General features: G+C 32.7%; 4 protein-coding genes and 1 long non-coding RNA gene across 5 annotated transcripts; 4 read left to right on the top strand and 1 right to left on the bottom strand.

The window, feature by feature from the left end:
* Positions 1 to 3,466: 3,466 nt before the first annotated feature.
* Positions 3,467 to 4,459, top strand: LOC144575007 (uncharacterized). Its single transcript, XR_013518339.1, has 2 exons — positions 3,467 to 3,752; positions 4,285 to 4,459. It is a non-coding gene; the product is annotated as an uncharacterized LOC144575007 (long non-coding RNA).
* Positions 4,460 to 12,447: 7,988 nt separating this feature from the next.
* Positions 12,448 to 14,356, top strand: LOC144574845 (transmembrane protein, putative (DUF1191)). Its single transcript, XM_078324927.1, has one exon. The coding sequence runs from the start codon at positions 13,004 to 13,006 to the stop codon at positions 13,925 to 13,927; it is 924 nt and encodes a 307-aa protein (XP_078181053.1). The 5' UTR covers positions 12,448 to 13,003; the 3' UTR covers positions 13,928 to 14,356.
* A 21,162-nt stretch (positions 14,357 to 35,518) lies between these two features.
* LOC144575118 (BTB/POZ domain-containing protein At3g08570-like) lies at positions 35,519 to 38,928 on the top strand. Its single transcript, XM_078325237.1, has 4 exons — positions 35,519 to 35,664; positions 36,479 to 36,545; positions 36,670 to 37,818; positions 38,054 to 38,928. The coding sequence occupies exons 1-4, from the start codon at positions 35,615 to 35,617 to the stop codon at positions 38,588 to 38,590; spliced, it is 1,803 nt and encodes a 600-aa protein (XP_078181363.1). The 5' UTR covers positions 35,519 to 35,614; the 3' UTR covers positions 38,591 to 38,928.
* Positions 38,929 to 48,409: 9,481 nt separating this feature from the next.
* RPT2 (Phototropic-responsive NPH3 family protein) lies at positions 48,410 to 52,304 on the top strand. The gene is made up of 5 exons (XM_078324928.1): positions 48,410 to 48,686; positions 48,819 to 48,888; positions 49,610 to 49,990; positions 50,568 to 51,263; positions 51,460 to 52,304. The coding sequence occupies exons 1-5, from the start codon at positions 48,628 to 48,630 to the stop codon at positions 51,979 to 51,981; spliced, it is 1,728 nt and encodes a 575-aa protein (XP_078181054.1). The 5' UTR covers positions 48,410 to 48,627; the 3' UTR covers positions 51,982 to 52,304.
* Positions 52,305 to 57,673: 5,369 nt separating this feature from the next.
* LOC144575169 (serine/threonine-protein phosphatase 7 long form homolog) lies at positions 57,674 to 59,110 on the bottom strand. The gene is made up of 4 exons (XM_078325286.1): positions 58,973 to 59,110; positions 58,430 to 58,884; positions 58,165 to 58,342; positions 57,674 to 58,081 (listed from the first exon to the last, which is right to left on the bottom strand). The coding sequence occupies exons 1-4, from the start codon at positions 59,108 to 59,110 to the stop codon at positions 57,674 to 57,676; spliced, it is 1,179 nt and encodes a 392-aa protein (XP_078181412.1).
* Between the last annotated feature and the right edge of the window lie 1,838 nt (positions 59,111 to 60,948).

A 60,948-nucleotide genomic window follows, 5' to 3' on the forward strand; every position in this document is an offset into this window, starting at 1 on the left:
GTGAAATAATTTCTTAATCCAATTTCTACACAAAACCTCATTGTCTATTGCCACTGAAAATCAAATCATATAAATATGGTACATAGAAATCTGTTTGTGTCTTTGATGCAATTTATAAATCTTGCCATTTACTCACACGATCAATTGACTTAATTTGCTCCAGCTTGCGCAAGCAATAAAATCAAATTTCCGTTTGAGTTTCTGGATGTGCATAATTACCATCTATTCAATGTGACTGTTTCATTTCCATTGATATCTTTCTGTTCAATTTTTTAATAACAAAAGAAACGGTAATATATTGAATATTATTTTTAATAGTCATGAATGCACAAATTGATTGATATCTTTGTTATTTGCCTATAAATAGCACATACCATTTGGAGAGCAATTATCCAATAATGAATATACTATCTTCTTCCTGTTAGCTCCATATTTCATAAATTCAATTTCTATTCTCCCACAAATAAATGTTTTCTTTATAGAAAACATATTATTCTGCTATCATTGTTGAAAGAAGCTACATCAACCTCTACCACGGTTGCGCCCGAAGGTAGAGGAATACCGGCGTAACTTGAGGGCAAGCTTAACAAATTATTCCTGCGCTTAGAACAGGAAGTTGCCTTAGGTCTGCATTTTGCAGCTCCGGATAATAAAGTTTTAATTATATTCTTGATTATATTTTTAATATAATTGTTATTTATTTTATTGATCAAAATTCAGATTTAAAATTAGTTGGTTAGTTAATATTTTTCCAACAATCTAAGGCAATAACTCATTAAATTTAAGTACATGCATAATTCATACATAATATTATGGTACTTGTTAGTTGTTATTACTTTGTTAATTATATAGAAGATGTTAAAATAGACAGCAATTAGTTAGTTGTCGGCGATAAAATATAAAATTCAGAAACTTAAAAAATAGGGTAATTAATTAATTAGTTCCAACAAAGTAAAAAAGCACAACCATGTCTTGCCAAAAGAAAAAACACTGGGACCGCAATATAATATAACAGAAACAACCTTTTAATACAAGCACTTCTTGCCAAAATTTATGGATTATTTTAATCACAATTATCTGATTGCCAAGTGCGTCACGGGTCACTAATTAAATCTCAAATCCAATGAAACATCGTAGTTGGGATTCAATTTTCGAAAACCAAGCAAAGTGCGTCTCATTTTTTTTTTATCTATCTAAGAAAAGCAAAAAAAAAAAAAAAAAAAAAAAAAAATCCGAATTTTCCACTTCCTTTTCTTACGGTAGCATGGATGCATATCATCGAGATTATTAGTCTCAGAGTATTTTTATCCATGCAACTGAAAAAAGTAGAAAATATTTATCAAGTTAATAATTTAGTAATTTCTTCATATCAATTTCGGAATATTTTCATCCTATAATTTGTAATTTCGCAAAAGTGATAATATTGTAATTTGCTAACATTCTATCCGATTTTGCTTGTTATCCATTTTGTAAAAATAAATATACTATGTTAACATGATTTCGTTTATTCATTTTTAGAGAGGATAACAAAAAAAAAAAAAAACATTCCTGAAAATTGAGAAAAGGTATCATCCCCCGACTTACAGTTCCCGGAAAATCCCCGTTTGCCTTTTTCACGCGGTTTTAACTGTCTTTTCAACCGCTTTTAACGGTCTAAAGATAAAACTTTCCCGATCTACTCTTTCCTGTTCTGGTTTCTCATATCCTCCCAATCGATCTTTCCCGTTCTCTTCTCTTCTCGCCTCCCAATCTCTTTTCAGATCTCTTTGCTCCTGGCGTCACCTCTGGACCTCCACTCAGCCACAGCCAAGCGGATCGATTTCATCTGTTGCTACCACCGCCGCCGCCGCATTGTTGCCGTCAGTAAAGACGAACCTGTAGGAAAATCGCCGGAAAGTTGTGCAAAAGGAAGATCGCCGTTGGTAAAAATGAATCTGATCTCCACGAATCCGATCCGAGATCAGATTTCACCGCCAAGGAAGCGTTAACTCTGATCGAGGAAGTCAAAGGAATTCAAAGCAGTGGTTTGGTTCTTTTTCTTGCCTTGATTTGATTTGTCATCTAGTTACAGAGATATATTCAATTTTAGCAAAAATAAAAGGTTTTGTAACAAAAGCATGTATCAGATGGTCCAACCCCAATTTCTACTGGGTACTATCCACGGTGGATCAGGATGTTCAGTGATTGATTAATATTTAATTATGGTAAATACTTTTGTTACTAACAGTACTTTAGTCAGGCTTCAATAGTAATTTAATTAACTAGCTGCTACCTTGTAAACATGATTAAAAATTCTAGTATGGCTTGAGATCAGATTACCTAGAGATTGGTACCAAGCTGATCAGATACAGTACCATTTGCTTATCCTTTTAACTCTTGTGAATAAAAGTTATAATTATCAAACCCAAGAAACACTAATAATCTAACTATTTTTTTCTTTATTCTCCTCATATTATCATGCTGGTTAATATTTGGTTTCATTGTCTTTAAGGAGTGTAACGGGGGTTGTATCTATTTTTAATCTTCTGAACTTGTTTCGATTTCAGTGGCCTAATAGTAAATTAAGAGAAGAGGTAAAATTTGCAGCATTTGAGCTTGTCTTATGGTTTTGAGATTTTGATCAAGGTGCTCATTCACTTGCTTAGTATTAGCTCTTCACAAACTTATTTGAAAATAAATTCACAACTTCTGGCAATGGGTCATTAAATCATCAAGCTGGTCGAAAGTAGGTGTCGTTCTATCAAACATATAGGGATGGTATTGAAAGTTGGCTTTTGGATAATATTGAACTTTGCTTTTGTTAATGCATGTCTTGATGAAAAAATGATCTAAGAGAGATTTTAGGCATTTAATGTTAATCAACAAAAAACTAGGACTAAGAAGAAAAAATCACTCTTGTACCCACTTTGTGATCCTAATTATGTCACGAACTTTGCAATCCTAATTATTTTGAATTTCATCTTAAGTGGCATGTTATTTCCAGGTCTTTTTATACTGGTTCATTACAGGATTATTGCATTAGATTTACGGGATTCATCGCTAGTGTATATAGCATGGTTTTGGATTCAATTCACCACTATGTAGTTTACTAGTGACAGGTCCTCTATGACAGAGGTCGGTTTGCATAGCTCCAGCAAGCTTAGTGCCTCTTCCTTGGCTATTGGAGAAACCTGACCAAATAATTATTGGAATATATAGAATCTGTTCTTGTGAAATATTCCTATACAGATTCCAACTGATATTCAAATTGTTCTCTATATTCTAATGCTTTGGGATGAGATAAGTAGAGCATACATGTACTTGCTTGAACTAATCAATGTATTCAGACAGTTGAATGGATATTTGATGAAACATAAAAGTTGTCAATTTAAAGTTAAGTATCCAATTTCTGTTTAGCTTTGCTTCTCTAACCAATGTTATTTTCTCGTTAGTTATCCGATACCAGTACCAGATGGTTTGGTCAGTATTTGACTGGTACAGATCTGCTATCAGGCTTGACTTGCACAGTGCTGAGATTGATAAGTCCATGAAACTGTACTTTTCATGTCCAATATATTGCTACATAACTGCTCATTTTGTTCTTGATTTTCTGCTCTAAAATTCTAACATTTACCATTTTTTATTTTCTTGCCAAGCTAAATGCAAATCAGGTTGTAATTGAAACTCTACGTGGATTTGACCAATTTATGAACTTGGTGGTTGATAATTATGTTGAGCTTAATGGCAATGAAAATAATGACATTGGCATAGTGGTACGTCTTATTAATTTAATTTTTTATTTGAGCTCATTTACTTTTTCTGTTTACCCCAGTGAAATACTCACCTTCTTGTACACCAAAACAAGGTCAAATCCGAACTAAAGTGAAGGGGATTGATTGGTCATTTATCTTTTTAATCTTCACTTAATGGTCAGCTTAAAAACTTAATCTCTTGATTCTGGCAAAGTTTGATGTCTAAAGTTTTCATGAAAATAACAAGTTTGAAAGTTCGGACTACTTTCTAAGCAAAGGTTAAATGATGATTGTTGGAGTAGTTGTTAACAAAGTAACTGTGTTAGTCTAAGGTGACAAGTAATAATTAATGCATAATATTGATAGTTATGGTGATTAAAATAGTTCACTATTATTATCAATTTAGTAAAACTAGGGAATTTTGTTTTATCTGAAGTGATACAGGTGTGTTGTGTTTTGCTTGTAATTAATATGACAATATTATGGTTTCAATCATTATCGCAAGTTACTGCACTGATTTGATATAAATCTATATAACTTAATTCTTCACCAGGTGATCAGAGGAAACAGTGTGGTCATGATTGAAGCACTGGAACCGGTGAAGGCGGCCTGAAGTCCAATTGTGCCTTTCATCTTTAATTGACTTTCCATATAGTGTTGTATTTCATATGCCTTTTCTAGTTTCAGTGAATGTACTTGTTTCTGTTTGAGTATTTAGATCTATGAAATTGTCTACATATCAGTCATGTGATAAGGTTTACATTATTCAAAATAATTAAAAGTAGCATCTAGATGCAAATTTAAAAAAAATAAAATTTGAAACTTTTTTTTTACAGTATTCAACGAAATTGTCTACAGAGTAATGTGATCAAGTTTACAAAATTCAAAACAATTGAAAGTGGTGTTGAGATGCAAATTTAAAAAAAAAAAATTTGAATTTTTTTTATAGGTTCACAAGATTCAACGAAACTATCTATAGAGTTATGTGATAAGGTTTACAGAATTCAAAATAATTGGAAATAACACTTAGAAAGAGATTTGAAAAAAAAATTGAATTTTTTTTTACATATATCTGTTTACAAAATTTGAAAATTTTAAAGAATTCAAAACAATTGAAAGCAGCATCCAGATGTAGTAACAATATGTTTATAGAATTTAACACATGTTATTATAGTTTTTTATATGTGAATTTCAACTATTCCAAATTGACGATGTAGATCCTATGACCATCTATATCTGGATTATATGTGAAATTCTATGTAAAGATATTTTTTATAAAATTAGTACGTTTCAACAAGAATGAACCAAATAAAAAAATATAATTTCAATTACAGTATGTATGTTCACATGATTATATGTGAATGTTCACAGGATTATAAGTGAATGTTCACAGGATAATATGTGAATGTTCACAGAATTATATGTGAATGTTCATAGTATTATTTGTTCATTTTCACATGATTATATGTGAATGTTCACAGGATTATATGTGAATGTTCACAGGATTATATGTGAATGTTCAAAGGATTAGGACAATATGTTTATAGAATTTAACACATGTTATTATAGTTTTTTATGTGTATGTTCACAGGATAATATGTATATATTTACAGAATAATATGTGTATGTTCACAGGATAATATGTGTATGTTCACAGGATAATATGTATATGTTTACAGGATACTATGTGTATGTTCACAAGATAATATGTGTATCTAGAAGGAGATTTGAAAAAAAAAAATTCGAATTCTTTTTTACATTTTTAAAAAATAAAATATTGAAAAAATTTAAAAATTAAATTTTTTTCACCAGTTTGTAGGATTAAACGAAACTATTTAGAGAGTTATGTAGTAAGGTTTACAGAATTCAAAATAATTAAAAGTAGTATCTAGAAGGACTCAAAAAAATTTTGAAGAAAAATTTCAAAAAAGAATTTTGAAAAAAGTTCTGAAAAAAAATTTTGAAATTTTTTTTTGAAAACAATTTTGAAAAGGAATTTTGAAAAAGAATTTTGAAAAAAAAAATTAAAAAAAAAATTTGAAAAAAAATTTTGAAAAAAAATTCAGAATAAAAAATTTGAAATTTTTTTTTTTGAAAAATAAAAATTCTTAATAAAAAGTGTGAAAATAAAGTTTTGAAAAATAAAACTCAAATATTTTTTACATATTTTTGTTTACAAAGTTTTAATGTAGTCATAGTTAGTTTTTAGTTTTGAAAAGCTGTTAGAGATCTTCTAGATGTGGTCCTGGTCAAAGGTTTAAAAGTGGTCCCAGTCAAAGTAGTTAAAGTGGTTAAAGTGGTGGTTAAAGTGGTAGTTAAAGTGGAAGTTATTGGGGACCACACAGAATTAAAAGTTTTATGTTGACAGGATTTATGGAATTAGTTTACAGGATTTAGTATTGATGTTTACAGGATTCAGTATTTATGTTTACAGAATTAGTTGAAAATATCTGGGGATTTTTTGGGGACTGGAGTTGGGAGACTGTTAGCTGCTTCCCTGAAAATTTGACCTGTAAAGTGTGATGTAATATTTTCATACAGATCGATTACTAATTTATGAAGATTGCTACATTAATTAACAATTGCTCCATATTCCTGCAATTGAAGTTGCAATAACGACATCATCGTTTACAAATTTTACAAGTGAAGTGGATATGGCCTCGTATCCGAAGCCATTTTAGAATTTTATAACTAGATTGACTTCGTGTACAAAAATAGGATTGAGTTTCCGTATTTTTTTTTAATAATTATATTGATCCCCTCATCCCTGTCCCCCCATTTAACACCGCACTCTCTCTCTCCAAATTAACTCCCTAAACTGCCTTTTATCCCCGCATTAATTCCTCTAAGAATTTTCATTTATCCCCGGATTAATTACTGCCCTTTAATAACAATCCCCGCATTAATTAACAATCCCCACATTAATTATACTGTCCTCTAATAACAATCCCCGCATTAATTATACTATCCTTTAATAACAATTCCCGCTAATAAATATTTATCTGTTTATTGATGTTCAAGAAAGTATTTATCATTGTTCTGACAAGTATTTATCCTTATGTCTGAGAAGTATTTATCATTGTCCCTGACATGATAATACTTTGATTTGATTAAACATTAGTTATTGACAAGTTCAAGAACAAAGTTCAAAAAAGTATTTATCGTTGTTCTGACAAGTATTTTACGATTATATATGGGAAGTATTTATTATTGTCACAGATGTTTTACTGTAAGTTGCAATTATGTATGAGAAGTATTTATCCATGTAACATAAAGTATTTATTCATGTAACATAAAGTATTTATCATTATGTCTGAGAAATATTTATAATTGATATTTTACTGAAAGTTGCAATTATGTCTGATAAATATTTATCCATGTAACATATAGTATTTATCAATGTATCATAAAGTATTTATCCTTATGTCTGAGAAGTATTTATCATTCATAATGTACTGAAAGTTGCAATTATGTCTGATAAATTTTTATCCATGTAACATAAAGTATTTATCAATGTATCATAAAGTATTTATCCTTATGTCTGAGAAGTATTTATCATTGGGTGAGGGGATAGTTTATTTAATGGTCCCCAGTTGTGCGAGGACAATCCAGAAAAAAAAGGAAAATTTGTGCGGGGATAAATGGCAAGTATTTATGAGGTGATTGTTTATTTAATAGTCCCCAGTTGTGCGGGGATGATTCAAAAAAAAAAAAAAAATTTGTGCGGGGACAACTAATGGATTAATTTATTCTTTCCTAAATAGAGATCATTGCACAAGGATTAACACTTTGCAAATTCACGATAAATACTTTGATGCTTCAAGTTAAATACTAACAGTTTCTGCGGAGTATTAATTATTGAGCGGTCCCCCCCCATGATATTTTTGACAGTTTGTGCGGGGTTTTTTTGCGGGGATTGTTATCAGATCCATTTTTTTTAGCCATGCCACATCGGAAATAGTTCATAAAATTCGTAAATTTGTGAATAATTTGTGAAAGTTAAAAATATGTCGAAAATAATAATTTTATGCTGCCATAATTAAGTTTTGTGTGATCGCAAGCAGCTTGTATATATGCCCGGCATTGATTTTCTTGTGATGACGTGATAACTAGGACATGCAATCTAAAAAAACAAAAAAAAAACATTTGGAATTCGTCGTTTGGTCGTAAGTGCTAAGTGGTAACCTAACCATCACTGCATTGGGATTCAATGTTCAAGTTAGTTCATTGGATTAAAGACCCGTGAGGACCATCAGGGTGAAATCCTTTGTGATTTCCTGTGGCTAAAACCAGCATGCGAATCGTGTGCTGTCTCACTGCCACATTGATAAAAACAATACAAATAATTGTCACTGAACTAAGTCGAATAGTCGATACCCTCAGTATGCTTTTTGAAGCCCGTCATATATTTTGAGTGTGATCCATACTGTTTGTATATATATTATGCAGAGAAAAAATGACGACATCCACACGGTGTATAAGCACCGAATGTACTCAGTTTATACAACCGAATCTGGTCTATTGTGAACCATGCAACATATTTGAAAGTGATGGAAGAATAATATAGTGAAACAAGTCTACTCAAAAACCAAATCTAAATTCAGGGACATGCAAAACTCAAATTTAAAATCTAAGAATAAGCAACGGCCTACTCGCTCGGCTACTCCGAGGCTGTAGCTCCGCTGCTGCATAGTACCATAACCTAACTCATCAACTGATACTTGACTTGTACAAATTTTGATACACAACTGAACGTTTTAACTTGATTTTTTTTTAATCAAACTGTCACTACTATTAATACATTTCATACCTACAAAATTGTTAGCATGTCCATGACATACGTCTCTAAATATCCACAAAATATTGTTGTATGTGATTCTAAAAGAGGATTTTGACTCTTAGGTGCATGCTTAAGTGCCCATCCTTTTCCGTTTTCAATTTTCCTAAGTTTTCAAAAGCCAAAAAAAAAAAAAAATGGTTTGAATAAAAAACAGGAGCGCACACAGAGTATGACATCATTTATTATGAAACTTTTGTTTCACTCTTTGATTTGTCCCAAGAAAAAAGAAACACCGTCCAAAAAAAAAAATTCATACAGTTGTACCGCACAATTCATAGCCAAAGTGGGCCCCTCTTACAGAATAGTCTATTTGGTTGGTTGGTTCCCAAGCAAAGAAATTGGAAAAAAATAATAATAATTAAGGAAACAAATCAAATCCCCAAAATTATGAAGCATCCAATTGAATATGCATAAATAAGTTATGGTACTATTGATATACATATATAATATGCACGAGTATAGTAATTAGTAGCAATTACTTCAGTTTATTTACTTTTAGAAAATAAATAAATAAATATTTTATAAAGAACCGGAATAATTATTTTCAACAACATAAATCGCATATTTGGTATCTTTTTTTTTAGCGACAAGAAAAAAAAATCTTTTCTAGTATTTAAAACATATTTAATTATTTTCTAATAATAAACAAACTGAAATTACTTGGTATCTGCTCTGGTTAATTAAATATATACGGAACATAATATTTAGATTCTGCTAGAAAGAAGAAGACAAATGAAGTACAAGTGGCAGTAGGGGCATGCTTGGTAATATGTACTTTTATAAGAAGGTATCTGCACAAATAAAAGTAATTCTAGGACTTCTTTACGAACAAATTTCTCAAAATATGAAAATTAAATTTAAAAGCAATAATATCACAATTTGTTTTTTTGATTGGAGTAATAATATCACAATTAAAATGCCATCCCTTTTTGGGATGCGCCCAGCTAACATTCTGTGAGCTGGACCCTGTGGGGCCCACAACTAAGAGGAATGAAATCATGAAACCTTTCTTTAAGATATCTACACTGTCCGATTATAAATCCTACGATCTAGATTACATCTCAATAATACCTTCATTGGATCTTTACAGAAAGAACCCTCTTTAATGAAATCTATTTACTTGGGCTTCTACAGAACATGTGTACCATCATTCTCCAAATATGAATAAAATTCTAAGGATATTATGAGGAAAAATAAATATGGGTAGAGTGAGCAAAATTATTTGTTATAAAAGAAATATTAGGAAGTTAAGCAAAATTACTTTTTCATAAAAATAATATTAGGAAGTTAAAAGCATTTGAAATTATTTAACTAGTTAAGAGAAAATGGCATAAATAATGTGGTTTATATTTTCTTATTTTCATAACTATCATGTAAATCCAAATTCAATAATTAAACAATGTTCTTTTCCAATTTGCCTGCCCCCTAGGGAATTTTTTAATTATAATTGTATTATATTTGAGGAGAGATCCAATTACACCCTTTTTTGGTGACACTGAATTACGATCTACATTTTAAAATTCGAAACAGTCGATTCAAACTGTTCAACGTGATAGATATATTAAAATGTGCTTGCAGATCAAATTTTACATTTGTTTGAATTTTTTTACTATTTATTAAGATGGGTACAAAAATTCAATGATCATAATATAGCGATTTTGTTAAATACTTAATAAATAGTAAAAAAATTCGAAAAAAAATGTAAAATTTGATCTGCAAGCACATTTTAATATATCCATTAATGGTTTGGATCGACTATTTTAACTTTGAAAACTTTGTAAATAGAGAGTGTAATTCGGTGTCACCAAAAAAGTTGTAATTGGATCCTTCCTCAGTATATATAATGTCACTATATTTTTCTGGATCTTCATTCTTTGCTCTCTAAATATGATACTAGTATCATACCCGTGCGTTGCAACGGAGACATATTATAAGAAACAAATATATCAATAAAAAGTAATAATTACTAAAAATCAAGACACATGTTAATAAAAAATTTATATGATTCTGTATTTTTAATTAACTTTAATCGTGATATCTGATAACAATTTGATGATGTGATGATTCTTTATTTTTAAGTACCAATGATATCAAATAATAGCTCGATTCGAATCTAATATCAAATATCATACAAACAATTCAATATCGACATATAATATGATATCAAAAAACATAAATAAAAAATGTTATCGTGTGTATGTATATGATATATACACACACACACATATTATAAGAGAAATATATATTCACACACACGTTTCAATTTATATTCTTCTTTGTTTCCAATTTATATTATTCTCCTTCTTTGTTTCCAATTTAGAATACACACACACACACACACATTGATATATTCTATATTGAAAATATATTCTAAATTGCACACACCAATATGTATAGAAACAAAGAAAGAGAAATAAAAAAATTAAAAAAAAATGATTTCCATTGTGATCCGTATAGAAATGAAGAAGAAGTAAGGAAACAAAGAAATAAGAAAATGGAAGGTGGAGTCTTCTCAATTAAAGAAGAGATATATGAAAACAAAGAAATAAGGAAACATATAAGTATATCGCTAAATTTCAGAATTTGTTCAATTTTAATTGTAACGTATCGTGTGGCAGTACATGTAGTGAGTATGTTTTTAACTAAATTTAGACTGCTATACATAAAACAGATGCATTTAATGAAAAAAAAACAAATTATGTAATTGGAGGGCTGAGATCAAATCCGAAGTTTCATTTTTCAATCGTAGCCTTTGGCGAATCGGACACCCAACATGCTTAATAATAGAATGAAAATATTATTTGAGTTGCACTTTTCCACAATGAAAATTAAATCCATTCTAAAGATAACGTTAAAGAAGATATAGATAAAAAATTTCCCTTTTTTTAGATATTTTAAGATTCTAATCATCCTTTCTTTGCCGGAAATCTTCATTTCCTTATAATGCAATAATGTTTGGATTTCATATTTTATATTCATACATCTTTTATGACCCGGATGTACAATTTGCATTCAAACCATATACTTGCGAAAATTATGTACATTCCATAAAATTAAAAACATCTTAGATGTTGTATAATAAAAATTGCCATGTACATTCACCATATTTTAATTAGATCTTGCAACATATCATGTACATCTTAGACGTGCTTCATATCCTTTGTGCTTCATACCTATATGAAGTATACATGATATTATCAATTTATGAGGGGTGTGACTGATATTGTTCTGCTATCTGATCTAAAAAGGACGCCTTGGGAGACCATCCGGACGTTGGAAAAGTGCAGGGGCCAAAAAGGAAAAGTAGCACTTTAACGGCGTTAAGGCGTTAACCTGACGCATCCGTACTGCCGCTTCGGACATACTGAAGGGTAGTTTCGGGATTTTTGAAGTGGTCTTTTAGTGACAGCGAGGTTTTGGCAAAGCGCGGTTCGCATACACCCGGTCTCTGGTCTCATCAATGAACCGATATTGCTAAAAAGTATTCTAATTTGGTTTTCTGGTACTGATTTAGTTACACAGTTACACCATCATGCTATTCTATAATTAGAATATATTAGTAAAATATTAAATTTCCTAAACAGAGTATCTCAGTTTTTGCTATAATTTATTTATCAATTTACTTATTTTTGTCAATCTCTAAATTTTGGTTTCCAAAAGGTTTTATTATTCTCAATAAAGGTTAAATATTCATACTAAATTAGTTAACTTGCTTGTTATATTTAGATGTAAGCTACTTTTAAAAATCCATTATGAAAATTTCTAATGCTACGTCAAATTTTAGAGGGTTTTAAGAATTTAGAGTAGACCACGTCTACACAAATTTCTTCTATTAGAGGGTTTATTTGGCACTGCCTCTCTTCTCTCTCTCTCTTTCTCTCTCCCACATACCCCCCTAATTTTTAATTTATTTCCCTTTTCTTAAAAATCTCCATTTTAGTTGCTCTTGCTCTCTCCCACACAAACTGCAATCTCCTCTCGCAATCAAGGATAAATCTTATCCACTAAACGCGCCGGATCATACGATTTTCAAGCTTTTTCTGATTTTCTCTCATTCTCTCTTTGTAAAAGATCCTATATTTTCTACTAAAAATGCGGCTCCGCCTTTGGGTTCTTCACACTACCTCGCCATGCTTGAATTGGAAAAGCTCTGAGAAGTTTTGAGCTTTCTTTAGCGTTTTTTCTACTGGAAGCTTCTAAGAGGTAACTTCAGGGAAACTACAAAGAGTGTTATTTTGGGTTTTATCACTTAGAAGCTACAGATATTTTATTTGTGGTACTACATTGGTGGGGTTTTTCCTTGTTACAAGAGATGAGAAGGACCAGATTGTAAGTTTAACTTGCTGGATTCACCATATTCTCCTCCCAGATCCCTTTCACAGTGAATTTAAGGGATCTGGGTTTCAATTTCTCCTTAACTTTGCGCGCATTGATGGAGTGTACGCACAATTTGGTGATTTGGGTATCTCTAATTTGTGTCCTTTTCCTGCACCAATGTACCTCTCAGTCCCCAGCAAGAGAACTTGATTCACTACTACAAGACTACGCATACCGGGCTTTACGACACCCCCATACCGGCATCATTTATACTGGCCAAGTACCGGCCAACTTCACTGGTATCAGTATCTCAGCTTTAAGGTTAAGAAGTGGCAGTTTGCGTAAACGCGGTTTCCCGAGTTACATGCAGTTTGACATACCAGTAGGTGTGATTGTGCAACCATATGCGGAAAGACTCGTTCTTGTGTACCAAAACCTTGGTAACTGGACCTCTGATTACTACCCGCTCACCGGTTTCACGTACCTGACACCGATAATCGGTTTGTTAGCATATGATGCAGCTAATTTGTCTGGTACCAATTTATCTGAGTTGGAATTTGTGGCATCAGAATCACCAATTTCGATTGATTTTGGAAATTTAACCACTTCAGCAGCCGGTACTGACCCAAAATGCGTGTGGTTTGACCTAGACGGGGTGGCCCAATTCAGGGATTTGGTATCAAGTAATAAATGTGAGACTTATAGGAGGGGCCATTTTGCAATTGCTGTTAATACAAGCGGGATATCTCCTTCGCCGGCCCCTTCAGGGCCCACCCATCATAAGAAGATCTCTAGCAAGGCATGGAAGATAATCGGGGGAGCTGTTGGGGGACTTGTATTGTTAATCCTGTTGTCAATGCTGATATGTTGCATTGTAAGGTATAGGAGGGAAAAGAAGGTGAAGGAGATGGAGAGACAGTCGGAGGCAGGGGAGGCATTGCATTTTGCTCGAGTCGGTGGGGCCCAGGCACCAGTGGCTTTAGGCACACGCACACAACCGGTGCTTGAAAACGAGTATACCGCAGCTGGATTGAGTTAACAAGGTTTTGCAAAGCATCCAAAGCAATAAGAGATGCCCGTAGATATTGATTGGTTGGTTGGTATGGTTCTTCCTCCTTGTGAAATTAGGGTTTTGTCTTTCGGGTTGAGGTTGGTTCGGGTTGGGAAGATCTGGCTGTATGCCGCAAGATTGATGCATGCAAAAATTCTAGGTCAAGGGGAATGAGGTTGAATTTTTACTTGTGGCCAAATTTTTTTGGGGATGTTGTATTCATAATTTTAGGTTGGAAATAATGCCGAGTTAATATTCATTTTTTTTGTTTGTTTTGGTGGTTGTAGTTTCATTTGTTTTTCAATCATTAGTGATTTTATTTAACTTCTGTGTTTATGTGTATTTGTCTGCCTCTTGTATGTACTCAGAAAGCGGATATGTGATTAGTAAAAGAAAAATATTGGTACATGCTAGAAACATGAGTTCAAATCCTTGTCTGAATTGCGTGTTGATTATGGTCATGATTTATTTTTTGCTTTCAAGAGGTTATTATTTCATTTAGTTATTGCTTGGAAGCATAAAAATGACATATGCATAGATATGATGAGTTAGGCTGGGGTGCTATGGATAGCATAGTGGCCTCTATGCTACGGCTCAATATTCGAGTTTTCAAAATCCAAACAGTCAATCCGAACCGTTCATCTTATTCTCCATATTAATATCTGCTTGGAGACCAAATTTTATAATTTTCTAAATTTTTTTACTATTTATTAAGCTACTTTGAAAATCGCTAATCCAACGGTTTTACTGTTTTGTGCAGCCACCGTTGGATCAACAATTTTGTAAAATACTTAATAAATAGTAAAAAAATTCAGAAAAATGTAAAATTTGGTCTCCAAGCAGATATTAATATGGAGAATAAGATGAACGGTTCGGATCGACCGTTTGGATTTTGAAAACTCGAATATTGAGCCGTAGCATAAAGGCCACTATGCTATCCATAGCACCCCAGCCTAACTCTAGATATGATATATATATATATATAGAGAGAGAGAGAGTATGGCTAAATTGTTACCGGTAACACTTCGATCTAAGTACTTACGGAGTCATATCTTCGTATTTGATGTTAAAACAACAAATCCAAATTGTTAAATGTTCAATCTATATTAAAATGTGCTTGGAGATCAAATTTTACATTTTTAAAAAAAAAAATTTACTATTTATTAAGATGGTTTGAAATCGTTGTTTTTAAATTATGAAGCAACTCTTTTGTAGCTATCACAAATATATTTTTACAATTATTGTCTCTGAGATTTGTCAAGGGACTTGAATTTTTTTGCTATTTTTCCATAACTAATCTACTCATTTCACAACTTTTCCATTACCAAAATAAAGAACTTTTTTAGCACGATGTTTAGAACCTGTTCGATCTTCAATTGGAAATGGGTATGGACACAAAAATTGAATTGAAAAGTACTACTTCCGTGAGAAAAAAAAATTCAATTCAACTGAATTTTTTTTTCCCACAGAAATAATAACGCGACCTAACAGAGCCTTATAAAAATATTTATATCATTTTCAGATATGTGTATACATTTGCAAACTTTTAATATTCCATCATGAAACTGTCACTAGCCCCAGTCCTTGACCTTTTCTAGTAGCAGAAAATTCTGCGCATCTTTATTCACTGACAGATGGGTCCCATGTCTTTTGGGTTTAATAAGGGGGCAATATGTAATAGAAAAATTGGATTCGTTGTCTTCCCATTGCTTTTATGTTCAAGTCACGTGGGGCTGTGACAAGGGTTTAATAAAAAATGAGAGAGAAAAAAGAGTGTAAAGTGTCTAACAGTCTAAGAATGGAGAACGCCAGCTCAGTAGTCAATTCAGGTAGAGACATTGGTAAATAAATTATTGTAAGGGTAATAATGTAAAAGGATTAAAAAGTTGGGTATATATGCAAACCTCCTTAAGGCTCCCATTTATTCAGGGTATTGGGTCTACATGCAACTCTAAATTTGATAGATCAAATTCAGAGATCACATGGGAAGGAAGGTGTAGGGACCGTTGTGCAAAAATAAAACCAACATTTTTGTAATCATAACCTTCTGTTAACAATATTTTCAACTAGTTTCTAAACTGTCTTACAAATAATTTCAGCTACATATCAAATTATATCAGTATATTATGGTTGGGGTTAGAATTTAGGAGTAGTTCCTTCTTTATTTTTTAAAAGAATTTTACAACACATATTACTTAATTCTTGATGAATTGGGGGGGTTTTGTAGCAAATTTGTCAAAAATAAAATTGACAAGCAGAAAAATTGAAGGAATGGCACTATGCCAGCTCAAATTCAGCAATTTAACACAGAGAATCAAGTCAAGCTTGTGTGTATGTCAGATTTTTTAACCCTACTGCCAATCTATCAAAATTCCAAAAACCAATAGGTTGTTTTGGAAGCATTATGAGGTTATAAATTCTGATCTTCTATGCCTACACATATATCATTCTGTGTAGCGAGTCAGTCGGATGACCCTTCAAGAACTTCTTTTGAATTTATTGAACCTAGGACTGTACCAATTCGCTCATAACTCGCTCGCTAACTGCTCGCTTTAACTCGCTTATTTATAAATCTAGTTGGCCGGCTTGTTTAATAAATGAGCTGAGTTTGAGCATACCCAACTCGCTTATTAACAACTCAAGTTACAAACAAATTCGTCACAATAAAACTCATGCTCTTCTAAAAAACTCATAAGTTGTTGTTTGAATTTTTATTTTGTTAGTTATATTATTATTTATGTTTGAATTGTTTGTTTAGATAAATTGTTATTAAATCATTTAAATTGTTTGTGTTTAGATAAATTTTTACTATTATATAACTATAACTAACAAAATTAAACGAGCTATAAACGATCCCTTTAGAATCACAGCAGATTTATTTGCCTATTATTAGGTATGTTGTTAGATTGTTAATTCATATGATTAGCTAGCTAGGCTTGTCATATATAATAATATCAGGTGATTTATCTGAGATCTGTAAAAGGTGTTTAGCATACATCTAGCATGACCTGGCAAATTATCCAGATACCGGAAATATCCTTGAAAAACCAAAACAAATGTTTAAGTCGGAATATGTCAAGATCAATTTTCTTTATATTTATGAAGGATCAAAATCTTCAAATCATTTTCATATAGTTGCACTTATTTTCAAATTTGCAACTTCTATAAAAAGAGCAATATTTAAAAATCAAATGTGTTGTGCGTAATTATCAAAAAATCACGACAAACATTGAAAGAAAAATATAGCTAAAAAACCCAAAATGCAAGAGAATGATTTATAAATTGATGATAAATATGTCCTTGAAAAAAACTGAAAAATTATTCCAAGTGACATGATTCTTTTCATGAATGAATGAGAAATATTTATGATAGTTTTTGTTTTTTTGGAGAATTTTACTAAAAGAATATTGGTATTTTTGTATGAACGCGCTCCGTATTTGAATTTTCAATCAGTAAATTCATAATATTTTTGAATTCAGACAAGGCATATGATTTTTTTAATGAAAAAAATAAAGGTCTACCTTTTCAAATTCTAATATTCATAAATGATTTTTTATTTGAATTTTGAAATTACAATCCCCACATGAAAAATATCTTTTATCATTAAATCAAGTCTAATTCACAATAGAGACAGTACAATTTAATTTATTATCTCTCTCATTATTTTCTTAAATGCATTTCAATCCCCATTATATTATAAATAGGCGAGTACATAGATAGTGGGCTATTAATAAAAACACAGCCTTCCTTCCAAATATAAATTGTAAAAAAAAAAAAAAAAATGTCTTTGACTTTTCCTTGGTCACATGATTTTCTTGGAGTTTGAAATAACATAAACTACTAGACAAATTGGTTGTTTTGATATTGTAGGTATTATTCACGTACGGTAGAATCTAATCTATATTCACTTGTATAATTTTTCTCTGTGATGGGTAGGTATATGGGAAGCCAAATTAATTTATTGAAAATGGGGATAATTGTCGAAACTTGGTCGGAGTTTAAAAATTCAAATTGCGGATGTGTTCTTTTGTTATTAGATTATCAGAATAGATTATATATCAAATACAATATATTATAACAATTACTAATTTGATTATCAACTAAATATGAATAAGATTGAATCATTTTTTTTTAATTGTTTGATGAATCACCAATCAACTTTCAACTTACATAATTTATTACACGATTACTTGTATAGTAAAAAAACATATCTAATTATGATTTTTTTTTATATTTATATGCAATGTGTCGGTTGTTATTAATTACAATCCTTATTTATAAAACCTGTGATTAGCCTTATGGATAGTTTTCATGTATGTTATAAAAAAAATATTTCCGCAAAAAATAACGTAGGCCAATATGCATGCTTTATTAATAATTTATCTTTTAAGAAAAAGAAAGATAACATATATGAAATCATATCGCTTGCTAAATGCTAGTTTAAATAACAAGCCACCAAGTTGATGCTATTTAATGTGTATTTCTTTAATTATTTTATGCATGAAAAGTTGGTTCAGATATTGACACTTGGAAATGCAATAAGCATGTTCAATGATTTGATAGAAAGATCCGTTAGCTGAGATTATATATGAAGCAAATCATAGCCTAGTATCAATCATTCGATCGTGATCCTCTTATCTCTAGCTAGAATTATATTTCAGTTATGAACTTATGATATATAGAGCTAGTTGACATCAACACTTGCATTCATGCTCTACATATCAACTTAGAATTGCTAAAGTTCTCCCTTGTTGCTCTCTTAAACGTGCATTTTGCAAATGGGAGAAATTGGTGACAAACTAGAGCATTTTGCAAATGTTCACTTAAATTGTCAAACTATTAGACTTGTACAGAAAAAAAATAAAATAATAATAATAATAGAACGAAATCTAATTGAGACATTCTATAAGGTGCAATGGTTGTATTATTTGTATATAAAGACTAACCCCACTAATTGGCGATGTGCATAATTAAATTTAATATTGGTCCTAATTAGAATTATATATTAATTTAATAAGGCAACCTGAACAATTAAAAAGCATATTGCAATACCAAAGCAGTGCAATATAATTATTCACTTTGTCAAACACTTTATGATTATCTTAATTATTCACTTTAGATTATATTAAAAATCAAAGTAGTACTGCAATATAATTATTGCTTCATCGTGTTTGAAGAGCTTGATGTCGATACAAGGAAGTCTGACAAGATTACCTGTTTGGCCTTCTTGTTGTAGACACTTTTTGCGAGAGAAAAAACATATTTAAAACGGTAGTCCGTCGCAAAACATACCGTCGTAAAAAGAAAAGGCTAAACAATGAGGGTAGTCCGTCGCAAAAAGTCATTTTTTTATCCTCGCAAAAAGTGTCTCATTCTTGTCATGCGGTGATTGAGTTATTTTATTGCTTAGTCTAATAATTTTTATAGAAGATTTAACAATTTATCTCCGTTTGTTAGTTAAAATTCTTAGGATCTAATATGATATTTCAAAATCAAAATATTAAAAAAAATAGGCTTAGAACACATGATATGATAATAAACAATATAAGTATGATACATCACACAATATTGATGATCTTACTTGTATAAGTTTTGTTTACATTCAAACTTCATAAAATCACAACAATGGCAATTTTGTTAAAAGTTTCACGGCCTAGATTTATATTACAAAATATTGGAGAAGATCAAAATATGTCTATGGTTAACTATTTCTAAATTTGCATTATTTTTATACCCTGATTTTGTTGTTTTGTTACATCACAAACTCTTTTCCAAAAAAAGTAAAATTACATTTTGTACAATATCTCCAAAATAAAAAAACGGAGGTTATGTAATATTATATGATTTTTCAATAAAAAAAAGACTAATTATTGTAGAATTATTATTAGATATAGAAATATAAACATTGAAAAAAAAGTATAAACGGTTAAGAAAGCCTAGCCCCCTACTTGGTAATGTGCATAATTAAATTTAGTATTAGTACATAATTAAAGTAACATATTTAATCAGACAACGAAAATAATTAAAATAAACACATAAAGGCATGCAATTTAAATATAGCCAGCAGTGTATAGTTTAATTAATGGACAAACAACACGTTGTTCCTTTTATGTTAAATAAAGCCAATATATGTGCTACAAAATTAACGTATTAAAATAAACATAAAACTATTAAATATACAAACACAAACCGCACAAAACGTTCAAATAATTAAAACTATGTTTTTCAAGGAAAGTTATTGAAGCAATTATTTGTTTGTAATTTTTTTTTAATGAAGACGATATATATATCTCCGCATCAAAATTTCAAAATTGTATGTTTGATCCATTACTATTACATCTTACCATCTTAATTATATTAATACAAAAATCAAAACAACATATGTTCATAACAAATTCAGTGGAAAGAAACAACATGATTCCTCCGCAGTTCCCTCGAGAATATCGCTGGCGATAAAAAAAGTGATATTTTGAGAGTCGACCTAAGCTTCTCTGCTCACCGCCCTCCGCCCTTCCCTCTTCCATTCCGTTTGGTCCACTTCACCTTACTCAATCCGAGCAGTGCTTCCATTAATGGATCTGGTCACTACTCCGCCTCGCTACTCTCTCGTCTTGACTTACCGGATTCGGATGGAGGTGCTGTAAATTCATTCCACCTTGTCTGTAGTATCTACTATCTATATACATAAATAAGGTACGTGTTATGGTTGATGGCAGTGATGTGTTTGTAGAAATGTGATCTTCTTCCTTCTTCTCTTCGTTCTCCTCTGCTTCGATCTTTTTTTGTCCTTGTCGTATCATCAGGCACAAACCTCATCTGAGCATGAAGGCTCTCATGGATTCCCTTGCCTTGATTTCAACAACACTGTTTTGTGATAACGACAAAAAATTATGCAGGCTCACAGCCTACCAATCTGAGCACAAGCACAGAAAATCCTGCAGGCTCAATATATATCTACTAATATGAGTGCAGAAACCCCTGGTTCTGCTTTTATTTTCCGATTTTTCTTGTCTACTTTTGTAAAGAAATTCAGTTGTAATATTTAATGTACTAGTATAAATATTGTATGTACTGGTACGAAACTATGTGTAATTGGTTTGTCCTGATTAATGAAAATACTTACTGGTTTTAAACCAAAAAAGAAAAGAAAAAAGAAACAACATGATAAAACAGTGGTCAGTGGGGGTCAACCTGGTAGAAGTTAATCAATTATGTACAGGACACATATTATTGGTGAAGTAAAGGTCACATAATACTCTCAACGTTTTGGTTTAAAAATGGCATCTGGACCAGTAATTAACTAATTTACACATCATTACTTAGCTTTCAAGAGAAGCAGAATTCCAAGATTAACAAATTATCATTGGTAGAGCCGAACAGGCCCACAATCAGATGACACGTGTACTGCAAACAAAAAAATATGAAGGAAAAAAGGGGTCCAACGTGATAGTTTTCTGTCAAGCTGCAGTAGTAAACACCTGTCCTCAAATAAATAATAATGAATAGCAGATGTCGGTAAAATTTAGCACCATTTTGTTAGATTTGCTTTGGCCTTTTTTTTCTTTTTCTTTTTTTCATATGTATGAAGCTTGGTTTATATTTAAAAAAATTGGTGACTACGTTACCTTTTTTTTCTCCAAAAAATTATCAATATATTGAAGAGGATGTGGAGGATTTTCGTTTTGTACGCCTTTTCACTGATTTTTTAAAGAAAAAAGAAAAAAAGGAAACTTATTTTTATTTGTAGGTGTTTCGAAGAGTTTACTATTTTCTTAAAAAGAGAATACAAAGTATATAATTTTTTTTGCTCTACTCATATCGACTAAATTATATTATTTCATGTTTACTGAGTTTTGGGTTCTCTTCAAGTAAACAATATTGGGGATGGGTTTAAAATATATTTGAAAATTTATTAGAGCACATAAAGAATTAAGAGAGGGTTCAAATGCCTCCATCTCCCTCCATTATTTTCAAAGTTCAAACAGTCGATCCGAACCGCTCAACCTAAACTCCATACTAAAATATGTTTGGAGACCAAATTTTATATTTTTAGGAATTTTTTTACTATTTTTTTAGATAGGTACAATAATACTGTTTTTAGATGGTTCAGATTTACTAATTTTGTACCTATCTAAAAAAATAGTAAAAAAATTGCTAAAAATATAAAATTTGGTCTCCAAACATATTTTAGTATGGAGGTTAGGTTGAGCGGTTCGGATCGACTGTTTGAACTTTGAAAATAATGGAGAGAGATGGAGGCACAAAAACATGGAGGCATTTGAACCCTCCTCAAGAATTAAAGCCCGCTTTATCTGCCCTTCTTGGAGAAACAAAATAAACACCTGACTGACACTAAGCAAGAAAATGAGGGCCTATAATCCAAAATCTCTTTATCCACAAAGTAAAACAGCCCAAAATCCCAAAAGCCCAAAACACCTAAATATATTATTCTAGATCCGAAATTGGGCTAGCGTTGACGACGACCAATAGGCTGTAGGTTCTGAAAATTTTGCAAACTGGGATCTAGTGTGGCAGGACCAGATGATGGTGGTGCTGCGGGTCAAAACGTGTATATGATTTACAATTACAACTGCGGAGTAGATCGGATGGGGGCTCTACGATTGTCCGATCCACTTTATGATCCGTGCACTCTATTTTAATATTCGTGCTTGCTAGCGAGGTCGCGTCAATTTTTGTGTGTACAAATTTGATGGTGCCAATCGGCTTTTTTATCCGATACCATTAGAATTCCTTCGTTCTCATGATTTGCAAAAAAAATAAATTATATTTTAGAAATGTAATAACGTGTCTGAATTAAAGAGTTGAAAGAGGAGATGTATGAGGTAAATATCTCAATTTAAAGTTTTTAAATGTCTACAACTAGGGATGGCAACGAATCAAACCGAATCAAATCTACCTTAGTTTGAGTTTGATTTGAATAAGATTCAAATCGAACTGGATTTAATTTGTTTTGAATCAAATTAATTGCAAACTATATATTTTTCGAATCAAAGTCGAATCGAATTACGAACTAATTTTTTTTTAGTAGCTCTAGTTATACTGATAGTTTATACTTTAATTTCTTCTTACGGACAATTCACACAACTTCCTTTTACATTTCATGAATTCACACTAATGGATTATGGGCTAGTTTATTAGTTGTTAGCTGCTATAATCTTGCCAACTAAGCATAAGCAAGTGCAAGACTGATAGCTGCTACATTAACTCTCACAATTGTCAAATTTAAATCCATCAATTACCAAACTTTTTCAACTGAGGTGCTGAGCCCAAAGTAAACAGACAAAACAATTATTTGATGAAAAAAAAGGGCTGCAGCTCTCCTCTCTCTCTCTCTGGAAATTGAAACGCACCCTCCAATTTTCGGATCAATTTTATAAACCATAAATAGAAAAACAATTTTTAGGGAACCAGCATGATTGTTTTTTTTTTTTGAAAAACCACAAAGACCGAGTGGAGCATTCGGTCTCCACTTTTTTTTTTCTCCAGACCGAATGCTCCACTCGGTCTCACCATTTTTTTTAATTTTTCACAGATTCGGCCACATAAGATCCGAATAATCCTTTTATGTATATGTATAGAGAGTGACTTGAAATTTTAAAATCCAAAAAGTCGATCCGAACCGTTCATCTTGTTTTCCATATTAATATGTGCTTGGAGACCAAATTTTATATTTTTCTGAATTTTTTTACTATTTATTAAGCCACTTTGAAAATTGTTGATCCAATGGTGGCTGCTAATTTTACTGTTTTGTTAAGCCACCGTTGGATCAACAATTTTCAAAGTGACTTAATAAATAGTAAAAAATTTCAGAAAAATGTAAAATTTGGTCTCCAAGCACATATTAATATGGGAAACAAGATGAACGGTTCGGATCGACTTTTTGGATTTTGAAATTTCAAGTCACTCTCTATACATATACATAAAACATATGCCACACCGTTTGCCGCACGGAAAAGTTGAAAAAAGAGTGAGACCGAGTGGAGCATTCGGTCTGGAGAAAAAAAAAAGTGGAGACCGAATGCTCCACTCGGTCTTTGTGGTTTTTCAAAAAAAAAAAACAATCGTGTTGGTTTCCTAAAAATTGTTTTTCTATTTATGGTTTATAAAAAAATTCCCCAATTTTCACCCACGCCAGTACGCCATTGATCGAATTGGCATCTATAATTGGCCAGGTATCTCAAAGTTGCACCCAAATGTGCATTAAATCTTATAAAATCCATATAAATCAACCGTTTGGAGGTTTTTCGCGTTCTTCGTATCAAAATTCTCAGTTTAACGCATTGACTATTATTATGAATTTTATTTTCAATAAATCCAAATCTCATTTTTGTGAATTTAAAAAAAAAATAGATTTTAAGTCATTGAATCAACCTGATAAGCTAATGGATTTGAACCCGATAAGCTATTTGAATCCGATTCCTGCCCCTCCCTGGCAGAAATTCTGCATCCACCCTTGGCAACAAGTCAATACAATGGTTAATGAATTTAAAAAACTTTGCTAACAGTGTGATGGTTGATTACTGAAAATACTAACAATTAAAAATTGATTTCTTTGTTGGCATGACTAAAATGGAAATGTACCTAAAATAATGAGAAATATCCAAATATTTTCGATGCCACCTTTACTTGAAGACATGATTCGTCATTTAATCAGTCTTTTCTATCTAATGCGAGAATTTTCTTTGGCTGAAATCTGAAGGTTATTGCTCCCGATAATTTTTCAGATTCCACTATAATTTTACTGCCACACGAATACACCATATATTTTGAAAACTAATTTATATATCAATTACATAGTAAGAAATACCCCTACAGTAAACCAATATTAGTTTATTTTAGGTTAATAGAAAATGAACAAGAATATCCCTTCAATTACGACATTGTAATTGAGCCTCAACATAAATTCAATAAAGCACACATCTATTCACAGAGTAAAATTTGTAGTGTTATACATTAGTTTCTACATTTAAATCATATGAAGTTACCAACCAACATAGGCCGGATTCAGATATTAAATTTACTTATTTTTGAAATATTTTGAATGACCTTTTAATATCTGATTTTATATATATATATATACAAGACGTGATTGGGTGTACTTTTGGATTAGTGCTCTTTTATTTAATTTTCAGTAAATTTGTGAATGTGTTATTTGATTGTTCAATACTTAGAGAGTTATATACAATACAAGACTATGCACCTTCTAACACAGGTGGAGATGATACTTAATATGCTACAAATGAATTTAACAAACGGCCAAAAAAGTGGCTGACAAATATATTAAAATATTTATAGTTTTCTCTATTACGGTAAAGTTCTGCTCTCCTAGTAAAACACACATGCACACACATTCTTTGGAGCTTTATTGTACAAATGCATTTCTAAACAGCTGATTGCAACAATATATATATATATATAGGGTCCAGCTAATTTGCTGCCGGCAACATTTCTGCCCAAGGTGTTGTCGCCTTTTTTTTTATTTTGTGATGTCCAAACAACAAATCCAAACCGTTAGATGTTTAATCTATATTATAACTACTTGGAGACCAAATTTTACATTTTTTAGAATTTTTTTACTATTTATTAAACTGGTTTGAAAACTGCTGATTTCAATGTTGTAGAAATTTACTGAAAACAACGATTTTAGGTATGAATACTTGATATATTATATATGAATACTTGCACGCGTCAGTTGTATAATCTTTAAAATAGTAGGCGGTCCTCAAATAGTAACTAGTATCTCCAAGTAGTTAGTAATTATTTAAGTAGTTAATGACTGGAGAAAGAAATGAAGAAGGTTACAGAATGATAGTTAGATGTTCCATTAATAAAAATTTGGGGACTTAAATATTGGGTTCTCTTTGAGTAAACAAGTGGGTGTTGGGTTTAAAATATTTTTGAAGCCAGTATAGGCTGTGTATAACCAGTCAAAATCCCTTTATCCACAAAATAATTAAAGCCCAAATTACCTAAATCTGTTAGTCTAGATCTGTGTTCTGTTATTGGGCTAGCATTGACGACCAGTAGCCCAATAGGCCATAGCTTTTGAAAATTTTGCAAACTGGCATCTAGTGTGGCAGGACCAGATTACAGTGGTGCTGCGGTCAAAACGTGTATATGATTCAGTAAAAAAATTATATTTTGGATATATAAGAGCATCTACATCTCTGAAACTATTAGAGTTTCTAATCTGACGTGGCAGTTTCTAATCCAGTTTCAGGAATGTGGGAGAGTTTCTTATTTAGAAATTATGCAGAAAAGTTTCTTATTAAGAAACTGTTTATAAACTCTATGTTGGCCAAATAATTGGCTCAAATTGTTTCTCCTTTTTTTAATTTGTTGCTGACGTGGCTTAATAGAAACTCTAAAATGAGTTTCAGGGATGTGAGAGTTAGAAACTTTAAAGACCATAATTTCTAAAAAGTAGTTAACAGTTATTTAGAAATCCTTTTGAATTTTAGGGATGTAGATGCTCTAACACTACTAAATTGGTCTTAGTCACTCTTTTGAACCAGTGGAGGAAGGGAAGAAATTATGAAATGAAAAAAAATCAAAGTAGTGCAATATAATTATTGCATAAGCTACAATGTTGAGTTAAAATTCTTAGAATTAAGTAGCATATGGCAAAACCAGAATAGTAAAAAAGAACAACCCGCAGCATTTAATTTCTTTCGTCCTATCATAAATCCAGACCTCAGATCTAATTTGTATCCAAATTCCAAAGGTTAAGATTTGGTGGAAAATTGTGGCAATTTGTGGCAATCAAAATCTGTGAGAGGAAAACAGTGCTCGATGTACTAAACTAATACCAAAATTGCTCGATGTACTAAATCAATTTAAGTTACTTCCAAGTTCCACTTCAAATAATTTAACTTATTTCATATTTACACTGTCTAGTATTCATTATCATAGATATAAATATTTATTTTTTAACATATTATTCTTCCAAAAAAAAAAATTAAGTTACGACTTATACTGCTAAATGATATTTCAGTAGTAAAATGTAATAACCAATTGAATCCTCTTTAATTATATTTAAGTCAACCAACCAAATATGACAATAATGAACAATAAGCTAAGCTTTGTGTTGAGAACTTTGCAAATTGGGATCTAGTGTGGTAGGTCCAGATGACAGTGGTGTTGCGGGTCTAAACCTGTATTCGATTCAGTAAATAAATTATATTTTAAAAATAGAACGTAACTAAATTGGTCTTAATCACTTTTTCTGAACGGACTGGAAGATGGGAAGAAATTCTGAAACGAAAATAAAGGATCCCATTACTACTGAAGAATTGAACGAGGAAATGTACGAGGTCAAAATCTAAAAAAAAAAAAAAAAATTAATTTCTACATATAATAATGAAAATTACCAAGCTTCAAATGACAAAAGAAATTATCAATTAAATGTCACATGTATTGTTTGCAAATTTAAAATTTAGCATTTGGATTGGTTAACCTAGATTTGTTTTACTTTGAAAATATATTATACTTAATCAGAGGTAGATCTACTTGAGATGAATGGGATCAATTGATCTTTATTTATTTTAAAAATTTCTACTTAGACACAATTTTGATGTATAATTTATAGTAAATTTTGTGAATACTATAAAGTTGATCCCCATATTTTTTATATATATTTTTTTATAAGATTGACTCCTATAAGAAATTTTCTAGATTTAATCCTCATAATTTGAAAGTCTATCTCTTTCTCTCTACTTGTTTGTACTTGATTATCCAAACTATCCTTGATGGTTCTCTATGTATCATTTTTTTTTTCTAATGAAACAATTTAACGATCACTTAATAATTTTCACAAACAAAATTATTAATAGCTCTAAAAAAAGTTAGCCTTCAGGTAATCTTTTCAAGATTTTTTTTTTAAAATAGAACTGTTTTTAATATTTTTAACGGAACAAGCACTATACGTGGGAAAGTTATAAAAAAACACTCCACCAATCTTAGAAATCGATGGAGGCAAAAAGCCATTTTTTCCACCGATCCTTGAATCAATGGAGCACAAAACTTCACATTTATCTAAAATCAACACTATTGGTGGTTTGAAAATGGAGGGATCGGTGGAGAAAATGGTTATTTGCATCGGTGGAGTCTTCTTTTATAACTTTACCAGAAACAATGCTTGTTCCATTAAAAAGATTAAAAACGTTTCTCTTTTTAAAAAAAAAAAAACTCTTTCCAATAGAGTTGAAAATAAATCTCTTTCTTCCACAATCTAAGGGCTTGTTCGGTTGCACTAGTGGGAATAGGAATGGGTACGGGAATCAAAAATTTTGAACTGAAAAATACTGTTCACGTGGAAAAAAAAATTCAGTCTGAGTGAATTTTCATTTTCTCACGTGAACAGTAATCTTCACGGTACAGCCGAACAGGCCCTAAAGGAGTTATGAAAAACCCAAAAGATATGAGAAAATAGGTTTGAAGATTAATATTGGTTCCATGTACAGAGAAAATAATGCTCTCATCAAGAAAGAGAATTTAGGAAATTATAGACATAAAAGTCTAACCCATAAAAATGTTTTTATGATGACTATATGAATAAAGAAATGCTAGGCTTCTCATATTTCATTCGGATTATAAAAACCAAAAAAAATTGTAGGCAATCTCTATGCAATATATTTTTTTCTTTTCTTATAGCATAATTCTGATGCGTTTATTTTATATGGATGAAGAAAGAAACATCTCACTTGAAAGATTCTTGTGGAGGAATATTATAAAATTGCACTAGTTTTTTCAGACTAATTTTGTTAGATCACAACTTTTAGTTGAAAATAATAAATTAAATTATAATATAAAAAAAGATTGAATTTTTTTTTTTTGAAGGACAAGATTGAAATTTTATTAAATGAAGATTGTGAACGAAAATACACAAAATGAGTGTATTGTTAGTTTGATTATTTTAGATTCAAAGCTTCGTCAAATCATTGCTCGTATCATTTTTTCATAATTTACAATGATTATAAATTAATAATATAATTTTTAAAATAATTGTTTGCAAGCAAAATTTAACAACTCAATGTATCATTTACATTATATATAATAAAATATAATACAATTATAATGTATTTAGTGGCGGATCTCAATGCTACTCAAAGCGTGCTTAGTCACTCTTATAATTTTAAAATTTTTAATTATATATATTAAAATTTAAATAAGTTTTTTTTTATAGTTCAGTCTTTTTAAAAAAATATGAAATGTGTGTTTCTAACTTGGTGATTTGAATTTCACACTGTGGTTGTAGAGATTTAGGTTCAACTTTCACCTACTAAGGCTGGTAAGAAAAACTCGTGGCTCACTCTAGCTTGACTTTACAAAAATTGTAATCAGCTCGCTCAATTTTGACTCGGTTCGTTATTAACGGGTTCGGGCTTGATCCTGCTCGGCTCGTTGCAAGAAGCAAATGAAACTATTTTTTTTTTTTTACTTTTTTACTATTTCCATTTATGTCAACCATAATAGGGTGGAACTCGTTGCAAGTAAAAAATAAAAATTTTCGACTTACAGTCTATATACAGTTTACAACACCGAAACAACAAAAAACTTTATTTTGTACATGGCTCACAACATAAAATCTCTATTTATTATTAAGCATGTTGGGTATCCGATCCGTCAACAGCCGTGAGCTAAAAGATGAAATTTCAGATTTAATTTCAGTCCTTCAATTATAAAATTTGTCTTCTTTTGATTAAATGCATATGAATAATGTGTAAAAATTTAAATTTAATTAAAAATATACTCGCTACACGTACCGTCACACGATGCATTACAATTAAAATTAAATAAACTTTGAAATTTAACAATATAATTCGTTTCCTTATTTCATTCATTCCTTATAAATTGAGAAATATATAAATATTATCAATTATGTTTCTATACAGATCACAATAAAAATCAATTGAAAATCTTAGAGACACAAATCAACAGAACAATAATTGTGGATCCATAGTCTGATTGTCCAATCCGAATTTATTAATGATTTGAACAAAAAATATTTTGGTATTTTATTAGATCAAATTAGGTAAGTCACGAAGGAGGGTTCACTTAATTTATTATATTCGCATTCATATTTTATTAGATCTGATTTCAAATTCCTTATTGATCCGATAAATAATATTTATAAAAAATATTCCCTACTTTTTTAAATAGCAAATAATTATTGTAATTTATTATAAATTCTATCTTGTCATTTTATACAACTTAGTTGCATTACTGTTGTGTTCTTAATTAGTACTTTTATATTGTAACATAACATGTCATTAATTCTCTGTAACTTTATATATATTCATAAAAAATTCAAAATATAATTTGAATCTGACTCAAACTTTATTGAAAAGATGCTACTACAACGCAAGAAAAAAAAAAAAAATTGCACATCCCTTATCTGTTAATAGGAAAAGAAGACAATCAATACTTCTTTTTATCACTCCGTTTTTTTTTTCGTTTGTGTTTTTTATTTTTATTTATAATTTTTTTCTTAATTCTGAGTGAAATATCAATAAAAAAGAATTCTCTTCATATTCTATTCAATCTTGTAATGCCTCCGTTGATACAGTAATTATTAATGAGCTGAGTCGGCTTGTCTAAAATTAATCTCACTCATGGTCTAGTTCGTTCAGCCTAACCCAGCTCGTCTCGTTGACAACACTACCACCTACCACAATTTTTTTTTTTTACATTATATATTAAAACCTCCCTATCTAAATTTTCTAATTCTAAATTTTGTAGTTCGATAACATTAATTTGACTACTGCCAAATGACAAAAGAAAAAAAAAAAAAAAAAAAGGTAACACCACGCGAACCCGGTTGGTTGCACTTTTTCATAATCCAAATCTTTCATGTGTGAAGATGCAATATAGTTGTATAAACAGTCGAATACGAATCGGATAGTTGTCAAACCGTATTCTTATATGTTATAATTTTTTGGATACGATATGAATATGGATAGTCTCGGATATGAATGATATTAAATGCTGCCGATATGAATATAATTAAAATAATTAAAAATAAATTACTAATGTACATTCTAGTAAAAAATAACATTTAAATCTAATTTTTTCATTCATAAATTAGATCTAATATTTTATATTTTTCATAATAAGTTTGTTGGTTACAAAACATATATCATATTTTCAAAACACTAATCACTAATTAGATCATAGCGTTATATTATTCATCAAAATATATACGTATATGCAGTTTAATAAATCATTAGTATGAAGATGCAATTTAATAAATTAATTTTAAGAATATATAGTACATTTGTTGTGGTTTAAGAGTGTAAACGGTCGGATACGGATAATTAAAAATCTTACCGTATCCTTATCCGTTATACTTTTTCTAATAACGGATAGTCTTGGAAGCGGATACGGATCGGATAATTTAAGTAATTTTCCGGATTCGGATCCGTTTACATCCCTAGTGCAATATCATATTTTTTTTATATATATTTGTGCGTGTTTTTTTACAGAACATAAAAAACTTAAAATTTTGATTGTTATTTTGGAAATTAATTTAATACTTCAGAGTTATATTGCTCTTGTTTTCATATTTATCTCCAGACTATGCTTGTCAGAATATATTTGGTTAGTTATAATTTATAAATTTATAATCAAAAGGAAAGCTACATACAAAGAGCAAGATAAGTTACTGGCCTCGATCCAACTAAAAAAGTACGTGTACCATTTCATTTCGAAGACTGAATATATTCGTTTTTAAATATATTTCGAATACTAAACAAGTAAATATAAGATATATTGATTCCTACTATGAATTAATAGATTCATTTTTAAAATTTAAATAGTCAATCTAAACTATTCAATAACATTATTATATAACATGAGTAGAACTAGGGTGCTCTTAAGCTTACCAAAGTTTTGGTGAACTTAACTCTAAAACTCATCAAATCGATTTCAAATGACGAATCCGAACTGTTGAAACCCACCTACCTTACGTGTGATGAATCTACATGTGAAATTTTTAAACATTCGAATTAATTTAGTATAAAGTCAAGCGGTCAAAAACGTTAAAAAAATGAATGCACTAAAATTAATTTATTAACCTTCTAATTTTGACCGCTTGACTTTATACTAAATTAATTCGAATGTTTAAAAATTTCACATGTAGATGCATCACACGTAAGGTAGGCGGGTTTCAACTGTTCGAATTCGTCGTTTGAAATCGATTTGATGAGTTTTAGAGTTAAGCTCACCAAAACTTTAGTGAGCTTAAGAGCACCCTAGTTCTACTCATATAACATACTTACAAACTAAATTTTATATTTTTCTATATTTTTTATGATAGATAAAAATTTATTATTAATGAAGAATATTTAGAGTAAATAATTTTCTACCTATTTAAAAAATATAAAATTTAATTAACAACTATATTTTTATATAGTGATTGTATTGAACAGTTCAATTCAACTATTTAGACTTTGAAAAGAAAAATATTGATCTATAGTACGGATTAATCTACGATATTGATCTATAGTACGGTCAAATGATCGTAAATCCTAAATTCACTTTTTTATTCTCATAAAAATCTCTTACTCTAAATCTCTAATATTCTAATTCTACTTATATACATTATTAATCACTCTAATGCCTTAATCTTCATCTCATTTCATGTCCGGATCCACTTCACCGATCGCCACCGCACTTTGATAACGACCGGATCTACTCATCGTCGGCTCCGGTTCCTCCCCTCTCTCTCATTCTCCTCTCCGCTCGAGAGGATAGTATCAAGAAAGAGAAGACGTGTTGTGTCCTGAATAAAATCTACAAAAAATGAAAATGATGAAGTTGAACGGAGTTGAGAAGAGAGAAAATAGAGATGACGGCTGTCAAACTCAGTTTGTAGATCACTTCGAAAGTAAGAATATTGTAATACACATTATATTCCGAAATTTTTATAAATATCCAAAAAAAATATATAAGATTACGGAATCTACCCACTGTTTGGATGGAATTCGAAAAATGCCCAATCCGGTTATCCAATAACCGAATTTGGAACAAATATCCGGTCAATGGTTTTCCGGACTCAAATTTGCATATCCGGTTAATCACTAACCGGAAAGTTGTATTTTTTTTTTAAACAGAAATTTTTAATTTTTTGTATTAAAATATTAGAAATGTTGAATATATTTCTTTGAAAATAGATGGAATACAATATAATTTGATTTATTAGAAAGACTGCAACAAATAATCTGGATCAATATTTTCCAAGCCGGATTTTTCGCGGCTGTAAGAAAAATTAATATATTTTTTATGTGTTATTGGAAAAAAATAAAAATGCTTAGATTCTGAGTTATTGATCCCGGTTCAAAAGTCACTTCTAGATAATCTAGAAAATATTGTGATCCTTCTATTACATTTAATTTATAAAAAGTTGTATCTATTTTGAAAATTCTTTTTGAATAACAATTATTAAATAACTTAAAGTTTTTATTTTTTTTCAAAAATAGATACAACTTTTTATAAATTAAATGTACTAGAAGGATCATAATATTTTCTGGATTACCTAGAAGTGACTTTTGAACCGGGATCAATAACTCAGAATCTAGGCATTTTTATTTTTTTTCAATAACACATAAAAAATATATTAATTTTTCTTATAGCCGCGAAAAATCCAGCTTGGAAAATATTGATCCGGGTTATTTGTTGCAGTCTTTCTAATAAATCAAATTATATTGTATTCCATCTATTTTCAAAGAAATATATTCAACATTTCTAATATTTTAATACAAAAAATAAAAAAATAATTTTTTTTTTTTTAAAAAAAAAGAAGAAGAAGCAAAATACAACTTTCCGGTTAGTGATTAACCGGATATGCAAATTTGAGTCCGGGAAACCATTGGCCGGATATCTGTTCCAAATCCGGTTATTGGATAACCGGATTGGGCATTTTTCGAATTCCATTCGAACAGTGGGTAGATTCCGTAATTTTATATTTTTTTGGGTATTTATAAAAATTTCGGCATTATACTTATTGTATTTTCCCCAACTGAAAATATTTCAAATCCGTCTCTACCTAAAACAAGTACATCATATACAAAAAAAAAAAACGCAAAAAACACAAAAATAAGATCCGAAATACATGTGGAACAATTTCTTCGTAGATCAGAAAAACTAGGCATTTTTAATAAGAAAAATAAATACCTTACTCGTTACACGGAATACTAGGCAGTAAGCGCCACAGTACTTCGGGGTTTGATGACGTGGCAAAATTGGCCCAGCCAGTTAGGGTTTCTAATTCTGTCTTCTGTAAAAGAAAAAGGTGAAAAAGAGAGATGTTACGGCCTGAAAGACAACCCCGTACTTTGCATCATGGATCGCTTTTGAATATTTATAAAGAAATAAAGTATAAATAAAACTGCCTTCATAGACGAAAAAGAACTGGAAAGGAAACACCACTGGATCAGTCATTTCTCTAGACATACACAAAGTTTACGACTTTCAACTAATATGTATTGAGAGTTTGAGACTTGAGAGGGGTAGCTTTTAACCTGTTTGCTAATCAGCGTAAGAAGTGAGCAATCCGAGTGAGTTTTATACGTGACTAATGTTTTGGGACTGGAGGGAGAATGATTACCGTTATCGAGTTCCGCGCTGACTCTAATGGCACATTCCTTCTTCCTACCCTTCTTTTCTAACATCCCCATTTCATTTAAAATGGATTCATCCTGTCATTTTGAATGCCGAGGGTTTTTGTTGTCTGTTGTTTGTCAGAAATTGAGAGGATAAAACCCCTGTAGAGACTAGAGAGTGAAGACTATACTTGGTCGTCTGGTTTCCAGCCTTACTTTGCAAATAATTACTTAACTGCCATCGAAGCGTACAGTACTTGTCCAGACATCAGCTCATTTTTGACAAACAAAATAACAGAAACAGATAAATTAAAGACTGGAAAAACATGTATCAGAACTCAGAAGAAAGAAGACCCTAGATTAAATTTAAAATAAATCAAATGTAATGGTGTTACTTGGAAGTAATTTTCTTCCAACCACTGACTATTATTCTTTTGGATAAATTTAATTCATTAATTCTATTATTTATCCTATATTATATTATAAAACTAACGTCCCAATTTCTTGCTAGTTGAAAAACATTTCTTACATTTTTTTTTTTTCTCTTTTGACAATTGTCATACTAAGTCGGTCAAAAGATCAACAAGCCGACTCCAATTATCTGTCATAGCACAGACAAAGATATGGTTCTGATCTTCTTTAACAATAAGTACATAAATCTATTATGTGTCACCATGTAAACCAGGTAAATATGTTCACCACACAGAAGTATACAGAGTTTTGACTACAGAGGATTTAAGATGTTTATAGATAGTCCAAAACCACATTGCAGCCTTTGTACCCTTTTCTCCCGACTGGTTACAGTGGCACTACAGAAATTACTTCGAAAACTGCGGCATTTTTGTTATACGGCATACAGGTACTGTTTTCCTATTCCTTGCCTCTTCCGTTCCCTCGCTGCGCTCTCTCCATTAAACCCACTTTAATTCTCTCTCTACCGTTTCTTTCCTCTGTTTTGGAATTGGAGCCCCCCCCCCCCTCTCTCTCTCACTCACACACACACTCACTCAGGTACACAAGAGTGGCAAACGCACGCAACCGTCTGGCGAAAGAAATGGGTTTACACTCAACATCTCCTCGATTTTGCAATCCGATTAGTAGGAGGTAATGCGATTATTTTATTTTCTTTTGTAAAATGTTATGTGCTTAATGTTAGCGTAGTTATCATCTAATTGAAGGGAAAATGGATGTAAATTGTAGAGATTATTATTAGAATCTGGGGTTTCTTCGGAGTTAAGGGTTGCTTTTACCTTTTGACAAATTTTTTGTTGTAACATTGGTGGTGAATGGTGATGGCGATGGATGTGATAAATTGATCCTTTTCTTTGTTTTTCTCATATGGGTCTCTTTTTTGCTTTATAAAATCTACATTTACTGATTGATTAAAGATTAAAGCATTGATCACTTTCGGTAAAGAAAAGCTTGAATGTTTGAATCAACCATTGTGTGCGTGTGGGTGAGCACGATTGCGTTTTAGCAAATTACTTGTTTGTTTTTTGTTAAATTTGAACATTTTCAGTATGCATTTGCGGTGGTTATCTTAATCAATCAGATTGTGGCATTGTTTTATTCAAATTGAGAAGATTAGTAGGGATGAAAAGGAAATCAAGTTTCGTGTTTCTTTTTTGAGCTCGAGACAAATCTGTGACTTTTTTACTTTTTCTTTTACAAAGCATTTTTTGGATCTAATGCCCATCTCTCTTTATAACAAAAAAGCTTTATTATTTTATACAATAAAAAGACACAATGCCATGATTATAGCCCGGTTGTTTGAATTGATTTAGATTTCAGAGATCTAACAAAATTTTCTTAGTTGATAAATCATTATTGTTTTCTTTTGATGAAATTAAAAACAGTCAATGTTATCTAAACCGAAATGTAAGCTTACAGTTTCTTCAATTTTTTATTCTTCTTTCAGAATTTTCTCAGATGTGGCTGGAGATATTACAATCTATGTTGATGCTCAACCTTTCTTATTGCACAAGGTATGATACTTTTAATTTGTACTTTATTAGCTTTTACCAAACTTTCACTAGCTTATAGCCTTATACCGATACTACATGTTCTGATGTCTAATATATTTTTAATTTATTTTTTTCTCCTTTGAAGTTTCCATTAATGACACGGTGTGGACGAATCCGGAGGCTCATATCAGAATCCCGAGACCCTGACCTCTCCAAATTGGAGCTCCAAAATGTACCCGGAGGCACTATCTCCTTCGAACTAGCAGCCAAGTTTTGTTATGGTTCGAATTTTGATATTACTCCTGCTAATGTGACCCATCTCCATTGCATAGCACATTACCTAGACATGTCAGAAGACTACCACGAAGAGAACCTAATTTCACGAACAGAGACATTTTTGAATGAAATTGTTTTTAAAAGCCTGGAGAAGTCCCTTCAAGTTCTGTGTGGGTGTGAGGGTCTGGACCCGTTAGCCGAAGAAATAGGACTCGTGGGAAGATGCATTGAGTCCATAGCATTTAATGCAAGCAAGGAGCAACTGGTAAATGGCCTGGCGCATCTTGAGTATCCTACCGGGTCGGTTAAGTTACAGACCCGTTATCAGGATTGGTGGGTTGATGATCTGTCGGTGCTGAAAATAGAGTATTACAGACGGGTAATTGGATCCATGAGGAGAGCAGGAGTGAGAACCGATTCTATCATCAACTCAATAATGCACTATGCACAGACTTCTTTGAAGCCTACAGAGAGGCGTGAATGCAACATATGGGAGTTGGGCCCACTTGTCACTGACAGACAGAGGGCAATTGTGGAAACACTGGTCGATCTTTTATCAATGGAGAAAATATCTTCAGTTCCTTTGTCATTTTTGTTTGGAATGTTAAGAATGGCAATAGAAGTGGATGCGTGTTTTGATACTCGAATCGAACTAGAAAAGCGAATCGGGCTACAATTAGACATGGTTTCCTTGGATGATTTATTAATACCTTCAACCCAATCGAGTGACTCAGTATATGATGTTGACTCGGTGCACCGAATCCTGGTGAACTTTTTGCAGAAGATAGAAGAGGAGGGGTCTGGAGATGATTCAGGGTACGAATCGGAGGGCACTAGCGGGCCGGTGAATCATGCCGCAGTTTTGAAAGTCGGGAGGCTAATGGATGGGTACCTGGCTGAAATTGCACCCGACCCGTACTTGAAGTTGCAAAACTTCATGACATTTATTGAGCTGCTGCCTGATTATGCGCGCATAGTTGATGATGGATTGTATAGGGCTATTGATATTTACCTCAAGGTAAGTTATATGGCTAGAGTATGTATAGTAGTTGGTACATGGATATATCAGTACTTATATGGTACCCTGCCGTACTGGTTCTGAAAGCATTACTGTCATGCTTATGATCCACACTGTATTGCAATCAATATTGACAGAACATTTACTGTAGAGATAAATTTTGTCACATTTATACATATGACATGAAGGTACTTTTCTATTTTTAACCATCTTTTGATTTTATCTTCCCTTCCAGGCACATCCATCTCTGACCGAATCAGAGTGCACTAAACTATGCAAACTAATTGACTGTCAGAAGCTTTCAATAGATGCCGCCAACCATGCATCCCAGAACGAGCGCCTACCAGTACAAATATCAGTACGCATTCTCTACTATGAACAGCTGCGCCTAAAATCAGCCCTGCTAGACAATCCCACATCCTATTCCCATAGAATCATCCCGACAAGTGGGGCCCCCAGCGCACCTGTTTCACCGAGAGACAACTACGCGTCACTGAGGAGGGAGAACAGGGAGTTGAGATTGGAGATTGGTAGAATGCGTGGGAGAATTACCGAGTTAGAGAAGGAACAGGAGGTGATCAAACGAGGGATGAGAGGGGAGAATGCCAAGGCATTTTTGGGGTATATTTCAAGGGGGTTGGTGCGAATGACAACATTTGGACCCAGTGCAGGGAGGAAGAAGGAGAAGACCGACGGAAGGAAGGTACAAGGAGGGAATGAAGGTAGGAGTAGGAGGCGGCATAGAACCGCTGACAAGTCAGGGGTTTGGTAGATTTCGGAGATCTGTATCATTTATGGGTTACTATGGTATTTCTTGTTAGTCAATAGAAAATGATATTATGTAATAGAAAATGGTATTTCTTGTTAGTACAGATGAGGAGTTGGGTTTTAGGTGGAGCGATATGGTTTTTAACATAGTTGAAAATGATATTAAGTTATTTAACTTATGGATGAGAAATATATGTACTTTTCTGTTGATTGTTAAAGAGGCAGGTTAACTAGAATATTAAAATTTGGTTTGTATCATGTTTGGAATTAAACTCCATCAAGCTTTTACCGCAATCTGTTGTAAGCAAAATCTCTCACCATTTACCTTGTGCAAAAATCAACCTAAGCAAAATGAAAAGGAAAATAATTATTGAGTTGAATTTTTACTAGCTATAGAATAGTTCAGACAACCATTATCGTTAGTTGGTGGTGTTTATATCTTTTATAATGAATGGATATCTCGACTCCACGATACGTATTGGGGTTCATCATCATTTCTCTGGTATTTACCTTACACTGCACAAGTACCTCTTTTTGTCAGTAACTAATAAACCTTTGTTTATGTAGCATAGAATTTATTTATTTATTTTGCATATACTTTTCTCATATATTGTAGCTTTCTTGAACAAGTAATCAAGTATATATGATTAAGTGGTGTCATGGGTTGTGTGGATATTTTGTTGATAACTAGCAACCCTGGTTTATAAATAACACTTACTTTGATATTATTTAAGAAAAAAGAGTAGAAGCTCAGATCTTTCTCTAATCTCAATGCCACTTTTAAAGACTGTTATACAACTCAATTGGAATCATAAAAGGCTGTAAAGCTTATTTTGGATCACTAAAGCTAGTTAGATCTCATGAATCATGATCCATTGATCTAATTATCTTCTCTCGAATCTCAGCTTTTCAAAAGGGGTTTGTGATATTTACTAGATCTCAGTCAATCCAAACATGCGTTAAAAACCTTGACCAAAAAGACTAGAATAAGGATATATTTCTAATTCTCAGTTAGAAGATAGGCACATTAAACACTTCAAATGTATAAAAAATTAACCAATTTAGCAAAACATAAGTAACTGAGGTGAGGCATGTGAATTAAGAAAACGGAAGAAGAAAACCAATAAAAAAGGACATGTTTGATTGTGGAGTAAGAGGTGAAATAAATTTCTTCACACTTAAAGATAACAAATGAGGTGTAAAATATATATAGTAAGATGGAGTAGTAAATCCCTTACTATGGTTGTAGGGCCCATAGTCAGAGACGAGATCTCCTTGTCAATTTTTCTCTCATTTTTAGTGGATAATTTATAACTTAAGCTGTCGAACAAGATGTAAAACAAAAGAAGTAAAATGAAGTAATTTATTATTCTTAAAATTTAATCTAAGTGGCAACTAAACATGACCATATGTATTTCACTGGTCAAATACAACAATATTGGTTGTATATCCAACGAATATAAAATCCTGACATATTTATGTGAAATTTGATAACTCAGGTGGGAATCTCAACATACAAATTAAATAAACATTTTAAATTTTGGGATCCATCTTTCCACTTATTGCTTGTATATTTTTTTATGTTAGGCCTTGAATATAGCCCATATATCTAAGCCTCAAACAACCTTATGGGCCTTCCACGATTCTTTTAAAATGGCACTGTTTGTTTGTTTACCGAATTAATTTGATGAAGGCAAGAAAAAAAGAGACATTGATTCATTTTCTAAGTGCCCGTTTCTATTTATTCATCATGTACAAGATATAAATATTTACGGTTTATGACAGTAAAATTATCTAACGATCACTTTTAAAAAAAAATAACCACGAAAATACATTTTTTTTTTATATATGATACGTGTATAATATTTATGAAAAATGACATTTGATTCATATTTTTCCATGTAGTCAAAACTTAGAGTAGAACTAGGGTGTTATTAAGCTCATCAAATTTTTTGATAAACTTAATCCGAAAATCTATCGAATTGGTTTCAAACGATAAATGCAAACCGTTGAAATCGATCTACTTCACAAGTAATGCATTTACATGTAAAATTTATAAAATTTGAAATTAATTTAGTATAAAATCAGGCGGTCAAAAGATAAGAAAAAATGAGTGCATTAATATTAACTTATAAACTTTTTTTTTACCGATTGACTTTTTCAATAGTTTGAATTCATCGTTTGAAATTAATCCGATAGATTTTAAAATTAAATTATCGAAGAGCTTGATGAGCTTAAGAATATTCTAATACGAGTAGAACTAGGGTGTTCTTAAGTTCACCAACTTTCTTAGTGAACTCAAGTCTAAAACCCGTCAAATTGGCTTTAAACGACGAATCCAAACCGTTGAAACCCGTCTACTTTACGAGTGATACGTCTACATGTAAAAAAATTAATTTTGAAATTAATTTTGCTTAGAGTCAAGTGGTAAAAAAAAAAAAAAAAAGAATGCATTAAAATTAATTTATTAACCTTCTAATTTTGACTGCTTGACTTTATACTAAATTAATTCGAATGTTTAAAATTTTCACATGTAGACGCATCACTCGTAAGTAGGGTTCTAAATAGCTAGCTATAGCTTTTTCGGACCCTAAAAGCTATGGCGTTATGAGCGATATATAGCTGGCTACTTAGTGCAATCGCTTATTTTTTTTTAATCGTTCCGCTATACCGCTATAATCGCTATTTAAACCATTGCTGGTAAGGTAGGCAGATTTTAACAGTTCGGATTCATCATTTAAAGCTGATTTGATAGATTTTAGATTTGAATTTATCGTATATATGCTAAACCCTCCTTCCGTGACCAAGGATAAGAACACCCTAGTTCTACTCATTCTAATATATACTAGTCAAAATGTACATATATACGACGGTCTATACTCAGCAATCAGATGTTATTGATATTTAAATTGGTAAAAAATTCACAGGTAAAATTAACCAAACCCCATACCTTTAGCAACTATAAACTAATTGCTTATATTCTAATTTTACTTTTTTTATTTTATTTTATTTTAAAAAGTATTGAAATGTCCAACTAAAGTATTTGTCAAGGGACAAGGGTTGATATCCCATAGGATAAACCAATATACCTAGGAAGAAACCAAAAAAGGAAAGAAAAAAAATACTATTTATTAAATTTTTCATTGGATGTCACTAAAACTATATATATCATCATCTCATTTATGGCATTGACGGCTGCTTTTGTTTAGTGGGGCCCACTCAAAAGAGGGAGTACCACAATTTTTCAGACAGAAAAAAAAAATTGTATCAAATTTTGGTGCATTTGAGCGCCAGAGCTCTAGCAGACCCTTCATTGGTCTCATCTCTTGTGCAACTTGAGTAGCATCATTCCAAGAAGAAGTAAACCCACTTGCAAGTTGCAAATGCAGGACAAGGTTGTTACTTTCTTTCAAGCTGGTGTTCTTTTGCATTGTGAACCTCCATTTTCATGGTTTTTTTTCTTTTCTTTTCTTTTTTCCAAAAAAATTCTGCATTTTAAGGAGAATGTTACAGATTTTTTTTTTTTTTTGGAGAGAAAATGGAGGCTTAGCCTTTCAATTTTCAGTATTTATAAATAACGTCTCATCTAGATTATGAGCTCGACACCTCCCACACAGACCACACAGAAGACGTTGCCTCAATTTTGCATAAATTTTAGAATAGGTTTAATATGACAAGGACACTATATTATATAGATGTAATGAATCGAGATAATTAATGAAAGTACCGCATTATATCATTAACGGGTCAGGGGCGGAACTAGAAAATTTTGATAGAGTTGGTTGAAAATTAAAATGCATAATTGTAGTAGCTGAAAATTAAAAACACTTGATTTGAATATTTTGTATCATTCAAATCAAGTGATATTCTACCTATCTAAAAAACTGTAAAAAAAATAAAAAAAAATGTAAAATTTGGTTTGCAAGTACATATTCATATGGAGATTATGTTGAACAGTTCGAATCAATTGTTAGAATTTTGTAAAATCAAATATTGAGCTGTTGCATGAAGGCCCTCTATGCTACACGTAGCACCGTAGCCAACTCCTTTTTAATTAGCCAAAAGACAAAAAAAAAGGAAAAAAAAATCATTTGCAACGCATTAGAATGATGTATGTAATTTGAGATGTCGAAATGGAAGAATAAATTTAGGAATGGCGATAAATTCATAAAATTTGGGGCATATATGCAAAATGCTCCTTTTGATCCAAAATTTAATTAGTCCCCATCCACAAATTCCTAATGCGTATTTGACCATAGGAATCAGATCTCCTGCCCCCTGGGGTGTAGGAAATTTCTGCTCCCAGAGTCACTGCGGAGTGGACCCGGTTACTGTTAAAGGGTTAAAGTTAACTGGTTTACTGTTACTAGGGGTCCACTCTGTAGTGACTCTGGGGGAGGAATTTCCTGCCCCCAGGGGTTAGACGATTCGGTCCCCTTGACCATAATAGATACCTTTTTTTGCGCTTATTTTGGGCAACTAATAGATCCTTTTATCTTTCTTTCTTATCCGTATCTCCTTGGATTCTCTACTTTACTTTTGGATAGAGCTACAGATTAATTTGTTCAAGGACCTCTTGATATGGATCATAATATGCTATTCTTTTGTAATAATTTGTTTTTGTTTCTCATATTGATGTGCTTGGTACACTGATATAATTGGCTATGTAAAAAAAAAAAAAAAAGATTTTACTAATAACTTTTCATAATATTTTTCTGAAAGTAGTAAATGAATGACCTATTTCAATTTTATTGAACCAATACAAAAATGTTACAAGATAAGAACTGCACTAAAATAAATAAATCATTAATTGTAAACAAATAAATAAATGTATATACCCCTGATAGCTACTGTCGGGTTTTTTAAAAAAAAAAAATCGTAAAGTTTATTTAATATGGTATTGCTTTATATATAATTATGAAAGCTCAATAGATATACTTAGGGCTTGCTCGGATATATGGCTCACATTCTATAGAAAATTACCTGATTTTTTATTTTGTGGGAAAAGATTTTCAAAATGCATTCGGCAACCTTTTGTATTGTAGGTGGAATTTCTAATTTTTTTTCCATCAATTTTCCCAACTCAGCACAAAAATATGGAAAAAAATAATAATTCGATCGGAGACATTTTTTTTTTCCCACGAAGCTCTTGCCTCTCTCTACACAAATCTCTTTCGAAGAAAGAAGAATATGTCTCTAACTCACTTGTTTATTATCAATTTCTTCATTTTTTTAAGGCTTCATCCTTCCAATATACTAATGTGTTTATTATCAATTTCTTACAAAAATCAATATGCAATTTTTCAATTTGATCCAGACTAATCTTTCATACCTCATAGTACTTCACATTCTATATCTAAATCAAAGTTGTTGATTAAAATGTGCTTGAAGATCAAATTATATATATATAGAGAGAGACTAATATGCATTCGGCAGCATATGGGCCGATATGCATACGGTCTAAATTTGAAATTTCAAAATCTAAAAAGTCAATCTGAACCATTCATCTTGTTCTCCATATTAATATGTGCTTGGAGACCAAATTTTACATTTTTCTGAATTTTTTTACTATTTATTAAGCCACTTTGAAAATTGTTGATCCAACGGTGGCTTAACAAAACAGTAAAATCAGCAGCCACCGTTTCAAAGTGGTTTAATAAATAGTAAAAAAATTCAGAAAAATGTAAAATTTGGTCTCCAAGAACATATTAATATGGAGAACAAGATGAACGGTTCAGATCGACTTTTTGAATTTTGAAATTTCAAATTTGGACTGTATGCATATCGGCCCATATGCTACCGAATGCATATTAGTCACACTCTCTCTCTCTCTCTATATATATATATATAGGGTTAAGGCTAAGGTGCTATGGGTTGCATAGAGGGCTACGGTGCTACAGCTCAATATTCAATTTTTCAAAATTCAAACGGTCAATCCGAACCGTTCATCTTGTTCTCCATATTAGTATGTGTTTGGAGATCAAATTTTACATTTTTTTGAAAAAAATTTACTATTTTTTTAGATAGGTAGAAAATCAAATATCTGAATGGTGCAGAATTTTTTAGATCAACTAATTTTCTATCTATCTAAAAAATTAGTAAATTTTTTTCAAAAAATGTAAAATTTGGTCTCCAAACACATATTAATATGGAGAACAAGATGAACGGTTCAGATCGACCGTTTGAATTTTGAAAACTCGAATTTTAAGCCGTAGCACCTTAGCCTTACCCATATACATATATATTACTATTTCTTAGATCGGTATAAAATCATTGTTTTTGGTTGGTCCAAAAACAATGATTTTGTATCTATCTGAAAAATAGTAAACAATTTAAAACATATATAATTTTTTTTGTTTCTAAACACATTTTAATATGGATATCATGTTGAGCAGTTCGGATTGGTAAATTGGACTTCAAAAGAGATATATGATGTGAGACATGGATGATATGAGGCATTTCAACTCTCCTCTTAAAAAAATGATAATTTATACAAAAAATGAAAAATATAAATTTATAAATAATATGGAATGAATAACAAAATTTTGAATAGATTATATAGATATAGATATTTTGAAAACAACTTAGATTTTTCTAAAACTATTATTACGATATAATTAAACATTCATTCCAATACATTTTTATAACCTTTCATTATGTACTCGAGTACAGAGTTCTCACATTTTTTTTTTTTTAGGAAAAATAAGAGTCTAGCTCTCATTTGATTGATATTAAGAAAATGTTACAAAAATTTGTAACCAGTAAAGTAAGATACAAATGTAACTCATGATGGTGAGCTTGTTTATAAAGAAAGAAAGGAGAAAATAAAACCAAGACAGCAAGTGCTAAAACAAACAAAGAAGAAAGAGAAGAAAAGTAAAAGAAGGGAAACTAAAATGAGGAAAAATGCAAATTCTTCGTCTGTCAGCCAGTGAAGGAACATTTTGCAGATTGGTCCCTTCATTTTAACCAAATTGCAGAATTGCTCTTAGGAGTTTATTTCCATTTGTGAGTATTGATGTTGCACCTGTATTTGCTCCATGAGCTCCTCCATCGTGCTCTCTGAGTCAGAGTTCTCACATATTAATTTATAAATTTTCAAATTCGTAAATTTCATATAGCATAATACCGTTACAATAGAACACACTCTTTAAGTGTAAATTGGATTGATTTGTTATTTTCTTTTTGCATATAATTTTCAATCTGAGCTGTTATCCAAGGATTTTTTTTCATAAACCATAATTAATAAAACGTTTTTTACGGAACCAATATGATTGATTTTTTTTTTCAAAAACCATAAGAACCGTGGGGTTCCCACGGTCTCAACTTTTTTTTCTTTTTAAATAGATTTTTTTTCCAGACCGTGGGTTCCCACGGTCTCATTTTTTTTTTTTATAAACAGATTTTTTTTTAATTTTTTAATTTTTTGTATTAAAATATTAGAAATGTTGAATATATTTCTTTGAAAATAGATGAAATATAATATAATTTGATTTATTAGAAAGACTGCAATAAATAACCCGGATCAATATTTTTCAGGTCGGATTTTTCGCGGTTGTAAGAAAAATTAATATATTTCTTTATGTGTTATTAGATAAAAATAAAAATGCTTAGATTCTGAGTTATTGATCCCGGTTCAAAAGTCACTTCTAGGTAATCTAGAAAATATTGTGATCCTTCTAGGACATTTAATTTATAAAAAGTTATATCTATTTTGAGAATTCTTTTTTAATAACAATCATTAAATAACTTAAAAGTTTTTGTTTTTTTTCAAAAATAGATACAACTTTTCATAAATTAAATGTACTAGAAGGATCACAATATTTTCTGGATTACCTAGAAGTGACTTTTGAACCGGGATCAATAACTTAGAATCTAAGCATTTTTTTTTTTCTAATAACACATAAAGAAATATATTAATTTTTCTTACAACCGCGAAAAATCCGACCTGAAAAATATTGATCCGGGTTATTTATTGCAGTCTTTCTAATAAATCAAATTATATTATATTTCATCTATTTTCAAAGAAATATATTCAACATTTCTAATATTTTAATAAAAAAAATAAAAAAATTAAAAAAAATTCTGTTTTATAAAAAAAAAAATGAGACCGTGGGAACCCACGGTCTGGAAAAAAAATCTATTTAAAAAAAAAAAAAAAAAGTTGAGACCGTGGGAACCCACGGTCCTTGTAATTTTTGAAAAAAAAATCATTGGTTCCGTAAAAAACGTTTTATTAATTATGGTTTATGAAAAAAACCCGTTATCGAATGGGTAACGCTTCACCTTTTGTCACTAACTGCAATCTGCAAACGGAAACGCCAATTGGTGTTTCATACCCCACCATTCCACCAATTAACCAATCAACCAATCAAAATCCCTTCTTTTGATTCTACTAACGGGAAAGTGGTAGGATTCACAATAGGATTACGTGGAAGGTCACTATTTGTTGCACGTCTTTAAAACGATTACCGTAGGGCCCACCATGTTATCCTTTGTAGTTTGTATCATGCCACCGAAGGTGACGTGGTACGCTCAGCGCCACATTCTGGGTACAGCGGATCCGGTCCACTTGTTCAACTCAATTTTCTCAAAAAAGAAAAAGAACTTGTTCAACTCAGACCTTCCTCTCAATTTTCTTGAGTACCGGATATATCCAGTGCCATGGACCTAACCAAATAAATTTGTTGAAGTTTGGGCTGAAAATGGAGTGAATTTGGAGCGGATAATGCCAATAGCAAATTCATATTTGTTTGTAAATGAGTGATACAAATACGGAAAATAAATATATGTCAAAATATAAAATCAAATTCTCTTTAAACGAATACGGATACAGAGCGGATAATTCACGAATATGGATTAGGATACGAATACGAAACAAATAATTACCGGATAATCAAGTTATATGAATTTTAAGATACAAATATTAATTAATAAATAGATACAAAAATGAAAGAGGATACTGTTTATAAAACTGATAGTCTATGTTTTCAAATTAGAGATAATAATTTGGACTAATAAATGACCTCAGTTTAAAAGAAGAAGAAGATGTTTTGTCCAATTTTCGAATTATACGAATAGTCCCACTATTGTTATTAATAAGTGATCATCTTATATATAACACAACCTTTTTTAGGACAAAATTCACGTGGCTCTAGCAAATTGCCTTTTGGGATGAGTGAGAAGGCAAAGTGCATTTTCAAAAGGCACGCGGAGGAAAAAGTATCTAGATTAACCCAATTCGAGTATTTTCTAGGTTTCGGATATCCGCTTCGTTTATGAAATAAGATCTGCATCCGTATCCGAATTCGGATCAATTCAGAGAATTAGATAAATATTCAAATTCGAATCCGTTTATCCAAATTTGAATTTGTACCGGATACGTAGCAGATAATCTGAATCCGTTTTCGGCCCTAGTTAAAATATATTCATTGTATCTTATAAAATTGGTACCGTATCAGCATATTATTTACCTACATATCCATTAATTTATAAAATGGAGATGTTAACTTATAAAACATAAGCCGGCTAAGCCGATCTTTTGGAAGCCGAGCCGACCAGTCAAGCCGAGAAGCGCCATGAGAGCTACGTAGCAGCCAACGGACCCATACCACACCCTCGTAGACAAACCACATTAAATCCTCTGCGACACTTCCTCTGTGAACATTCGTGCAGTACTCATGTGTACTTCTACAGCTATTAGATAATAATAATAAATATTAGCGACACCACCTGTCGGAAACTTGCTACATGATATATTGCCTCTGCTTTCGCCGCAGAAATCCCTACTACGGATAAAAAGTGTGGACTGGAAGTAGAAGCCGACGAAAATCAAGTACCAATAAAGTGTTGAGACTTTTCCTCAACAAAGGACCACCATGCAAAATCAAATGGCTATTTTAAATTAATAGTTCCGTGCTTATAGTTAATTCTCAACATCAATCAATCAAGAATCTCTATATATCCGTAGAAATTCTCTTTCACCTTTTAAAAAAGAAAAAGGATCAGAAAGCCACATAGAGAGAGAAATTTGCTCTTTTGATGGCCGTTTCTTTTCCTTGCTCTCAACTTTCTCCTTCCATGGATAGAACTACTCAATGGTGAGGTTTAGTTAATTGCTAACAAGAAAAAGAATTTTAGAAATCTTGCTATGTAATTGTACCAAAAGTTTGTGATTTGTTTTCTTACATTGATAAAATTTTATTAAGTCTTCTGCACTTGTATATTTTCAGGGTTTTCTCGCAAGATATACCGATAGATTTGATTGTAGAAGTCGGCACATCATGTTTCCCTCTCCATAAAGTAAATATCTCTACTATCCTCTTTTGAATTTTAATTCTGTGAGAAATGAAATTTTAGATAGCATGAGTGATGTTTAATTAACTGAAACAGCTAATTAGTTACAAAATCAGCCTTGGAAACTACTCAGATAATTGTGCACTACGTACCCCTAAATGGCTAAATCCACTTATCCAACCAAAACATATAACCTCCATCACTATCAACCCATCACCAATATATCTAAGCAACTGGCTAGCTAGCTAATCTAGACCACAAAATATACCAGTTATCAAGTTTAACAACAAATTAACATTAAATGCCACACACACTGGGGACTTATATATGTTAGATATTCTAATTAAGTCAATAAATAGTTGAAATGGCCACCAATGGATCACTTCTCTGTATATATGTGCATTAATTTGTCTGAGTAAACCCTTAATTTCTATTTATTTGTACCAAATTTCTCCATGCAAGTTATTTAATTGTCAGCTGGATCTCAAATTTGACAGTTCCCGCCATCACTTTAGGACCAATATATAATTCTTTGATATTCATCTTTATGCGATTATTATACTCTTAAGTCTTGAAACTTTTGGTTTTAAATCGAAATTAATCAGGAAGCTTTAAAAAAAGAAGAGCAAAAATCCATTTTTTTATTTTTTTTTGTTATCTTTGGTGAGTGCATGTTGCACGGCACCTTTCTAGCTTCCTTGATTCTTAACGCACATTAATAATTCAGCTCATGATGGTCCCAAAAAGCGGGTACATCCGAAAAAAGGTTCACGAGGCAGCCGATCCGGCAGCCTTAGTACCGATCGACCTCTCTGACATGCCAGGTGGTGCCGAGGCGCTTGACCAGGCAGCCAAGTTCTGCTATGGAGTGAACTTTGAGATCACTGTGCACAACATAGCCTCGTTGCGGTGTGCGGCGGAGTACTTGGAAATGACAGAGGAACACGGCGAAGCAAGCCTGGCCTTGAGAGCTGAGGAATTTTTGGAGAAGGCCGCTTTGAAGACGCTGCCGGGTGCGGTTGCGGTTCTGAGATCGTGTGAGGAGCTCTTGCCGTATGCTGATGAAATCGGCCTCGTGCAGCGGTGCGTCAATGTTATTGGATTCAAGGTTAGTGTAGCAGATGTAGTATTGTTATTTGTCAGATGCAGTTTTGGTGAGGAATTTGTGATACCAAGATTATGAAATTGGCTAATCATAAAAAAAGAATTAGTGCATGCATTGTGGATTAAAGTTAAGAAGGTTTAAATTGCTTACTCTAAAGTGGATAAAATTAATTATATTTGGTTGGAACTTGTTACTTAAGTTATTAGAGGGGAAATTGAAAGATGGTTCTTGTTCCTTCAAACTTATTCTTCTTTTGACAGCTTATAGGCGAAGTATTAAGAAATTTACTCCGCCACTTACTCTACAACTAAACAACCACTCTAGGATTAATAAAAAGGAAATGGAATTTGTAACAAGGAAAGAAATATAAGAAGCATTATGGAGAATTGGAATTGCTAATTATTTAATTACACATGCTTTATATTTATAATTAAAGGAAAACTAACACACAACAAAAGAAATATATATATGATTGCTACTTTGCTAGATGACCAGACCGGCCACTCAATATTAACTAATTAACTAACTAATTGATATAATATTAGCAAATTAATATAACTCTAATTTCATTGGAATTCAGGCATGCAAGGAGGCAACCTTCCCGTCAAGATCTCCTGAAGAGTGGTGGGCCGCCGAGCTGTCAAACCTCTCCCCGACCTTCTTCGAGAAAGTTCTCACTGCCATGCAGTCCCGCTCCGCCTCCCCAAAAACCATTGCCACTGCCATTTCCACTTATACCAACCTTACACTCCCCACCAACACTACCTTAACATCTCACCACCGGGCCCACCTTGAGTCCATCGTCTCTTTCCTCCCACCAAATGACACTGCGGCCCTACCCATCAGTTTCTTTTGCTCGCTTCTTCGTAGTGCCATTGCCATCTCTGCGTCTCCTGCCTGCCGTGAAAATCTTGAAAAGAGAATTTCTTCTCTGCTCGACAATGCAACCATCTCTGATCTCATGACCATCACGCTCGATCCGTCAGGCGAAAGGATTGCTGATTTGGATAGTGTGAGGAAAGTAATTGCTGGATTTGTTGAGAGGGAAATGTCAGGTTCTGGCCGTGGCTTATCCGGGATTTTCTATGGTGGCGGTGCTGCTCTCTGCTCTACAGCCATGCAGAAGGTTGCTCACATGGTGGATACATTTGTTGCAGAGATAGCCACTGATGGAGAGATGCCGATTTCCAAGTTTGTTGGAATTTCTGGTGCCATACCTAAATTAGCTCGAAAATATGACGATGATTTGTATCGTGCTGTCGATATATACCTCAAGGTTGGTGTCATTTAATTAACTTAAATAACAATAGGTACACTGGTCTAAAATCATGTTAGCTCATATTAGGGGAAATCAAGATTTATAATAGTAATTATAAAGCTTGCAATGTACCGACAAGAAATTAGGGATTACCAGCATATTTTTTTTTCTCTCTTTTCTGTCCAATAACATATACTGCTTTTATTAAAACCAGGCGCATCCTGGACTCGATGAAATAGAGAGAGAAAAGGTATGTAGTGTCCTGGACCCACACAGACTGTCATACGAGGCCCGTCTCCACGCAAGCCAAAACAAGCGCCTCCCTCTCCAGATAGTCCTGAGCGCTCTCTACTACGACCAACTTAACGTCCGTAGCGGTAAAGAGGCCGTCAACATGGCTACACCACCACACCTGCCAGTAGCTGAGGCGGTGCGCACCCAAGCAAAAGCCGATGCTTCATTGGCACAAGAAAATGAAACACTAAGATCAGAGCTGGCACGCATGAAGATGCTTGTTTCTAATTTCGAGAAGGGAAGCGGGTCTAGTAGATATGTACACGCCGTGGCGGCACCATCAAAGAAGCCAACATTTTTCTCGTCATTCTCCAAGAAGCTTATCGGTAAGTTGAATCCTTTTAGACATGGATCCAAGGATACTTTGCATATTACTGATGATGTGTCTGTCGATGTGGCTGTGGCAAAGGCGCCAAGGAAAAGGAGGTTTTCAATATCTTAAACTTTTTTTGATATATATATATATATATATATGCCATATTTGGTGGTTGGAAGCTTTTGATGGAAGTTAGATTTAGCACTTGAAGGATTAACAGTGTTCAATCTAGCACCTATACATGCTCTTCGCAGATTTGGATGAATAGTTAATTAAGGCTACTGGAGGTGTTGTTTAATTATTTCTTTCTTATAATGTATATAGTGGATGTGAGATTAAGTTTATATTCGTGATCATGTCATGTAAGCCTTTTGTTTTTGCAATTTTTCTTCAAATGAAATTGAAGGTGATCGATGCTCAAATAAAAGAATCCACTTGTTGTTGAATTATTGATTAGTTGTATTAACCCTGTAGTGTAAATTTGCTATTTTGGGACCCCTTTGGTGGATTAGTTGGAGCAAGTGTAAGTCTTATGTCTAAGTTGGAGGTCAAACCAACCCAACATACTTTTAAACTTGCACCTAAATCACTTGAATTAGTGTTTTGAAATCATGAGTTGGAGGTCAAGTCAACCCAACATACTTTTAAACTCCTATGTATTCCTATGTATATCATATGTAATTAGTTGAGCTTTAAAATGTCTGATCCACTAATTACTAGTTTAATCTTAAACATATATACCCGAATTAATTTGCATTTTTATTAGCCCAGTATTTAGTGGTATTTACTTTAGCTTACAGTCAAACACAATGTTTGTAGCTGTTGGCAATAATTTGTCACAATAAGATGATTTTTTTTTTTTTTTTTTTTTGCATTACAGTATATTTTTAATTTTGAGAAGGATCAATATTACAGTTTGATATATCTAGTTCATCAATTAAATTTGCATTAGTATATTTCGACTGCTATGAAGAAAGCATTTAATAGATCATAAAAAATAATATATAATTGCTTGTATATTAATTTACATGTAGAGGAACATTTTAAGTGTGATAAATTTCATCCAAATTTGATGTACACCATGCAATATCATGCCTATATATATATGGTTACTGTATGCGACAAAGTTCATGCTATAAGTACTCACTATAATATTAATTATATATGGTTACCTTACCAGTACGTAGAAGACATTATTATTTTTACAGAGACTTAACCCAAAAGGAAGTAAAAAAAAGAAGCAAAAAGTATCACCGATAGGGCTGCTAATGAGTCGAGCGGCTCAATATTTCATAACGAATCAGACTTGAAATTGAAAAAAACCCAAATTCGACTCGGCTCGCTTTTGAAAGAAAAAAGTTCGGTTCGGTTCGACTCGATTCATGTAACACTTGGCTCGATTCAGCTCAGCTCGCGAGCCGGCTCATATTTTGAAACTCGTATCTCATTCTACTCGGTCACGTTTTCTTAAAACGGTCGGAAACTACATAGACGTTGTTTCGTCTTTTCTGTGTTATAGATTAATTTCTTGCTATTGTAGATGTTATTGACCAACGTATATTTTAAAATTATATTCCAGTTAATTAACTCAAATGTTTAAATCAGATTTTTATCAAATTTAAATGAAAGAACGTAACTTTGGTCCAGAAAAAAAAAGTTACTCTCAAAGAAAATATAAATGCATAAATTCGGTCCGAGAGTAGCGTGCGCGCACATATATTTATATTGAAATACAGTGATTTCCTGAAAATCAATGGTTATAAGAAAAAAAATCCAAAAAATAATAAAAAAAAATTATAAAATTATAAAATTATAAAATTTGATCTCCAAACATAATTTAATATGAAGATCAACTTGAACGGTTCGGATCGACGCTTTGAACTTTGAAATTGAAGATATAAACACGAAGTAAAACACTCACTTTACTTCACGAAGTACCATGGCCCGACTCTCTCTCTCTATATAGAATATTAAATACATAAAAAGTTATGTACGCACAATGTGTTTTTGAAAATAAACATATTGAAATTAAAAAAAAAAATACTCAAATACCTTATGAATTAAATGAATTGCTGGGATAATTAAATGGATAATTGTTGTAAAAAAACGACTGTTTAGGCCGATTAGTCATTGGCGGCTACTAAATTGTTACTGATTTTCTTGATTAATCAACCGATTATTTTCAAATTTCAAATTTCAAATTTTTTTTTAAATATTGAAATTTCAAATTTCAGCCCGAGCTTGGGGGCTTCCACGTAAAAGCGGGGGCGAGTCGGCTGAGCGGGAGCCCAAGCGTGAGGGCTGCCGCGATTAATTTGAAATTCGGAATTTGGAATTTGAAATTTGATAAAAAAATTAATTTGAAAAAAAAAAAATTTGGAAAAAATTAAAACTTCTTGATTGATTTTTTTTTTTAAAAAAAAAAAATTGTACAGTATGTGCAAGCTTGCGTGCAGAGGTGGTGCAATAAAAAGGGTTCAAATTTGCCAGAGATTATTTGAGAGATTTGTTCATTTAATTTATAACACAGAAAAGACGAAATAACTATGTAGTTTCTAACTGTTTTAAGAAAACGTGACCGTGTAGAATGAGATACAAGTTTCAAAATATGAGCCGGCTCGCGAGCTGACTCACGAGCTCGCGAGTCGAGCCGAATCGAACCAATTGTTTATATGAGCCGAGCCGAATCGAGCTTTTTTCTTTCAGAAGCGAGCCGAGTTAGAGCCGAATCATTTTGCTTATCTCAATGAGCTGAAATTTCGGTTGTTTCACTTGAGAGTAAAGCACATCCACTTTCATCTAGAATGGAAAAGATGAAGAAATAAAGAATACGAGTGTGGTTTTGATGGTTTATCTCCTCTGTACATTGTATATCACCTTGTTGGGGGCATTTATATCAATGAGGAAATTCTTCTATTTGATTTTTTTTTTTAAATACTTACAAGCATAAATAATAATTACTAATACAGCCCCCCTTGGCCCTTGGTGGACTTGTTTCCGAGATTTTTAAAAATACCCAAAAATATTATTATTTTAATTAAAATACCCAGCAAATCGCTGGATTTTTAAAAATACTCAGCCCGTGGATAAATTCCACGGGCCGAATTCCCCACTCCCCCCCTTGGATAAATTCCACGGGCGGAACCTTTTTTTTTTTTTTTTTTTTTTGCGCATTTTCATTATAAATAGAGGAGAGAGAGAGGTAGAGAGCTCAGATTTCATTCTGAAAGTTCTGAAAGAGAGGAAGGAGGAAGAGAACTGTTCAACTGCTAAATCAGGTTTTTTTACGCATTGTTGTTTACTATTCATTTACTATAGATGTATGTATGTACTGTTCATATACGTATTTACTGTACATTTACTGTTCATTTACTATTCATTTACTATTCATTTATTGTGCATATACGTATTTACTGTTCATGTACTGTTAATGTACTGTGCACATACGTATATACTGTTCATGTATTGTATTTACTGTTCATATAATGTTCATGTACGTATTCACTGTTCATTTACTGTGAACATACGTTTTTACTGTTCATATACGTATTTACTGTTCATTTACTATTCATTAATGTGCATATACGTATTTACTGTTCATTTGAAATCAGTAAACTTACAAAATATTTCCTTCTCCGAATGTAGTTTATTGGCCATGCCTATTGGAATTTCAATACATTTTGGAGGGAAATTCATTTTTGACCAGAATGGGGCACGTTACTCCAAACCTCTAGTAAATACGTATTGGGTTGATGAAAATTTCTCATTTGAGCAGTTGCAATCGCTTATTTATGAAGTGAGCGGCTACAATAGGAATCGTTGGGAATTACAGATTCAGGCCCGAATGGTCCATGCAGGAAGGTATGTCAGAATCGCATTGGGTGATGACGGGGCATTGAGAGGCCTGATCGCGCAGATTGTGCGGTCCGGTGACCCATTATTGGAAGTTTTTGCATGCAGAATTCGCGGAGAGTCAGTGGCTGGGAGTTCAGGCCAGAATTCGGTTGCAGAAAATGATCAACCAAATTATGAACCACACACTCCTTTTATCTCAATGCCAGTAGCAGAACCGGAAGCAGAAATATACCGTAATTCACCTCAATCTCCACCTTTTGTCCCACCACGAGTACAATCTCCACCTTTCATCTCACCTATATCCATGCATGGAGGTCCTTCATCCTTACCTGGGTCTGAACCAAGTTCTGACCCCAGACCGGCACCAGTACATGAAGATCCAAACGAGTCAGAATTTGAATTTATGAACGAGGTACCGGAGGAAAATTTGCAAACTGGGGATGAATGGGAGGAAGGAGACTGGGACATTAATGATGAAGGAGATGAAGAAGAATACACACAGCCCACTGTGAGACAAAATAGAGAGAATATGCCGTTAAGTCGCCGTTCTGAGACTCACCCGTTTGTAAACTTCAATGACACATCTGCTTTTCGAGAAGCAGACGTTTCTTACTACGGTCGTCGGATTGAATACAGGAGTGAGCTCGCAAAAGGCCAATACTTTCCTAACAAAAAACAACTGACCAAAAAGATCAGAGAGTACCATGTTGACAAGAACAAGGAGACATATACGAAGAGAAGTGACACATCCCGGCTGGAAATTAGATGCAGCACTTCGGGTTGTCATTTCAAACTGAAGGCAAAGGCAACAAATGCAGGAGATACATGGATGATAACCGAGCAAGACACGCCTCACACTTGCACGTCTGAGTACACCAGGACCGACCATGCACAACTGACGGCATCAATAATCGCAGATATCATCGAGAGCGGCATTAAGGAAGACCCCACTATGAGCATCCGGAGTGTGGCACATTGTGTGAGGGTTAGGTTTGGTAGTATAACCCCTAAGTACAACAAACTCTGGAGAGGTCGTGAGATTGCAGTTGCCCGTCAATTTGGGAGTTGGGAAGAGTCGTACAACTTTATGAAACTATTGCTTATCGAGATATGTGATAAGAATCCCGGCTCGAGGCACGATTTTTGGACCAAGCCGAGCTTCGATAGAAATACAGGACTGGTCAAGCAAGGTGTTGTGGAATTCGTGGCCGTGGCATGGGCTTACGGACCATGCATCACCACATTTAATTACTTGAGACCGGTCATCAGTATAGATGCAGCCTTCCTTTCTGGGCGGTATGAGGGCATACTTTTGATGGCTTGCGGCTATGATGCCGAGAACCAATTGATGCCTCTAGCATTTGCAATTGTGCACAAGGAGAATGAAGAGAATTGGGGTTTTTTCTTACAATGGCTTAGAATGAATTTTTCAACCGGAATGACATATCTGATGATGACTTTGTAGAAAACCCCTACGGCTATGGATTGAGGAAAAAAAAGGTTGATGTGCAGACGCCTACGGCCAAGACTAAGGCCAAGACTAAGGCCAAGACCAAGGCTAGCACGTCGTCTGTTGTTACTGACCTTTGTCAACCTCCGACGATGACTTTGTTCCATGTACGTTCAAGCCATATTGTAAGAAATAGTATGTTGTTAAGTTTGTTTGGAATTGAGATTAGTTTGAATTTTTGAGTTTGAGGTTTGTATGAACTTTATTTTATGTTGTGAACTTAACAAGTGATATTAGTTTGAGGTTTGTATGAACTTAATTATTGAGTTTGAGGTTTGTATGAATTTTAGAGGTTTGTATGAATTTTTTTTTTGCGAGGTTTGTATGAACTTATTTATTTATTTTTTTTGGGCGGGGTTTGTATGAACTTATTTTAGGGTTTACGCTAAAATATAACGAAACATGAAACTATAAAAAAAAACATAACAAAATATAATAAAACATAACTGAAAACTACACTGAACTACAAAAAACAAAATAAAACGAGGGAACTGTAAAAAAGAACTCCACTATCCAGAAGCATACCAGCGGACCCCGGTAGAACCACATCTGCTGATCATCCACTACAGTCTGCGGAAGCAGCTCCTGAGTGTATAAATCTTCGTACGGAGTCCATATCACCTGCGTGTCACCCAGACTCTGGATCTGACCTCGAACCACCCTGATACCTATTGGCTTCCCGTGAGGCTGGTTGGTGTACTCGTGATGTCCATACCATTTCTTGCCAAATGCCGGGCAATTTGCACCATCCGGTTGTCCCCAATCGGGCGACACATTCGGCTCAGGTACCCCCACCGGTAGTCGTGACCATGACCAATGCTGCAGTAGAAGTACCGGCCCGTACATATTCTTACTTTTTGGCTGTAATTTAAAGAATATTAGCCATCAGGGACAAGTTATATAATTAAAATAAGACTATAGGTGCACGACAATAGCATACTGACCTTACAACTCTGGCACAAGTTGTAGTAAAGATGCGCGAGGACTGCCCCACCCCAGTTGTACTTTCTTGACCCTTCAAGGTCTCGCAACAGCTCTAGATAGCACATCGGAATGCTATCACCATTTGAATCAGCGAACATGACAGAACCAAACAAGTCCATCACGAAGCCTCGTGTGTATCTGTAATGTCAAAATTACAAAGCAACTTATTTTTTGGCATAAAATATAGTGCAAAATAAATATATGTAGAGTAGTTTGTATGAGTACCTCTCAATCTCGAGCTGTGTCGAACCCCAATGCAGACCTGCCCGAAACAGAGTTCGGAGCTTTGTCATCTTCAAAGCGTATCTGGACTTTCCACCATTATCCCGTATACTTGGCTGCGCTCCCAACAGCTCTGCGAGCCGGGCATTAATCGTCCTCTCCTCAGCTTCAGTGGGGTCAGATATGCCACCAACGGGCACACCCTGGATGGGCAAACCCCATAGGGCACTAACGTCCTGGAGAGTCACTGTCATCTCTCCGAATGGTAAGTGAAACGTGTGCGTCTCGGGACGCCATTGCTCCACTAGTCCTGCAATAAGGGACGCATTGATGGCCTTGGTCTCTGACTCCATGATATCGACCAAATGGTGCAACCCCAAATTTCGTAGATACGGGTCCATCAGCGAGTAGTACTGCATACCATAGTACCGACTCCTGGCATCTAAAATGTCCTCACTCTGCGTTGAAAAAAAGTAAACAACATAAGAACTTCAAAATACGAGAACTTGGCACAATTTAAATTTAAAAGTAAAAATAATCACATACCTCTCGGGATGCCATGCAGACTCGGTGCTCCGTGTGACTCATCCATAACATAGGACTGAAATGTTCTGTGCTATTTGCGGGAATGGGCTCATCAACAGGGTCGGCTGGTGGTGCTCTCCTAGGCCGTCCCCTGGCCATCCTATGTTTAAAAAAAAATAAACGTGCTACAATTGGCTTAAATGAGGCTAATATGAAAAAATATGTGCAAGCTATCACTATACCGATGCTAAATTGGTATTGATCAATACAGGTCAATTGATCTTTATTAAACTGGTGCTAGGCTAGAACTGAATGCAACAATATATATTTATGCTGGTACTAAGTCTGTTACTGATTTAATCTCACTGGTACAAGGTCTGGTTTTGAATGTAACAGCATATTTATACAAAAATTCTGAGAGAACTCATACTAAAAAAGAAAATATTAAAGTAAGCACCTTATGAAATGTTGCTAGTTCTCGGGTTGGCCTTCGCGCAATTCTTTCAGAAAGGGAGGGTACGAGCACAACTATAATTAGTAAAAACCGACAAATCAAAAGGTGCTTATTGGTGTATAAATTTCAGAAGATTTAAACTGTATGTAAACAATTAAAGCAAGTAACGCACAACAAAATAAAAATTAAATGGAATTGACATAAAAAAATTGAATGCCACAAGAAAGCTTTATTTTATAATTTTTTAAAGATGTTTCAAAAAGGTTAAAATAAAATGCATAAATATTATGATGCATAATACTTTATATGATCATTTTTTTTGTAATAAGCCTATTACTCTCTTAATTGAGCTCTATTATTAACCAGTCCTATGCAGTAACCACATTCATACAATTAAGCCTTATTACTCTCTTAATTGGAATAAGGCTTCATTCATTACAATGCTAGATGTATATACACCAATAACAATTGCTTATAGGTAATGTGGATCAAATGAAGAAAAAAAAAGTTTACCTTGATCAATTTCCATATTCATACATTACATTCTAATATTGACATAACTATATGTACATACTCCAATTATTATCGAGCCCAATTCTCATATGCCATATTATAATTACCTTAATCAATTTCCACATTTGCACATTATCAGATCCTAATTTTCACATTTTCAAGTGAAGATTTTCATTTCGATATCAACACAGGTCCAGCCGGGAAAATCAACAACCCGCACTAGACAATTTCCACATTTCCAAGCAAAAGGGTGTACTCAACACAGGTCCAGCCGGGAAAATCAACAACCCGCACTAGACAATTCATAAATGCCCAAATTAGCTCATAAAATCCAATAAGGATCAATTCATCATACGACAAACATACGTCATTTCAACAATTAAAAATGATTTCAAATATTTATCCGTTATAGTGCGAATCACAATGAGCTAAGAACAAGAGGGAAGGAAAGCCCGTACCACGGCAATGGCTACGCCTCGTCTCTCAACCCTTCACAACTCACCGATAGTGGGACGTACGGCCGTCGGCAGTGGCGGTGAGGCGGACCTGCTGTGGGGCTTCACGGAGACGAAAATATTGATGTAGAGGAACCGTGCTATAGAAGAGGGAGTGGAGCAGAGGGAGAGAGGCGCCAGGGAGCGGAGCAAAGGGAAGAGGCACGGAGACAGAAGGCGGAGCAGAGAGACAGAAGCGGCGGAAGGGAAGGGGTCGTTTTAATTTAACACCCCGGACCGTGGATATTTTCCACGGGGCCAAAATTAAATCCCGCCCGTGGAAAATATTCACGGGGCAGATCTAAAAATCCCACCCGTGGAATTTATCCACGGGGTGGGTATTTTTAAAAATCCAGCGAATCGCTGGGTATTTTAATTAAAAGAATATTATTTTTGGGTATTTTAAAAAATCACGGGACTTGTTTCGAGGCGCATGTCCCTTGATTCATTGCACATATGGGTGAAAAAAGCACGTCATATATTCATACTTTAAATTGTGTTATTTTATCAACTATACTATATATATATTGTTTGTT

The sequence above is a fragment of the Carex rostrata genome, chromosome 23, assembly GCF_964058835.1.
Source record: "Carex rostrata chromosome 23, lpCarRost1.2, whole genome shotgun sequence".
NCBI lineage: Eukaryota > Viridiplantae > Streptophyta > Magnoliopsida > Poales > Cyperaceae > Carex > Carex rostrata.

Bases quoted from the DNA above. Each gene is read 5' to 3' on its own strand.
- LOC144574845 (XM_078324927.1), top strand. From the start codon at position 13,004: ATGGAGTGTACGCACAATTTGGTGATTTGGGTATCTCTAATTTGTGTC.
- LOC144575118 (XM_078325237.1), top strand. From the start codon at position 35,615: ATGGGTTTACACTCAACATCTCCTCGATTTTGCAATCCGATTAGTAGG. The intron at 35,665-36,478 runs GTAATGCGATTA...TTCTTCTTTCAG, and splicing joins TGCAATCCGATTAGTAGGAG to AATTTTCTCAGATGTGGCTG. The intron at 37,819-38,053 runs GTAAGTTATATG...CTTCCCTTCCAG, and splicing joins CTATTGATATTTACCTCAAG to GCACATCCATCTCTGACCGA.
- RPT2 (XM_078324928.1), top strand. From the start codon at position 48,628: ATGGCCGTTTCTTTTCCTTGCTCTCAACTTTCTCCTTCCATGGATAGA. The intron at 48,687-48,818 runs GTGAGGTTTAGT...GTATATTTTCAG, and splicing joins ATGGATAGAACTACTCAATG to GGTTTTCTCGCAAGATATAC. The intron at 48,889-49,609 runs GTAAATATCTCT...TTAATAATTCAG, and splicing joins CATGTTTCCCTCTCCATAAA to CTCATGATGGTCCCAAAAAG.
- LOC144575169 (XM_078325286.1), bottom strand. From the start codon at position 59,110: ATGGCCAGGGGACGGCCTAGGAGAGCACCACCAGCCGACCCTGTTGAT. The intron at 58,885-58,972 runs GTATGTGATTAT...TTTTCAACGCAG, and splicing joins TCTGCATGGCATCCCGAGAG to AGTGAGGACATTTTAGATGC. The intron at 58,343-58,429 runs GTACTCATACAA...TTGACATTACAG, and splicing joins ACACAGCTCGAGATTGAGAG to ATACACACGAGGCTTCGTGA.